Here is a 72,089-nt window from a genome sequence, read left to right on the forward strand (position 1 = left end):
ATCTGCTTTAATTACATTTTATATTTACTTAAAAAAAACCCCACAACATACATACATATTATCCTTCCCTTTTTATTTTAATGGCATTCCTTGGTGACCTTATTTTTATTTAACTTTTCCTGATATTTTAGATTTTAAATTTTCTGTGGACTTTAAAAACAAAACTAAAACCCTCCAATGTATTTCCCCTTATTTGCTTGGAAGTGGTGTACTGCCATGACAATCCATAATTTTGGTTTATTGTTTATCTGAAATAACCTTTTTTCAAGAGGCAAAGGGATTTTTATTACTTTGTTTAAGTCTTTAAAATCTGAAAAACACCAGTGGGATTAACAAATAATTTCAAGAGACTTGGCCTAACATGAATATTATGATTGCAAAATTGTTAAAGTTTCTCTCTCAAAAGATGTCATAGCTCATTGTCAAGGACTACATTAATTACTTATGTAGAGTTACTATTGGCATCTATTTTTATAGTAACAAAGCCACCACATTGCGATCAAGGACCAGGAGGTTAGTTTCACCTACTAATAAAACACTGTCCTGGTTAAACTAAAAGAGTTATTTTGTTGAGTATTATCCTCAAATGAAAGGTACTGGTATCTAAGTCTCCAGCTATATATTAAAAACTTTTTTTTTGAGCTTCTGGTATTGGCTTGTCAGTGCTACATATAGTAATTTGGATGTTACTCTTCAAATTTTGACTGGTGCTGATGGCATATCCTAGCATTAGGTCAAGTTTCTCTCAGAAGTCTAAAAAGTAACTTTGTTCATAGGAAGTCTTTTTCTATGCTAACATCTTTGAAGGAATTATACTCCTGTAAACTGACAGAAGTGCAAAAGAAAACCCTGTTTTTGCTAAACTTTTGTTGTTGTATGCTCTATGCTGGAATTTATTTCCTCACAAAGAAATCAAACGGTGATAATGTTCTCTGAAAGGAGATCCTGTCTTGGAACAAGGCTTTCTCCTAGCACTCAAACAATCCCTGATCTTAATAAACTCTTCTTCAGAATTGGTATATACAAGGTATGAGAATGAAGCATAGTGCATTGAATAATTTTGTTGAAGATTAAATTATGCGACCACTACAAACAAACTTAAAAAAAAAAGCAATAAAGGGTAGAGATGCCTAGTTACCAATCGGAGAATGTCTTTCACAAAATATCTATTCAATATTTGACTTCTCAGCACTGATCTTGAATGGAGTTCAGCGGAACATCTTCAAAAGAGTCTGATAATTAAAATTCATAGTTAATTTGAATGTCAGGGGAGAAAAAAAAATAAACTCATTAGAAATGTTTGTTTCATAAATTTAGACTTTCCACCTTGCTCCCTCCTTCCTCAGGACAGATAATCTCTCTTTCTTCTCATACAGAAAAATAATAGCATTATCATTTTTCCCAGATCCCTGGTCTACCTCTACTTCTTAGCTTTTTACTCAAAGTGTTTAACTAACAAGCACAATCAAGTTAAACACAGAAAAATGCTTCTCAACACGTTGACAGTTTGTGAGATTGTGTTTTCTGTTTAAGGTTGTTGCGTGAAAAGGGGCCAAGTGGTTTTGGCAGAAGATAAACCCCCTTGCGTTCTAACACTCCTCACCGAGGTGGGAGGCTAGGTGCGGCTAGGTTTAAATTCTGAGTGATGCCCAATTCAGCACTATCAGTCCAATCGTGTTTAATATGTATTAAACGAATATGATTTGGATACACTAATAGTGGACTGCGCCTTCAGTCTAGTCATGCTCATGAACTAGCACGGCCACTCTCGAGAAAGCGAAACGACTAGCTACTTAAACAGTGCAGTTTATTTAAACAACAGTTATACAGGTTCTTTAGGATTGCCGGTGATAAATACACTGTCTGCAAAGCACGTGCAAATAAAGATATTGTTAAGTATACAAACACACGACAAAATTATAAACGATACAGCCTGGCTATAAATGTAGGGTAGAGATTCTCTAGAGAAATTTCTAAGTCCCCGAGAAAGCGCTCGGTGTAATCGAAGTCTTACCCAAAGGCGTCCCTATGAGGGGGGAAGAAAGGCTCAGCCCGTCGACTGATCCCGGAAATCAGCGGTGGAATTCTTCACGATGGTGTCTTCCCTGGCATCCCCCCGCTCTCGGGCTATTTTTTATACTATTCTTCTATCTTCAAAGTGGAGTTTGAATGACTTTAGTCATACGTACTTTTATTATGATTAGTGTACCCAAGGAGGAGCGTTCGCACCTCGGGGGCGGATAGTCTCCGGGATGGAGGTGTGTTTTGGTACATTGTAGTGAGCAAAGTTCGCACAAAGGACAGCATTTCATCAACATTTGACGAAATGTTGGCTCGGGTAGCGTGTAGGCCGCTTATCTGTTCCGTAGTACCATCTCATCCCCATATCTGCTATTCGTCACAGGGGAAGGCCACGGAACAAGCGCGTTCTGTTCCACTCCTCGTGTAGTTTCGCAAACAACCTTGTACAGGGAATCACAGATGTGGCATTCTTCGTGTGCCAGCTGCAGCTGTATTCTACCTCAGAAGCCTCTTGATTTTATGACTTTCCTTAATGTGTGAACAATGCTGTACTTTTGTATTCTTGGCCAATTTAGTAATTATTCCACAAAGACCTAAACAAAAGTTGCACTCCTGAAAGCTTATTTCCAGTTCTATCAGTTTGGCAGCTACTACCTCTCCCTACAAACTTTCTCTCAGAGCATAATGATAATGAGGTATTTTAACTTAGGAAGTAACTCCCATAGTAAATAAAAGACAGGAAAATGTCAGTGCCTTGAAACATGTGCCCAGAGCAACCACCTTCTGCACAGAATGAGCCAAGTAATCCTATTTTTTTCAATTAGATTGCGAAAGAAAGATAAACAGGGAATGGGTAAATATACTGTGCAGTGAGCATCACAGAAAGAACTGGGAGCAGGTCTGCTGCACCAAGTTAAAGATCCTCGGCAAAGGAGCCTCAGGACATTTCATCTATGCATTAAGAAAGATACAGTAATCATGTCACTAAATGGAGTGCAGTTGGCTTCACTACTAGAGATAGTCTTCCAGACTACCCAAAGCATTTTCCTGTCAGTACTGTTTGCAAACAGAATGCCCCTTGGAAAAGTAATTTAGCTTTCATATTTTCATTTTATCAACAATATAAGGACACAATAGGAGACTTACTTCAACTTACCTTACTGATGAATAGTGACCGAGGCAGGGGTAGGTAAAGATATCATTACCTTCCTTTCCATACTGTAGGGTCACTTTTCTGTCACAGGAGCTGATAACATCCTAGAAGTCCCTCCTCTGTTCCTTTTATTAGAAAACAATAAGCATTTGTTATTTTTATCCTTGTTTTTTTTCTTTTTCTCATTTTTATCTTTTTTGAGAAGCTTCCACACCTTGATAGTATCCTCAGATTTTGCACTTCTGAAAGGAAAAAGATAATAGTGATTGAATTATTTAGGCACAGAGGTATCTGACTGGTGACAATTAATCCCATGATTATGAATGTTAACATGGTGGACAAGAAGCTCAACATGAGCAGGCAATGTGCACTTGCAACCCACAAAGACAACCACATCCTGGGCTGCAACAAAAGAAGTGTTGCCAGCAGGTCAAGGGAGGTGATTCTGCCCCTCTACTCTGCTCTGGTGAGACCCCACCTGCAGTACTGTGTCCAGCTCTGGAGCCCTCAGCACAAGAAGGACGTGGACCTGTTGGAAGGGGTCCAGCAGAGGGCCACGAAGATGATCAAAGAGCTGGAGCACCTCTCCTGTGAGGACAGGCTGAGAGAGTTGCAGTTGTTCACCCTGGAGAAGAGAAGGCTCCGAGGAGACCTTATAGCAGCCTTCCAGTACCTAAAGGAGCCCTACAGGAAGGATGGGGAGGGACTCTTTATCAGGGAGTGTAATGACAGGACATGGGGTAACGGTTTCAAACTGAAAGAGGGTAGATTTATGTTGGATATTAGGAAGAAATTCTTTACTGTGGGGGTGGTGAGGCACTGGAACAGGTTGCCCATGGAAGCTGTTGATGACCCATCCCTGGAAGTGTTCAAGACCAGGCTGGATGAGGCTTTGACCAGTCTGATCCAGTGGGAGGCGTCCCTGCCCAGGGCAGGGGGGTTGGAACTAGATGATCTTTAAGGTCCCTTCTAACTCAAACCATTCTATGATTCTATGATTATTATGAAAGTTTATAGACTTATTTGTACAAAGAATTTCAGCTTCTCTTTCTGAGCGCTTACACGTGTGAATGAGAATTGTAGATAAAATTGAATCGTACTTGCATAAAACATAATATTTTTTTTAAATCTAGTAAACTGTTAATGGAATAGATCTGTATTTATTCTGACCCTTAACTTTCAATTTAAAATGCTAGCAATATATATTTTATACTCTTGAAATAAATAATTGGGAATAAATATGGACATTTATTGACTTTATAATATTTTCCTATAGCAATATGGTTCCTATAGTAAAAGTGAGAAAAAGATGTCAAATTTGTACTTTTTGATTGTGCAACTGACTTTTCTATACTACCACAGCTTGTTCTTTAATCCCAGTAAATTGTTCCATGGTTGAAACAGTACAAGCCTCAGCCAGTTCAAACTGAAAAACCCCTGTGACATGCTCAACAACTGTAATAGAGATATGCACTTACAAAGAAGAGTCATAAACTAGATCTAGCAGATCTTCACTAACTTTATCAAGACAAGACACCTCAGTTGAGGAAATTACTCTCCGTTTTCATTCAGATGTTTTTCAGGGCCTTGAGGGCACTACAGGAGCCTGACTATTTCTGCTAGTCCTTCCCAAAAGTCCCATTTCAGCCTAGTCCTGGACATCAGTCCCTGCTCCAGCACTGCTGTAAGACGCCAGTCTCCAGCTCTATCCATGGATTATTTTCCAAATAAATATTTCTCTTTAAATGTTCTTTTTTAAAACATAAGTATGTTAAGGTATTGGGATGCCTGTTTAACATAATTTCAGATACTTTAAGAGTCTGCAAACAGGAGATACTATCACCTTTCCCTTCATCTACTTTCCTTAGACTGCTTTGTCTTCATGCCATTAGCCAGATGCCATCTGGCTTCCCAGGACAGTGATTCATGCAGCATTTCTACCCATGTGAGGAATTCTCAAAAGCAATATTTAACACAGGCTTAACAGATATGTACGCTCAAGATGTATGACCTTTTGAGTTCATCAGCTTGTACGTAGCTGTGAAAAGGAAATGGATTCTTTTGTACCCAACCACCAACCCAGTTCTCTAATATAGTTGAGACCACAATACAACATTTCTTGTTAGACTGCGTAGAAATTGTTTCTTTTTAAGAAAGTCTATTTCTTCCTTCCTAATACTTGCTTTTTTTTTTATTACCTTTTGTTGTGGATTGAAATATTGATGACCTATCTAGTGTAGTGTCAGTTATGGAAGAGATGATGCAGAATTCAATAGCAGTGAATGAAAAACAGGTGCTTCATTCCAGCTGATGAGCACTACAGCCTTGCAGGTTTTCTCTGCTCAGTGGTTGAACTCAGGCTGTGCAGGTGCTTTTCATTCCTGGAGAAGACTAGTGTAAATTTACTTCTTCCTCACTCAGTCCATAGCAGTCAAAAAAACCCCAAAGCTTTCAACAAACCAGGACATGTTATTGTAGATTTCCATATAGTAGTTAAACCATTTATAATCTGAATTTAAGAAAACCCTCATTTTTAATTAAATAATTTGTAGTGAGGAATACTACATTTTGTAGTGTTAGGAGTGTCCTTTTAATGTGCTCATGTGAGATACACAGTGATTTTCTATTTACAGGTAGATAAGACTGGAAAGAGATGTGAAGATATGTAGCATCCATGACCCCAAAAAGGATGATCTCTATTGTACCTGACAGGTTTTGAAAACCTGTTCTTAAAGACCTCTGTTGTGGAGATCTCCATTTTGGATATGACTTGGCTTATTCTGGGCAAAAAGTGATTTCTCTGGGCATACATTTTAAGACACCAGTGTTTTACCGACCAGCCTGTTTGGAAAACCTGTAAAGTCAATCTGTCACTATGCTTAACTGAAGATTTCTTTATGTAAAGCATTCCATGTTTATATTAAGGTGCATACCTTAATATGATACCTTACATGAACTATACAACTGATTGTATTGAGGATTCACAGAATTCTGTAACTGCTCAGTACTGTAATGTTAAACATACATGGATTTTTTATTTTCTGCTTTCCCTTTAATATCTACTTCTGTGCCTAACTCTTCTCAACAGTTATTTAAAAGTTTTCTTTATTTACTTATTCCTTCGTCCTTCTATGTATTTTTATCATCCTTGTAAAAGGAATACAATGACAAAAATCATACAACCATAGAACATTCTCTATATACCCTAGAATCCAAGTTTAAGAAAATACCCTGATGTTCATATGATGCTGGAGTACCCACCACAGGAACTGTCACCACCACTATTCTGGCACATTCTTTCTGAATCTCATTCTAGTGAATATTTTTGCCAACTAGCTTCATATAGTTGACAAACATCAGCCTGTATACATAATCTGAATTTATAAGGATTAAATAAAAATTCCAAAGTAGTAGTGCACACATTGCTTCAGTAGACAACTTTGCCTTCACTGAATACTTAATAGCCCACCATGCATTCACAGAGCAGTGCATCTCTTTGAACCATTCGCCAGTTTCTGAGTGCTATGGAAGCTCTATCTCATCAGTGAGACTTCTGTGATATCTATGCACAGTGGATCTGCAGAATATTTTTTTTTAAATTTACTTTAGCTTAATCAAAATTTGTAAAATTTAATTGCTAAATCTCTTTTAAATGTAATAGTTGCAGTAAATATATATTAAATATATTACATCATATGTACTTAAAGATCACACAAGATATAAATGGCCTTGCTTGCAATGACCCATGAAAAAACACCAATCAACCCAATGAGCTGTGAGTCAATATTGTCTTTAAATGCATTCCAGCATAACATTTTATAGAAGTTTAATATAACGCACTAAAGCATGCTATTTCCTAAATGACACTAATGACCTACAGTAAAAGACAAAATTCTTCCCAGGTGAAATTCAGGCCTCTTTTGCACAGTACTAAAACAAAACATTTATGTACATTACATTGCTGAAACTGAGGTACTTCTCATAACAGGAATAGTGCACTACATAGATGTAGTGCACTTGAGAAGTGCACTATATCTTAAATTATATTCTAATGTCATCAATAACCTCATTTCCCATTGAAAACAATCAAATCAAATGCTGCTATCATCTTAGGTACTGACTTGGAGGTAATGTGAACACCTGCTAGGAAGCAAAATAAAAAGACATTCAATAAAAAAAATATAAACCAAGATTACTTTGGTTAAATCTGATTTAAATTTAATTAAGCTAAATCACACATAAAGCCTGGGAAATGCCAATGCAGAACGGTACTGAAAGTCAGAGCTGACAGTATCTTCATGATGTCATGTGTCAGGTAAAAACTTCACTATGAGCTTGGTCTACACAGTTAATGAAGTATATCACACCACAGAGAGCAGAATGTCAGGAGCTTTTATCCCAGTGTGAGTCATAATTTGTACTTGCTGAAACATTGGTCTTGGATTCACCTTGACAGTAACTGTCTAAAAGCTAGGTGCTCAAACACTTTCCAAGACCTCCAGAAAGACCTTTAAAGGGGAATTCAACCTACCTACCATACACATCTCAGGTGCAATGAATTGCCCTCTGTATCTTCCCTTTTCTCTCCATTATTTATAAAGAAACTTATATAACTGTGCTAAGCTAGGCATCCCACTTGTAATTAAGGAATGTAGGTGACAGTGAATCCCACTGTTGATTATCAAAAAAAGTTAAAATAGTCTGCTGGAGAGAATTTAAGTACTGGTTTCTTAATACAGTAAAGAATTATAAACAGATTTTTCAAATTTGAGATGTTTAAATCTGTCTTAAACAGAAGTATTTGAATATAAGGTTAGAGGAAAGAATTGGTAACAACACGTTCCAGGGTTCCTGTCTTCTGAAAGCAAGCTTCAATCAAGAGCTGCATAGGCTGAACAGTTTTTTTTCTGGTGTTGGAGATCCTAGCTGAGATAGTATGGTACCAGAACAGAGCTGTCCTGCCTATGTTTTCACCAACCTTTCTACTGGCCTTTGTAGGAAGTACAGGAGATGGCAAGAGCAACCTTGGTACCTGTATGAAGGGAATTTCCATATGAAATGGGAAAAACAGGAAAGCAGAACTGCTAGGAGTAATGGACATAGAAAAGGAGTCAGTAAGGCTGACTTTGGCCAGGTTAAACATTCACAAGTCACTAAGTGACAGAATAAATGCTGATTGAAACTTTAGTACACCTTTATTTCCTTCTGGAACTATAATGATTTAATTGCATGATCAGATGCCATATAATCCACAGATCTTGCTTTGGTTTAGTACTCTCTGTATCCTCAAAATTGGCCTGAGATCCACCTCTTCATAGCTGAAGAGGAACTTGCTTCTTAAGCAGGAAATTACATAGTTCAGGAGTATGATAATTAAAAAAGGAGTAATTTTAAATTAAGGGTGTCAGAAGACACAACACAACTAAAGCCTAAGCTCCTTTTTCAACAGGGTAGTTATAACTAGGATTCATTACCTGGAAACAGTATACATTCACCACACAGCCTGATAGGACCTTTCATTTTGTCTCCCTTCCTTAGGCAATAAATGGCTATCAAAACCTGAAAAAATAAGTGATTGGAATTAAATTTTACCACCACTTCAACTGTGCAATTTTCCTTTTCAATTTAGTATTGCTTAGATATATTCTTTTAATGGGAATTTTATACATAAAATCAATATTTCCAAGTGAGACACATACTTATATTTTCAGGAAAATATTATTTTCAAATGTGAGGAAAAATTCTGTGCTCAAAATTTTTTACCAAAAATATCCATTGCTCTAATAAAATATTTTATTTTTCCCTTCATACAATACATTGCTTATATCTATGAGGTATTCTGGCTGTGGTGTTACTATTGATATGGGTAAAATTTGTCCAACTAGCTGACATATTTGGCATGAACCAAGAACTTTTATTGCCAAACACATGGGGTATTGTAACACTAGCCAAATATTGAACTGGTCACTGTCTCAAAAATTCAAACACCTTCCTTTTAATCTCTGAGGGTTACACTTATTAAAAAAATTACACATGCAGGGCACAGTAAATGATTACTACAGAGATAAAAACTGGCATGGTTTGAACAGTTAAAACATGTAAGAAGGAAAGGAATTCCTTCTGTTATTGCCAGTACAGTCATTAAGTTGACTTACAATCTGCATAATATATCAAATAGGTAGGACAATACTGAACATAAGAACAGTCTCTTGATATGTCATGGTTTGGGCCAGGTTGGCCAATGACAAGACAATATATGCTCTCCCCCACCTCTCACTCCAAGGAGAGGAAGAAGAGAGATAAAGAGAGTTATGAGTTTAGAAAAGAACTAAGCTACTTTAATGAAAGCTTAATAATAATATAAAAAAGTTATAACAAAATAGATAAAATATAAATAAATATACACAAAACTGGATCAAGCTCCCAGGAAGATGCCACTGGCAGGCACTAGGGAAGTTCCAGACTGGACTCCTCAACAAATGGGAACTGGGACACACTGACCAGCATCAAAAGGCAGATGAGCTGACAGGGTGACGTCCTCCTCAGACATCAGACACTGAAGAAAGAGAGCCGCTGAAGAAGCAGTCCATTGAAGAAGACCACTCAGGGAAGAACACACTGAACAAGAGCCAAAAACAAAGGGCCAACCTGGCTGCTTTGATCCCTCAGCTTTTATACTGAGCGTGGCAGATGGCATGGAACAACCTATTGGTCAGTTTGGGTCACCTGACCTGTCCACTCCTTCCCACAGGTGTGACCCTTCCACAGGGTGAACAACCCAGTCAGTGACCCTGGCTGCCACAGCAGCAAGTGCGAGCCAGAGCCTATCACTGAACAGAAAGTTCTGCTTCACCCCAAACCAGGACATGATAGTGGGTTTCTGTTTTGTGGTCTAAAGCTTTTTATGATGTACACATTAAGTAATATTGACTTGTACAAAACTATTTATATTTTGGTATAACTTTGAGCTAGATAATATGACAAAGTGAAACCACTCAGATGTCTCTGAACCTGTGGGAAAATTGATATCCTTTACTTCCACTAAGTCAGTGGAAGTGTATCAATATTTCAGTGGCTTTGTGAAAATGAAGTCTGAAAGACTGGTACAAAGACAAAAAAAAATATAAAGATTGAATATCAGCAGGAGATTTTTAAACAATAACTTGGAGAGCTTTTGATAAAAAGAGAGCACTCTTTCCATATTGTTGAAAGACAAAATGTTGTCAGATTAAATAGTGGAGTAATTGCATGAAAGTCTTTGTTTTGCAGCTTGATTGCATTAACTCTCTGCAATGCAAATACCACAGTTATGGTAAAGGAATATAAAGATACACTGTTGAGTTAAAAAATAACAAATAAGAGAAGCAAAATGAAAATATTTGCCAATCTGCAATTCTGCTCTGGAGAGAAAGGATTTGTTCATTATAAGAATTATTCATTGTGCATCTGATATTCTAAATGCTCTAAAATTGTTAATTTTTCTGTCAATATAGTGATTAAGTCTTACAAAGCATTTTGCTTTTTCTCATCAAAATCTATCTTAATGAAATATTTAATTTAAAGAAGTTGCTTTGTGTATACATATCAATGGATATAATTTATAGGTTTCTTTTTTTAAATGTGGCATAACTCCAAAAGTAAGCCTACAAACTGGAGATTAGGAATACCATCTTAGTTTCCACCTTTCTTTTTAATATAAACTTAATTTTATTATGCCTCCTAAAGTCTGTTTTGAAATGATTAATAAGTGAAGTTCTTGATGAATACAGCTGGAATCCTTCTTGCCCTTTGAATGTGTAACATACTGAATTCCTCACTTAAATTTTCTGTTGTGGGTTTCTTTTTGTGGTTTTATTTTGTTGTTTTTTTTTTTGTGTGTGTTGGGTTTGGTTTTTTTTGTTTGTTTGTTTTGTTTAGTTCTTGGTTTTTTGGGTTTGGTTTTGTTTTCTTTTGTTTTTTTTTAAGTACCAATACCTAATTCACCATTAATTTCTAAAAGACTGGAAGTCTTAGAAGGAAGACTACAGTCTTAATTCTACTAGCTGACAGCAGGAACCAGTCTGAAAGAAACATAAAATGCTCTAGAAATTTCATGATAGTTACTAGAGATTCAGAAACCACATTAGATACATTTATTAAAAGTATATGAAAACGGAGATTTCTGTCATCTTAAACAGATCTACAAGCATAAACAACATATTGATACTTTGATTTAACTATATTAAAACTGAAATGACATCATTCCTGCTTCTTGCTTTATTTAAATATATTTGAGGAATTTCACTAATAGTTTTTCTTCCATCTCTCGTATTCATATTTTCCCAGTGCAGTCTCCAGGAGTTTGTCATGCAGATTACAGTTTCCCATTAGCTGTAATTTAAGACCAGAACAGTAACGGGTACCACATAATGTTTCACTGGATTATTTTGTTTTAGTCTGTTATGTGTAATGGTCCATTTACTAACAACTTGAGATGCCCATTATTTTATGATGTTACATGAAGATGACAGATCTTCCTTAAATCCCTACTTAGGGAGTAAATTCCTCCTATACAAATATTTTTACATATAAAATCATTTAATATAGATTAATGTATAAAGAATGCAAAATATCCAGTAAAGATAATATACTGGAGTAAGTTCCTTGACCTGAACTAAATGTAAATGGGCATGCAAGTTTCTTCTAAAACAGCAGATAATTCATGTAGGACCATATCAGCAGATTATAATTTCAGTCTGACAACAACTGATTTTGACCAAGGGACAAGCTGATATAAAAGATACCAACATATATTCTACTGAGATTTACATTTTACAGAACATAATATGTTTTATTATTATACAATGTAATATTATATCTATCAATATATTTTGTTAGATGTATATTATATATTATTATAAAACATAATATTATATCTAACAATACATATGAGGGAAAAATTTAATCTGTACAATAATCTTTAAAAAAAAAATCTATAAAATAACATAAAATGAAGGACAGTTAATTTCATTAATGTCTTTACAGAAACTCCACAAGCAGATTCTACAGCTTTCTGTCTCCCTCTTTGTACAACATTTCATAACTATGAATATTTTGTTACAGATTTTCTTCCGCAAATGAAAAGCCACTGAGAAATATAAGAAAGCAGCACCAGAGACTGTCTGCCATTTTTCTACTAAAATTATGATTTTTATAAGTGTTCAACTATTTTGTGTAAGAAGAATATGTGTTCTGGGAACTGTCCTGTTTAATATCTTTGTCAATGACCTCAGAAGGTAATGGAATGCTTGCTCATAAAGCTTGCAAATGGCATCAACCTGAGGCAAGTACCAGTCAATATATGCAAGGGCAGGGCTGCCACCCAGAAGGACAAAGACAGGATGGAGGGATGGGCCAACAGGAACATGATGACACTCAGCAAGGACAAACGCAAAGTCCGGGTAGAGAGACAGTCATGTGAAGACACTGTATGGGCTGTTGATTTGAAAAAAGGGTAGCATACCCTTTTTCTGCCCAGAAGAGCATAGAACTCTCTGTGGTCCCGCTACAAGCAGATGTCTGCTTGATTGAGTACTGTGAAACTTAAGAACAAGCCTCAAATTATGAATATTTAAAATCATGCACATAGCATGCTTCCCTTTTTAAACTATGAATTTGATTCTGCAAACAATTATGTACTACAGATAATTACATCCACTTGAATAATCACAATATCAGTTGGTATGACTAGCCAATCATTGCTACTTCCCCACTTGCTTGGAAAGAGTTACTAGGGATTTAGGAGTAAGGAGACAGTGTTTTTCAGACAGTGCAATGTCCGTAGCCTTGAAGGATGCACTTGCATCTTCAGGATCTCAAATCTTAGACTAGATTTAGATAGCCGTTACAAAACTGGGCTCTTTTTTGTTCCCACTATAACTTTATTTTCCTCAAATAAAATTTTTTCTTCAGCTATAAACTTCTAGATACCTTGACTTGAAATAATGATATATTGATAGCAGGCAAATGCACAATCTGAGTTGAACGCAGACATCCTGAGGAGATAAGTTAATTTTTTCAGATTCAGCCTTTTTTTTTTTTTTTTGTTAAAAATACAAATTTGGTGATTTCTATGAAAAAAATACCTTTTTCCATAATTTGTGAGGCATATCTTTGGGGGGTGGTTGGTAGTGGTGGTGTAAGTTTACAACTATATTTTATTCAAATCTTCCTTCAATTACTTTGTATGGAAATAGTGTAATGATTTTTTTAGTATGGGAAACAGTATTTCTATTTAGCCTTAAGACTGGCCGCTTTTCTAACTTGTACTGTGACAAATGCAATTACTGCGTCTTTAAACAGGGAGATAACCTATCATACACCTCTACTATACAACTCCTGAAATTAGAAATGTCATTTATATTAAGCTTAAAATTATAATTTTGGGGAAAACTAAACATGCTTGTTAGTACAACATAGGTGGGGTTATTCTTAAAGAATGTTACAAATATTTACTTTATCATGTGATTTTTCAGATTATTGTGAGTAAACCTTAACAGAAACTATTCTGTGAAAAAAACCCAAACACCTCAAAGCACCATAAAATTTCCAGTTCCTCATGCAAAAATCCATGTTTTAATTTTGTTGATAATCTGATTTCCCATAAACTTTATTCCTCTTTCCAATCATTTGCAGGGTCCGAGCTTAATAAAAGGTAGCTAACAACTTCCTTACATGTAGGGAAGATGAAAGGACAAAATAGACAAGAATGGAAAAACAGCGCTTTAGAAATCTGAACTCAGATGCTGGAGCAGGCTTTCTAGTGGCTTTTTTTGTGTTTTGTTTTATTATTAAATTTTTATTGCATTGCCTTCTCTTTTTTTATTGTCTGGTTTTCTATTTAGAAACAAAATGTGTAAACATTATTCATATGAACAGCCTTATTGAGAACAAGACGGGGATTAGTGATGCATATAATTACTCGTGTACAATTCTAGTATCATAGTATTCAATTAGAAAAATCACAGGAGTGAGCTGTGCTCTTACAAGTTTTATAAAACAGCTGGTAGCTTTTTGTACAACCAACATAGTAAATTAATTAAATCAATAATACATATTTTCTCAAATAGTATGTAGCATGTTAAAAAGCAACAACTCTGAATTTTAAACTGTTATTTACAGTGTTTTTTAATGCCATTAATTTATTTGCCTTTCAGAATTAATTTTTTGTGCTTTTTTTCATCTACAATTTGGGATGCTTTGGAATATGTAAGAAAAAAGAACAGTATCTTTGACTCAGAGTAAGCACAGAAATTTTTTTTTCCTATAAAAAATGAGAAATAATTATCCTGTTTCATTGTCTTGCTTTATAACTTAAGATGGTCTAGTTTTTTTTTAAAGTTCTTAAATGGAACATAAGAACGCTATTTATGAATAATATGAATGTTAAAATCGGTACCTGAATAGATCTCGTTGGGATTTCACTATGGGGAATCTTAGTTTAAAGTTTTGTATCTACCAACCTCATTGCTCCCTTCCTGACTAACAACAAATTAAGGCTTATAGTCTGTTCTCTTGCTACCTCTGCTCCTCAGTCAAAAGTCACGTGCCTCATTTCTTTCAGGCACTCTCAGCAAGGAGTGATGTATGACTAAGCAGTGAAGCCAATTATCTGAATTGTTCTGCCTCTTCTGGCACTGGAAAAAACAGTTTTTGCCTGAATCTCCAAAGCTCAGTGCATGAGAAAATGGAATTTCTCCACATACAGGAGAAAGAAATCGAGTGTTCGATGTTCAGAACTGAAAACTTGGAGGCACTAGTGAAAATAAAGGGGAGATCAGCTGGAAAGAAAAACCGAGGGTGTGTTTTTGTAGCAAAGGAGGGCTGTAGAGATGGCAATCAGTCAAGGCACAGCCCCAGACCCACGGGTAGCAACCAGGGCCCTGAGTCTAGGTGCACACCGTGAGGTCGTGGCTGCTTGTTGCATCTTCGACAGAGAGAGTGCAGGGGCTCGCCAGGGTGAGACGTACAGTACGTGAGTAGTCACAGCACAATGCTTTATAGGAATGCTGACATTTACTTCAAATGAGATAGTTACTGTGTGCTTTAAAGAGCATTAAGCTGTCTTTAGATAGTTGGGTCCTAAGGATCCTGTTACTGTACCTCAGAAGCAAAATATCAGCACAAATATACACACACTGACTTTCAGAAATAAAATTTAGATTCTTGTGCATGATTACATTTCTTGCTTGTATTATGAGGTAAATGCTAAATGCTATGACTTTTGGCTGCTTGGAAAAACAAAATTATACCAGAATGCAGTGATATTAGTTGTCTTGTAAACAATATGTATCAAAGTATCAGAGGTCAGTAAAGCTGAGACTGATACTTTCAGCCTGGTAGCCAAGTTTAGCTTCTTGCATTGCAAGGCATTTTTAAAATGACTCAGACAATAAGTCTTAAAAGCAAGCTCAAACATCTTTCTCTCAAATACTGTTCTTGTATAGTACTAATTCTAGATAATTTCTAAAATAATTACATGGAATATAATTCAGTCTTTTTATGGTGAATTTGCAAGACATCTTTATAGGTTAATGCAGAAGTTTCATGTGTCACTGGTGTTCTTACAGAAACAATATTGTAATTACTAATCTATCATACATAAAGACAATCTAACTTGCCAAAGAAAAAACACTGCGTTTGTATCTTATTGGAGTATAGCTGCAACAGAGTAAGAACGTGTTTGTTTAATAACTCCAATACATGAACTTTTAAAGTCAATCTGCATTAAAGAAGACTTGAGAGAAAAAGTTATGTTGTCTAATGTTTTTACTATTTTACACAAATTTTTCTCCAACAGATTTAAATGAAATGCCTTAGTGACACTTTAATATTCTTTGTGTATAGTATGATTTTGTTATAAAATTGTCTGTTTTGATTTTTGAGTTGTTTTTTTGTTTCAAAAGTCTGCGATTCTGAACACCAGGAGTAAGACGAATATGGTGGGTTGACCTCAGCTGATTGCCAGACCCTGACCCAGCTGCTCTCTTACTCCCCCTCCTCAACAGGACAGAGGGAGAAAGTATGATGAAAAAGCTCATAGGTCAAGATAAAGACAGAGAGATCACTTACCAATTACCATAATGGGCAAAACAAACTCAAATTGGGGAACATTAATTTAATTTATTGCAAGTTGAAAATAGAGTAAGGTTTTATTAAGGAAGTTTTCTTCATTGCAAAATTCTAGCAAAATTCTATATGCTACCTTAGAAGTGAGCAAGGAAAAAGAAAATAAAGAGGTATTTTCTTTTTATAATACCCACTAATAATATGAGGTAAAGAAAGAAGTGTTGTTTGGTATTAAATTTGTTTGGAAATATTTGCTAAAATTGTACATTCTGGATGATGTCATGTATTACACATGTAAATCTACACTGAACTGTTTTTACTGTATCACTCCCAAATATATTCAAGTTCGTCAGTATATTTTCAGAAAATAAAACTCACGAAATTCATAAATACTGATAATCTGAAGAGTAATGCATATAGCATTTTGGAATATATGAAGTTAAATTTCACCCTTACTCTAGCTAAATAAATTAGAGGGAGAGCTATCTTACCAGAGAGTTGGTATATTCTCATGATGAAAAGGGTGTTCCACTGTTGCCATTTTCAGTCTTCTAAGGGGATACTTGCCAGCACCAAAGGAACACATGATATGAGGATCTAGGAATTTCTTGATAACTGGGCAATACATGAATAACAATGAGCAGGCTACCACTACCCTTTATCTAGTGACATGCTCACCCTCCCACTACCTGCAAAGTCTGAAGACGAATCAGGAGCCAGTCCAGAATCTTCACTAGGAGGTATGGATTTCTTGATAGCATCATGTTCATCTTTGTATTTGAGGTCTCCTGGGAGTACTTTTTATGAATTTGATGCAACCACATATTGATGGGATCTGAATATTCATGAGGGTGGCAGACTCTAACTGACTGCCTAGCTGTTTAAAATAATTACGGAGCTTGCAAAGAGAAACTAAACTTACTTGATAATGGTGCAGGGACCATGTTAACTGCTTTCAGCCGCCCTGCTGTCTGAGTCATGTGCGCCACAGCACCTTGGTCCAGAAGACTATAGTGCTATGACAGTCAAATAGCAAACTTATTTCTCAGTGTCATGAATAGCTTAAGCTTAATGGAGCTATGCTACTTCCAGTCCCCAAGCTAGTTCAATTGTAGTCAATGCAAGCTGATATCTCTGCACAATGCTGACATCCTTTCTATACTTAAATGGGGCTTATAAGAAAGATGGGGACAGATGTTTTAGTACAGCCTGTTGTGATAGGACAAGAGTTAATGGTTTTAAACTAAAAGATGGTAGATTCAGACTACATACAAGGAAGAAATTTTTTAAGATGAGGATGGTGAAACACTGGAACAGGTTGCCCAGAGAAGTGTTAACATTTGTTTCCTGGATGTTTCCTGGAAACATTCAAGGTCAGGATGGACCAAGCTCATAGCAACCAGATCTAGTTGAAGATGTCTCTGGTCATTTCAGGGAGGCTGGACTAGATGACCTTTAAAGGCCCCTTCCAACCCAAACAATTCTATGATTCTATGATCCTCTAAAAAATTGAGAGCAAAAATCCATTGAAAATCACTGGGATATTCATCAAAATTCATGTATGCCTTTTAAAAATCCAACTTTAGTTTCTGTTTTCCTGTTGTTCAAGATGACTGCAAGGAGCTCCTGATCTATCTGTATTTACCTGCAATGTGTAGACAAGAATATTGTGGACATCTTTTGTGTAGAAAAATTTGAGCAGCACCAATAAAATTCAACATGGAGACCAAAAAGCAAAAAATTTCCTTTATGAGCATTCTAGGCCACAAGATAAATAAGATTGATTACTGATGTATATCAAACCACTGAAATGGAAAATATTTTCAATCAATTTCATTGCTGAGACAAGAGCTTTTACTCTGATGCAGTCAGTAATACTTCACCCTCCTTCTACAGGCAGTGAACCTGAGCTAGAGATTAATTGAGTTTTAATTTTTTTATTCAGTATAATTTATTTTCCTCTAACTGCTTTTTTTTTTTCTTCAGAAAATAAATTTAGAATAATTCTTAGATGTGGGAGTTTTGTAATTTAGCGCAAATATCGATACATTATTTCACAGTAAATTCTAGTTCTGCTTTCAGGTTATAAACACAATAATTCATTTATCTGATAGGCTTTTCTGGGTCAAAATCTCCCTCTAGAACAGTTCTTTGTGTTACAAAAGAACTGTGTGTTTTACTTAAATGCTACAGTCAAAACCTGTAGTTTAAAACTCATTTTAACACGTTATTATTTGAGATCCCCAACAGTTTTTTAATCAAAAGGAACTTAGCCAACATTTATCTGACATTTGTAATGAAATAAAATTTTACCCACACTGAAAGGAGCTTAGATGACTAAGTAACAACAAATAAACTGAAAATGCAAGTCTTTTTCTAGTTTACCCATGCAGTTTACTACTGAAGAAAAAGTCAGAATTCTATGTATGCATCAAGCCTCATTGAAAAAATATATTCATATTACTTTGGATAAACCAAAACTATGTTCAAAACATAGCTGACAATATTTAAAGGTATGAAGGCTACTAGTGTGTACTCGTCATGAAACTCACTGTTGAAAGTGACACATTTGAGCACAGATTCAGACTGTGGAATTCAGTGTCAAAAAGTAACAGTCTGCTCTCTATTCAAGAGCATTATCTCTCCTCTCCTTTTTTCTTTATATTCTTTCTGCAGCAAATTTTAGGAAAGAACTAGATGATACATGCCAAAATCCAATGTTCATATTGAATTAGGGTCTGTTTAAGATGCCTCTTGGCCAAAACTATTCATTATTGATAGAGTGGAAAAACTACTTTCTCAAACTTTACAGTTAAGGCTCAGGATGGATTACTAGTATTTTGTTTTCCAGTAGCATCTTTGAGCTCGGAAATCAGATCCTACCTTTCCTCAAGGTACGATGGCCAATAAGATATGATCCTTTGATTTTGCTTGGTAGTGACTTAAGACTGACAGAATGGTCATTCGTAGAGTACTGTAGCTGCAAGTGACCTAATGTTAAAATTAGTTTAGACTTGAGATACGCTTTTGTTTTGCTGGAAAATAAGTAACATTCTATTATGAGAAACTTGCTGTAGTCCTTTTTTTAGAGGACAAAAAATAATAAAATATTTTTAGAGCTAGCTATGACTACATGTTCTGAAGGATTTCAAAAAAATGTCATAAACTGCAGAAGATCTTCATTTTGGATAGCAGATATATGAAAGACTACAACTCAAATATTAAAAAAAAAAGTATACTTCATATAAAGCTGATATTTCTCATATTTTACTTAAACACTGGTCAGATAATCAAAAAATCTGGTGCAACCAGAATTAAGCATGAAAGAATGCCTCAAATTTAATATCTAAATTCAAATTGTAGTTTCTCTCTCACAACCACAGCTTAGTTACCACCTATTCCTGAAAACTCCTGAGATAAACAGATGTCTCTTCTTTTTTCCAGTATTTAACGTTGCCCATGGCAAAAGTTTGTATCTTGATATGCTTCTAGGACTTCAGTCTTTACAATATTAGACAGTCCATGGTCTAATTTAAGTATAAACTTTGCCAATATACACAGGGCAGATATGATGTCCCACTTAAATAATGTCTCCCTAGCTGTAATTAAGTCAGGATATGATTAATTTACCTAAATTAAACTTAGTTCAGACCAAAGTTTAATTTTCTGCACTCTCTGAAGAGATTCAAGCCCTTATCTATCATCTGAGTATGACAGCATCCTATCTCTCAAACACACTGTAGACTGTAGTTGAACATAATTTCTAGAAACTCCATGTCTTTGGAAATGTTGTAGTGAAAAGCACTTTTAAGAAAGTGCTTTGGGGTGTCAGCAAGGTGTATTCTGGGAACCAGCTCTGTGTTCTGGGCTTCTCAACATTTCTGAGTAAAATGTATTTAAGTAATTACTTAAAAACATTAATTCTAATTAGTTAATTAAAAGTAATTAAAACACTCCTCCAGGTGTCATATTTACTAGTGGACAGTTTGTTTGGGTCCCTCAGTGGTTGCTTTTTTTCAATCCCATACTCATTCTCAGGCAGGGATCCTAGCAGGCATTGTACTAGAAAGGTATTTAACACAAGAAAGTAAATTTACCCTCTGAGGCCAAATGTTGAGAAGTTGTGATGCTCAGAGTATTGATACCAATCTCTTGTGTTTTTATTATTTGAAAGGATATCATGAAGTCTGCAAATAGATGACATTCTGCTGCACTGAATACTGTATAAAAACGTCAGTTGAGTCTGAAAAGGATAGAATTTGAATTTCTATGAGAAGAAGCAGAATCTTGCATATGCATTTCTTTTAAAGTTTTCAGTCCTTACTATTTAGATTGGGAAATTTTATTTTCCTTAACTTTTAGTTGATATCACCAACAAGCATGGTCCAATCCATGGATATTTAAAGTGACAGTGTGATCTCCAGTTTGATCTTTGAGTTATGCTTTCTGTAATAAAACATAAAGGATTTAATTCAATGGGAAGTAATGGAGATTTTGAATATCATGTAAAAAGTCTTTTCAGGGAGTTTTGAATAGTAACCAGAGTAACCACAAATGAAGCTCTCTGCATTTAAATAATTCAGCATGGAGTTGAAAGCGTAGCTAACAGAGGAAAACTTCTATTACTTACTGACATTTAAAGAACACTGACTTTTCTCCCTAAAATGAGTCATTGACAGTGGATTCAGTGAAATACAGAAAAAAAAAAAGCACAAGGTGTTTTATTTGTTTTGGTTTTTGTGTTTTTGGTGGGTTTTTTTTATCTGTTATACATATTAATTATAAATTAGAGACACAGATCTGAACTGAAGGGTATGAATGTTTAAAAAGTTACAAATAATTGAAAAAGCAGGAAGTCCTTTAGGACTTCATCTTTCTTTAAAAGGCCTGATTTGATTTTTGGAAAGCTGAATTCTTGGACTCACGGGAATGTTCTTTAAAATGCAGGCTTGTGACTCTTCTGTTCAGAGCTGACTGACAGGATCTAATCTAATCTATATGGGTTGTTATACATGATTTAGGGAATTTATCTAAAACAATGTTGAAAAACAAATTCTTAGCTATCAAGTATTTGCTGGCTTTATTATTAATAAATTAATTTTTCAGCCATTCAAGTGCAGTTCAAAAAATGGTTGAATCCAATGCTTTTATGTTAAAATTTGCTCCCCAAAGTAATTTACAAATTCTCTTTCTCTCCTTACCTGTTCATTTAACCATAAGCAGATGCACATACTGGAATATATAGAGATTTCGTATGAGGAATCAAGCTACCTAATAAAGAAAGTCAGAAATTACTTAAATGGAAAAGGTATCTGCTTGCCAGTTCAATGTACTTCAAAGGTCCAGATCATATAACAATCTTTATGCGTATATCAGCAATTTCTGCACAACGCTGTGTTGAACTTAACCAGGTTGCATATAAACAAGGTTGCCTATCACAGCATAGTCATACGATGTTAATTTAATACAACATAGAGACTAAAATACTGCATGCAACTATAATTACCAGGATAATTTAACTGTCTTAAACAGAAATATTAATCACACTTAAATTAACTGGATAAAATTAAATCACATTTCTTGACAACAAATTTAAAGACAACAGATCGTTCCAAAAAAAATTAATGAAACAGACCAAAAAAATCATAACTAGATACACATTTGTAATAAAATTTAATAACTTTTAAAATTTGTATTTATTTATTTGTGATTTTTCACCAGCCTAAGTAGTGCCTTCAAAGTCAGAGAGGGGGAAATTATTTGAAAGATGAGAGATCTGTCTTTGCAGTATCTTCTAAAAAAGACGTGCTTTGAAGCATTTTCTCTACAATATTAATCACTGCTGTGCTTGTAGTATGATGAAAGTAAGCCTCTGTCATCTTATTGTTTTTTATCTTACAGAGGTGTAAGGAGAAGCTTTGACACAAAGGGAGTGTAAAAAGCTACACTAGAAATCATCTTTTATTCAAAACAATTTTGAAGAAAACTAGCACTGCATTCACCAGTTTTACAGGAAAAACTACAATGGCTAAGGAAATGCTTGCCCAAAATAAAAAAAAAATAGTTGGAAAGCATTGTTTCTGTTCAGAGGTGGGGAAAGGTTGGGGTGAAGTTGCTGGATATGGGAAAATATACATGGCTACTCAGGGATTTTTATTAACTACTTTTTTAAACTTCCCCACTCTTAATTCATGAAATGGAATATTCTCTTCCCCCAGGGCTGAAAGCATTTTAGATTTGCTGATGTTCTGCCTTTAACTTTACAGCCAAAACCAACATTGTTTTAATGGTAATGTATTTCTATTTAAAAGAAATTTGCAGTGAAAAGTTGATTCTGGACTGCTTATGTGCAATCCAGTCTTTTTTTATTGTTTCTGTAGGCAATATAGTTTTTGTCAAGTTGTCAGCATTCATGTTAAAGACACAAATCCTAGTTTTAAGGAATTTTTCCATCAGGATAAACTATAGCCTGGAGAAAAAAGCAAGAGAGGAAAACATATTTCTAAAAAGAATCAAATAAAAGTGGAAGGGTAAAATCTAGTACAAAGAGGCGTAAGGCATCTGTAGTTGGCACTTACTATGAAATTAACGGATATTTCACATACTCATACACCCACACACGCTTAAACACACTCGCATATATATTAAAGTTTGTCTTGCCTTACAGTAGGAGAGCCTTAAAAGGAGAAATATATGAAAATACTAATGCAACATAACTTGCTTAATCTGTTTAAAATCCAGTTCTTGAAATCTATTCAGCTAACTTTCAGCTAACTTCAATAACATCCCTGAGATTTGCCTTAAACCTATCTGTTTGGTAAGATACTGAAAAGACACGTGTTGTTTTTTTCCAGATTTATTACAGTTCAGTTACATACCTATTTATTTCTCCTTCTTAAATCAGGATAGCCCTATGTCAAATCAAGATATCAAGCAATGCTTTTAGTTAAAAAGGAAGCAAAGCCTAACTTATTGACCGATCTGTCAATGAGAATATTTGCAGTCTCTTCGGTAAGCAGTGGAACTAGGCATATTCCCTGATTCTTTGGAGGAATAAAATTTAATTGTGACCGCTTGATGTAGAAATAGATGTTCAGCTTACACACAATCATCACAGGTTTTGCTGAGTGCAAAATTTAGATAATAGTCACAATAATAGAGAGTGACTTTGTAATTATCATTTTTACATACCATAGGTCAATATTTCTTCATTCACACAGAAACCCCACAGGTGAACAATGATTTTGAGATTTTTGCATTACAGTTGTACTTTATAGTCTCTTTTTTTTTTCCATCTCTGCTTCTAATACTGTCTTTTGTTTTATTTTCAGTATTAAAAAATGAGTAAAATACAGGTGCATGAGTTCATAATGGAATTCATCCTGGAATTAAGGAAATGGCCTTAAGTTGCACCAGGGGATGTTTAGATCAGATACTAGGAAAAATTTTTACACTGAAAGGGTTATCAAGCATTGGAACAGGCTGCCAAGGGAAGTGGTTGAGTCACCATCCCTGGCAGTATTTAAAAGACGGGTAGATGTAGTGCTTAGTGATATGAGGTTCGCATGGGCCCACTTCTCAAGCCTGTCCAGGTCCCTCTGGATGGTATCTATTCCGTCCAGCGTGTCGACTGCTCCACATAGCTTGGTGTCATCGGCAAACTTTCTAAGGGTGCACTCAATCCCACAGTCCATGTTGCCAACAAAGATGTTAAATAGCCCATCCAAATACTGACCCCTGAGAAATGCCACTTGTCACTGGTTTCCACTTGGACATCAAGCCATTGACCACAACTCTGAGTGTGACCATCCAGCCAATTCCTTATCCACCGAGTAGTCCATCCATCAAATCCATGTCTCTCCAATTTAGAGACCAGGATGTCCTGTAGGACAGTATCAAATGCTTTGGACAAGTCCAGGTAGATGATGCCAGTTGCTCTTCCCTTATCTACTAACACTGTAACACCATCATAGAAAGCCACCAAATTTGTCAGACACGATTTGCCCTTAGTGAAGGTTACAGATCATAGAAGTGTGGTCTTCTCATTTAAGCAAATTCAGTTTACCACATTTTTTGTAGTTTTCTTACCCTCCAGGAGACAGGAAATAAGGAAGAAGATCCATCTTCTTATGAAGTTCCTCTTTCTGGAGACCACAATGTCTTCAGTTGCCTTTTTTGAATTATTTAGGTAGAGAACTAGCATTAAAAAGAAACAGTAGTACTTGAAGAAATGAGCATAGTATTCCTGTGTTTTAAGACCAAAACCTCTCTTCAACATATACCTAGCTCAGGCTTTGTAACAGTAAAATGTATATACATGAAATCTAATTCTTCAGCATAGCAGAAATGCATCCAAAAAGTACATCCTTGACCTAGCAAAGATGTCTAAAGTTGCCAACTTAAATAGCCAATCTTGCCAATCCTAAAGTAGCCAACTGAAAGAGGTGGGTGTATCAAGCTTAGGAGTCCAATTCAGAATGAAGTACACATGATAGGTAACGTTTCTCTTAACTATCTAGCATTACAGATCTGCCTTGAATATTTATCTTGGCTTCCTCTGTACTCAGGGAAATGAGACAGGACCCTCCAAACAATTTGCTACACTTCTCTTTGGATTAACTTAATTTTTCATGAAGGTTCCCTTCTCCACTAACCTTAGAAAAAACTCAGTGTCTAGCTTAAACTGTCATCTAAGTTTTTGATATTCAGAAAACAAGCTTTAATCCTTCCTCCTGTGTGCTTCATATCCAATGACTATGTGTTATAAAATATCTAAGCAGATCTGGAAACAGGTACTAGAATCTCTTTCAATCAGAGAATCATAGAATTGTCTAGGTTGGAAGGGACCTTTATGATCATTGAGTTCAACCATCAACTAACACTGACAAAATCACCACTAAACTGTGTCCCTAAGCACCACGTTTATTTACCTGTCTTCTAATTACCTCCAAGGATGGCAATTCCACCACTTCCCTGAACAGCCTGTTGCAAAGTTTGGTAACTCTTTCAGTGAAGAATGTTTTCCTAATATCCAATAAACCTCCCCTGATGCAACAGGAGGCTGCGAGTATCCTAGTTTTTAAAAAAACTTATGCTTTATTTAGCTGACATTTTATTTACAAACTTGACTCAATTCCCAGGAAACAATGCAAAAGGATAAATCCCTCTCATCTAGCATGTGTGTGTATATGTGTATATGCAGCCATATTTAATGAAAGTGATTATAAAACAGATAATTGATTGTTGCCAGAAAATCTGAAACACTGGGCCCAGACAAAGTTATATAGGAAAATCTGTAAACATATTAATTTCCAAAGTTAGCCTGAACTGATCAGGCTTTGTGACCAAACCATCGTCCCCCGCCCCCGACCCCCCCGCTTAAATTAAGTATTTCAATGGTTCTTGGGTAACTCTGACAAAGAACTGTTATTGGCGTACATGTTTAAGAGCTATTATTTCCCTCAAATACAGTTGTTTTAAAAATATAATATATATTTTATAGTTGACAGCTCTCAGCAACTGTAACTGTTGAGTATGAAAAGCCTGAGGAATGAAAATACATTTTTCTAGTTCAGGACATACTGGCAAGCAAATGACTAATTTGCTTTCAATGAGTATTATCTCTGTGTTAAGATAAAACATGTAGTTAACAGCTCAAAATAGGAACACAAATATAAAAGCATTTCCTTATATCCATCTCTAGTTTTCCCCCTTCAGGACTCTGACTTTTGATTTGCTGGGACACAAGCCAAATGTTAGCATACACTTCCATGAAGGGTTTTGTTTGGAATGGTCATTAAAAGCTCTTCATATGACACCATGGACCTCCACCTCTGTAAACACATGCTGGCTACTTACCAGAATAAAATATGTTTAATATACTTAATGGCATTAGCCTCAGCAAATAAACTGTCTTTCTAACTCTATGCTGAGTTTACGTGTGAGTTCATTGTATGATGAAGGGTAAATCCTGAACAAGACAGACTAAGGTCCCAGATTAATAGGATTAAATGTCAAAAAGATTAAAGAATGGTCACTGAAATCTGTGTTCAGAACACCATATGAGAAATTTATCTCAAGATGGAGTCATAGCTGAAATAAATTAATTATGTGAAAATAAAATAATGTAGATCTTAAGAACAAGAAGACAAGATTCATCAGTTACACATCAGAGCTAATTGGGTAGTTCCAAATAGACTCCATGATCAGTATCAGGTCTAAGAATATAGTGAATAAAAAATTCTGTAACAAAAAGGGGAATGGCTGTACAGTCCCTAGCACTTTCAGCTCCTGAAGTTCATGAAATGTCTTCTACTGAACAGCCTAAGGGTTACCTGCAGTCATTCGTAAGAAACCTGACCTAATTCTTATTAACTTCACCGATGTTATCCCCACATAATTTAATGGGAGGCAGATTTAGCCCTGAATTCTAGTGAAAACTGTGTATAGACAGAGTTTATACACAGTATGTTCCTTCAGAATTGTTGTGTTTCAATTTTAAGTGTAAAGTTTACTTTCAGTTAAAAACTGTTTACTGAATAATAGTTGGAAACCTATCCACCAACTAATGTGTCAGACTATTCAACTCTTGAAAGACATGAATGGAAGAAGAATCAGGACACAAAAATAATTTCCTAATTTAAAATAAATACATAAGTAAATAAATAAATAAAACAATAAAACATATTTTGTTTGTAAGCTTCATATAGGTATTGAGAACAGTGATAAAGCAACTGAAAAGTTTGTAAGATTTTGTAAGTAAGTTTAAATGATCAATAAAAGCATTACTAATGAGAAAAATTTACTAAATTCTTCACCTTCATATAGTTCAGTATCTCCTTCTACATGGCAGCTGGAAGGAAGCCTCATTACTACTGTCCTGCTCTTTTCCCCAAACACTAGGTTCTTTCAACATGGTCTCCTTAACAGTTTTCAACAACATGTGAGAATGAACTCTGCAAATCACACATGCTCAAGGAAATAAATCCCTGGAGAAACTTTGACCAGAAACTTTCTACGTGACTTTCTACTCACGTGAACTCCCATGACACATACTGCAACAGCTGACTCTCTTCTTTCAGAAAATGACATTGTAATAAAGAGGGCAAAAAAAGCTTTTTCAGGGAGTAATTCATCTGGAAGATCTTTAGTTAGCATTTAGTTATCAGGACCAGCGAATTTCTGATCAGAGGAAATAAGATAGATGTATTCTTTCATTGGAAATCGATTAATGTAGTAGAAACAGCATCCAATCACTATTTCATTTCAGTCAGATCTTTAACATTGCAGGTATTTTACCCTAATCAACAGGCTATTCAGTACTTTGAACTGTATATGAGGATTTCAATAATATGCTTTAGAGCACCATGAACATAAATGAACTACAGCAGAACTGGCTCACATAGAACAAGACACAATATGCTTACATTAATGTGGTTCTGTGTTTGACTAAATATCCATGCCTAGAGTTAAAGAATAAGGCTAGATAACCTAACACTGTCCTGAATTGCCTCTCCTGTTTTCTTGTGCTGATGTACTATTTCTGCATGACTCTGTATGCATTGTGCAATAGAAAAGTTTGAGTGTTTGTTGTGTGTGATAGGAACAATGGCTCTTGTGATTTTTTATAAAGATATGGGTTCTATATTCATTATCAACAAAATGAACTGGCAAAATGGGACGTGCCATAGTATCTGTTTGGGTCTGGTTTGGAATTCTTCAAAAGAAACCAAGAAATCTGGGTGTGGAAGTCCAAATTACTAGAAATCCAAACTTCTGAAACAGAATGATCTTATTCTTCTAGCATAAAACAAAATAAAAATGAGGATAACCTCTGACAAAATGAAAGATTTATGTCATTTAAACTTCTGTAAGAACCCCAAATAAACTTGCACATTCATAAACACCTGACCCAAAAAACTGAAACAATGTTGGTGACAATTGTGTCCTAGGAGTGAAACTACACACAAAGACCCTTCCAAATTGTCCATGGATCATTTCCAATTTCAGCTTAGCAGACTTCCCACAGCTGATGTACTTTCCTAGAGGCTGACTAAACTCATACCCAGAGCTAATAAATACCAGCCACAGTTTCAAGATGTGTTGTGGCTACTCACTGAGCTCTCACACAACATTGGTAATGACCAACATTTTCTATCGCTGTGGAGAAGTGGGAGGGCCAATCCTCAACCTTGTATATGGCAACCCAGAATTTCATCACCTGTTATTTAAAGATCCCTCAGCATAACACTTTCTGAGTTTAGGAGATACCACTTTCTATACACACAATCCCTGTCTGGTTGTCCTCGGCCTCCAGAATCCAGCATCCTGGGCCTTGTCACTCTGCCAGTGTCTGGGCTCTCAAAATACCCACTTGAATTTGAATGTGAAAACAATTATATATAGCTTCCTGATAACCTTTCTCACAGAATGATATAAAAATTTGGAAGGGAGCTCTGAAGTTCACCTACTACTACTTCCTGCTGAAAGCAGGCTGACTTCAGTGTTAGATCAGGTTGCTCAGGGGCTTACTCTAATAAGTTTAGAAAATTTCCAAGCATGGGGATTCCATAACCTCTTGGGTGACTTTTAGCACAATAATTTAAACACAATGAAACTTCAAAAGTTTAAAGTTGGCCAAGAGAAGAAACATTATTGGAAGATGTCCAACAACAGAGTGAGCTCCTTTAGGAAGGTAAGGACAATAATAATTTTTGAAACTGTGCAATTTAAGGAAGGCATATTTTATTCTCTGGTCTCTTATATGAACCCATAGCAAAAATAATATAGCAAAACCAAACAAACATACAAACAAGCAAACAAAGTGAGTGGGACTGAAAAAGAGCAGGGCATAAACTATACAAATTTATTTTAAGAAGAATTGTAAATAAATATATTGAAAGTTTTTATTAACTTCTTTTTTTTTTTAAAATACACTATAACTCCAGTGAATATAAAAATTAAAATGAATAAGATACTGTAGACTGGGTTTGAATAGTAGGAATAATAGAATTTTATAAGCCATAGAGTAGAGAAGGGATGGAAATTTATTAGAATACACTGTTTCGGCATTCTTGATAATCTGGTTAGCAGTAATTTGTTTATACAAAAAAGCTGATAACTGAATTAGAAACTGGGACAAATCCATGTTTTCCCCAGTTAATATAATAGTTCAATCATCTCTATGTCATGGCTTACTCATATTTGAGAGGATCCACCAAGGCCCTTTGCAATTTTTAATTTCTTCCCTGCTTTGAAATTTTGATTTAAAAAAGTTCTTTTTCTCTGTTGATGGTTCTCCTTGTTTCTGCAATGTATTCTTCTGCCATTGTAAGCAGGAGAGCTGAGATATGTCGACGAACAATCATAATGAAATGAATAAGAGTTTACCACATCACAGACAATTTCTTAGTGGTAATTTCTACTCCAGATATGCCAAAAAGCCAGATTTTATCTGTCTGCTGTGTTGGTCTTTCCAGACACATTGTTTCATTACCCAGATGAGAATTAAACAATTACTGATTCACATGAGTATTCCTTTTGAATCTGTGCTGCTTCAGCCCTCAGATATCTTTCAAGTCCCAAGTAAATTATACAGATATCTGGCTGACAGTTTACAGAATTCTTTTGAGATACACAGAGCAAAGCAGGAAAGGGAGATGAGGATTCAATTAACAGAGATTCATTAGGATGCCATCAGACATAATACTATCACCTTCTAATATGTCCCCAGGGATTTTCAAATATTGGCATACAGTGATCTCAAACTTTTGCTTCTGAAGGGTGTTTCACACCTTATCCTATTTATTCAAATAAAAATTAGAGGGGATTATGAAAGAGCGATGGTAAAGATTTATAGACTGGCCTGTCAGATTGTTGCCTACTGCATATATTCTAATCCTAGGCAAAATCTACCTTTAAAGGTCTCCACAGACATCTATATCTACCTATTGTGTGGTTCCCTGTTCTTTTATTTTCTATCAGAGCAATTCTACTATGTACCACACTAAATAAACACTCTCTATACATTTTAACAGCTCTCAAATATTTGTAGAATATCATGATCTACTTTGTCATCATCTTCCTATGAAACTTACTCAGCTCTTTTAATCTTTACTCAAAAGTCAATTTGTCTCTCCTTTTCATTCTAGTTATTTTTTTATCACATAGAACTTTCAGTTTTATGAAGCTTTTACCATTTTCCTGTTACTTACTCTAGGCTAATAATATTCTCAAAATGATGCCTTTATGGCTATCATCGCTTTATGTTTATTAAGTATTCTACAATTTGAAGTCATAGCAATGCACATCCCAAACCTCCTTGGAAGTTATTTTATTTAATTTTGTCAAATACTATACAAAATCCTGATCACTGCCTATCACTGTGATATCAGCATCTCTTCCATGTAAGTTTGATGACAATCATAAAATTATTGAAACATGTTGGTGTTTCTTTGTAGAAAATACATTAAGCTTAGGTTAGGGATTTTAATGTTACATTAAAAAATCTTATTTTTTTTTCATTTTAAATATTATTTTGATGCTTGATGTGACATGTCAAACGTGAATTTAATGTTATGTAATACTGAAAAAAGAGCAATCTGGGAAATTTTTAGCAGGAAATTATGTATATGAAATAACCAGATCTTTTCAACAGTAGTAGGCCTCCTTAGGTCATATATGTCACAAAGATCTTTTTTAAAAAATAGCACTCTGAAATTTTATAAATTAATTTAAGTTTCCAGGCACAAAGTGTTCTGCAGATAAACTCATAGCCCTAAAAAAAATCAGATGATGGTGTCACTGAAAATATAAAGAAATTTAGAATCTCTGTTCTGCTGAATGTGTTCACAATACTCATATAATTCACAATTTCTGCAGTGATATACACTAGTGATGTATACAACAGTTCCACATATCCAAATATTCTTCATGTGATGTTACATTAAAACATGTGTCCAATGCTCCAGATGTGGTGTAACTGTTTCTCTATACATTAACATATTTATTTGGATGCAATCAAATAGTAATGCATTCTATAGAGTAGTTGAATTAAGGAAGGTAGGAGCCATTTACGCACATCCTATAACATTTGTAGATCTATAGTTAACTCATGAGAAAAGTACTCACAGCATGCTTTTGTTTCAGGTATAAGGGAATCTAGATTCATATAAGTGGGAAATGAATCCTGTTTATGTTTCATGCAGCTGTTTTATGTTCAGGTATTTGACCTAGAGAAAGATTCATTACACAAATTCTTGGAGTCTAGTAATAAAATTTTGTACTGTAGTACAAATCAGGTAAGTGTAGGTCTAACTGAAATGGCTATGAAAGGAAGACAATTAGAGAATCTGAAACAGAAAGAAAATAGAAGTGATGCAATTTTAAAGAAAAACAAAATGTATCTGAGAAAAAATAACCCAAGCATCTTGTATTAACAAAGTTAACAGAGAAGATATTTTAATACAAAACCTTATTTAATGTTAAGTTTGAAAAAATATTCCCCCCCACAAAAAAATCATCACAAAAAATTCTTCTACTGGTTGTTTGAAATTGCTGAACAATTCTTCCTGAAAACATTCAGAAAGACATAGCTATGCAGAAAAAAAGCAAACCAAAAAGAAACAAAACAAATGCAATTTGCTCCAGTGAAACACTAAGATAAAGGAAACAAAGCCAGAAAAACAAGAACCATTACAAGAACTGAAAATCTATCCATATATAGGAATCCAAGGCAAAACGTCCATAAACACGGTAGCATTCAATGTGAGGGGGAAAGACTCAACACAATGAGAAACAAAGAAAGCAATTTCTGCATTGGCTATGCTTCAATGAAATTCAGGCCCTGATATGTAAATAAATGATTGAAACTAAGAAAAAAATTACATGAATAAAACTATAGTAAAAAAACTCAATATTAAATTACTCAACAAATTCCAATTAACCTAAGTAGTGTATTTCATAACGTCTTTGCTTCTAATAGAAAATTGAAACAAAATTGGGAAGTTGCGTGCATTGTCAAACCGTTCCCATTTTACTAGCTCATCTTCTTCAGGGTTTACATCCCTGACCAACCTAGGCTATAAAGGAATCATTCTTTCCTGCCACTGTCACACGTCCACTGTTCATTCCGTTTGATTTTGCTTTCCATAAAATAAGAAAATTGCCAAAATGTTTTTGCACTCAGGCTTGAAAAATTAATTGTTAGCTGTTATAATTTGAGGCATTCTATAACATTGTGCTGAAGCGTGTCCAGAGAAGAGAAACAAAGCTGGTGAATGGTCTAGAGAACAAATCTTATGAGAAGCAGCTGAGGGAACTAGGATTGTTTAGGCTAGAGAAAAGGAGGCTGAGGGGAGACCTCATCACTCTCTACAACTACCTGAAAGGAGGTTGTGGTGAGGTGGGTACAGGTCTCTTTCCCAAGTAGCAAGTGATAGGATAGAGGAAACAGCCTCAAGTTGCACCAGGGGAGGTTTAGATTGGAAATTAGGAAACATTAATTCACCAAAAGTTTTGTCAAACATTGGAATAGGCTGCTCAGGGATGTGGTTGAGTCACCATCCTTGGAGGTATTTAAAAGATGTGTAGATGTGGCATTTAGGGACATGGTTTAGTGGTGCATTTGGCTGTGTAAGGTTAATGGTCAGACTCAATGACCTTAAAGGTCTTTTCCAACCTAAACAATCCTATGAGTCTAAAATAACAACAGAGTGTTTAGGCGAAGTGAAGCATTGCTTAACATAACACTCCAAAAAGAGTTGATTGGATGGAGAGCAGAAGGAATCTTGGTGTCATATGATGTTGATCGTGTTAGCTCAAAAGAAATCAGACCCTTGGAAAAGTGGTCCCTATGATTTTCCCTGAAGTAGCTGTACAAAGTCCCATAGAACACTAAGATAGGTGACCTTGCAACAAAAATTTCCTTAAAAACAAGGATTCAGATTTTTTTAAATGGAAAATCCTTAGCCGAGTAAATATAATATATATTCCACTGGTTCCAAAAGTAATATTTAATTTCATTTTTTGGTTCACTCAGAACAAATCAAAAAAGTATCATTAAAAAAAAAAGCCTGTACCAACAGGAAAACCTGGCGAGAAACAGATTTTCAAACCATGTAAAATGCCTTTTCAGGACACAGTAGGTAGACCAGTTGTAAACTCACTCCTGATCAAAAGGAGCAAGCCTTCTGGATTGTTACAGGATCCTTCAGGAATACTACAGGATTTTTCTGTGTCAGTGAAGGAACAGGGTCAGAGCCAAGGTTCTCCTTACTGCTTTTATGGGTCCTTGCATTTGTCTCCACCTTAGTTCTGCATAACCTCACCATCACAAGTACAGTTACTATTCTTAATCTTTTTTTTTTTTTGGAAAGGACTGGTGGGACAGGTTGGATTACTTTCAAAAACAGGGGGATAGCGATATATCAATGTTGTAGTTTTGCTAATGTATACAAAGAATTTCTTATAGCTTCAGGAAAATTTACTTATAAATTTTCATCCTGAGACTAGTAGTCTGATTTAATAAGAAGGCAATTGAATCAGCTCCACCATTAGTGCTATTATAAAAAACTCTTGGCATTCCCCAAAAGAATCACTTCATTATGTTAAAAGGAATATAATTTCTTTATTTTGTTTGAAGAATATTGACTAGAAAGAAGTATTTTTCATTTAAAGAAAGCTCCATAGAAACAAATCAGAAAATCAGTTTATTCTATTTTTTGCAGCAAGTAACTGATGATGTAGGAGAGAATTTATATGCCCTTGTAATAGTTACAATATCTTCCATTGAGTTTTGAACATTTGTTTTCTGTTTACTACCGTATGCCATATCCCGTGTAATTTCACCCAAAAGACATGTGACCGCAAATATGACATAGACAAAAAAATGGCATGGACGTAAAGCTATGCAGAAAATGCCCTGTTACCTGAAAATCCAATAGCTCAAATGTTTCCTAGATAAATTTGTCATAATTATCAATGATTCATGGCTAAAAAGGTGATATTTCTTCCTAAAGAAGTCATAAGGAGAACCTTGTGATATATTGAGATTTGGTCATGCTGACCCTATCACAGAGGGTGTAGTTTTAGGTCACAGTTTTTCACAGACTAGTATTGGAATTTCCAGATAATATCTCCAATGAGATTTTTCTTACATAATCACTTGACAGCTACAAACTTCATAGAATATATAGACTTGTAAACTTCAGCAAAAACCTTTGCTGATATATGAAATCCCATTGATTTCATGTTAATGGATACCATGTCGTAGATATTCAAATGTCTTAAAGTAATAAAGACATCTGTAACCCTAAGTGCCTCGCACTGGAATCAGCAAACAAAAGTTTTTGTATATAATCTGCATAATCTAAAGATATAACAATTTAATCAATTAATGAATTAAATGAATTAAATTCGAAGTTACTTAAAAAAAACCAAACCACAATGTAGAAAAACCTTTTAAACTAGACAAAAGTCTCCACAAAAAAGCCTTAAACTTTCACCAAAGCATATGAAAGAACTATTTTAAAAGAGGTAGCATGTCAGCTTAAGGTTTATGATAAGTGGAATTTAATGATGTTTTGCACAAATTTTGGTTGCAACTAGGTATGTTTATGGGACACAACTAAAATAAAGAAAAATAATAAAATAAGAAAAATATCAACAAATGCATCAACATAGACTTTTCTGTATGAAGTGTCAGTTATTGTTCTTAGACTACAGTTTATTTGCCAAAAATACCATACAAATCTAGAATATTTTTGATCACCACCTAAGTACTGTAGTAAAGTGGTGAGGTTGAGATAGGCCTTGCCAGGCAGCAGCAAGAGTGGGGCTGCTGCAGAGGGGACAAATCAGGAGTCGGGGTGTCCAGTCAGGAGCAAAAGGAGACAGGAGTCAGACATATTATATGCAACCTAGGTCTGATGTCCATCCAGAAGGCAAGGCTGGAGACTGGCCCTCTAACAACTGGTAGTGCCCTTGGGACCCTGGCAGGCATATACCAGAAAGCACAATAATACAAAGGTAAAATGATGTGTGTTCTATGGGGACACTACCCTAAATTAAAGACAAATAGAATTGTTCATGTTCATTAGGGGCTCATAAAATCTCTGTGCTATTCTTGTAAATTTCCTTACAAAGTATTAACACTGCCTATTAACACTGCTGAATCCATCTCTTCAAGCCATTCCCTTTCCTAACAAGAGTCTCTATCAGACCATCTTAATCATGATTTCTATAATATTGTTTTTACCTGATGTAACTCCTATTCTGAATCCAGGAAAAATATCTTTATTGACCTTTTAAAGTTATACCCAAGTAATCTTTTGACTGGTATTTTACCTTATTGTCTATTCCGTCTTCTACAGTTTTCATCACCAAGATCCCACATGGAGAAGGAAGAGAGGAGAAGGACATGGGTGAACACACAAAGGATATAAAAAATGTGGAAATGGCAAAGTATTAAGACTACAAGGAAGAATAAAGATGATACTCATATGTCCATGAAACGGTATCTATCATCTCACATTCATATGTTTCACATATAAGAAAAAAACAATAGGTAGAAGGGAACAATCAAGGTCATTAAGCAAGGTCATCCTCTTATACAAAATCAAGTATGTGCTGCTTACTTGTCTCTCTAGATTTTGGAGTATGAGCATGCTCAATTCTACTTTGCTATCCATCAGTAATTGCAACTTGCATTTTGAAACTATCTAGTTTTTAGATGACATCCACCTGTTAATTAATTAATATAAAACAAAAATTTAGAGGACAAAATGCTAATATATATTACTGAGGAAGTGGAAATTTTTTACTGTTGTTCAGAATTTACCTTTTTTGTTTTGATGGACAGATGTTGCTGAAAGGAAATTGTATTAATTTCATAAGAGTAACGTCAACTATTTCATAATGTTCATTCAGCTTTTGAGGCAGCAATGAAATAACAATGCATTCCCACAAATGATCCTGAGTGAAGTCTGAAATTATAGGATAGAAAATGAAGTATTGTATTTGCAGATTAAATTAGGTTTCAACTTTTAAGAAGAGGTCATTTTGTGGCTATAGTGATGTACTAGGCTTGCACAGATATATAATTTAAAATGTAACATTGTTGTCAAACTGGATGCATTTAAACTATTTTTTCACAGTATCAAAAATTCAATTTCCTAGCTCTCTTGATAGTCTAAGGCATTTATGAAAACACTTCCAAATTTGGATCTGGAAGAGTTTGTCCAAAATATGACCTAATAATAACTTTCAAATCATTACAATTCACAGCGTTGGAAATAGAAACTTCAGACTGAGTGTCATTGTTCATATTCTGCTCTCCTTGATCACTGTAATAAACTTCAGAGGTGTATTGATTTATATATCTTAAACATATCAAGCCTTAAGATTGAGTGCTGTTTTTCTTAAGGAAGAAATAGAATAATTGTGTAAATACTTTTTAAAATTTAATAGAATAAATTATTCCAAAGAATGTTTAATATTTAAAACCAACCAGCTAAAATGCTAACAGATTGACTTATTAACCTAATTTTTAACCAAAGAAATCTGTAAAAGAAAGAAAAGGAGAAAAATGTTCAGCAGACTGTGGTATTTTTTCTTTCCAAAAAGTTATGAGAACAATTCATAAAGAACTGATTATACAAAGTTGTAACAGTATGAGTGTCCTTAATTTTCTTTTAGAAGTTTCTCTGTTAACAAAAAACATGCAAGGTGAATCAATCTTTTGAAAGATTTTTTTCTTTTTTTAAATCTAGGTTTTTTATTTGCATTTTGTATTTTTTATATATTGGTATACATATTTGTTTCAAATAAGTTAGTTACTTATAATCTGGATAGTTCATAAACAGTAGAAGTAGTTATAATTTTAGAGTTCAGTGGAAAATTCACCAAAATATGCTTAGATCTTAATGGAAATCTTCCTCATCTCAATAGCTACTGATGAGCTACATTATCATAGAGATTTCTGAAAAATATTTCTTTTTACATACATACATGGTTTTACATGTATTTAAAAATAATTAAATTGTATTTTCTGTTTAATTTCTTGTTCAAAGAATTTATACATATATTTCCCTTATTGTCAATCATGTTAACATGTTTGATAAGAGGAAACTAAAATCTGGACATTCTAAGGTCTGATAGACTCAAATTGAAGAAAAATATTTTTTGTAATTGGTATCTACATTTTTTATGGTTACTTCAGGTGCCATTTACCCTTCAAACCTGTCAGCTGGTCTCATCAAAATGTCACCTGTGTTGTAAGTTCGATAGGTCTCCCAGTGTGGCTTTTGCTGAAATTATATGAACAAAAGATGTGTTTTATAAGGACATTTAAAATTTTTGGACAAGAAAAGGTCATTTGGTCCAGCAAGTCTTTACCCTTTAAATATAGCTCTATCTCCCATCCCCAGTTTAACATTAAAGGGATAAAATTCTCATTAAAGCTTTGCAAAATATTTGACTTGAAATTAAAGCATATACAATTGCCCTTTTGTGAAGTCTGACAGCTTCCATTAAATTTATGTTTTAGAAGTGTAAAGATGTGAAAAAATCATAATCAGAACAAAAGGTGCCTTTTTTCCTTCAGTGACCACAATTTTTTCTCTCTCATTTATTTCTTTATGGATTTATTGGATATTTTGATACTTGAAATGAGGTGGCCATACTTGTGAATACCCATTTCTTGAAACTATGTAGCTATGCCTACAGCACATGTTTAGGGGACTACTGGAGAAATTTTGACTTATCTATCTGTTTAACAAGAATTCAAGATTTTAACTAAAATAATTTGCCATTTTAAGGGAAAATACATATCCAGACGGTGAATCAGTTTGTTGTTCAGTTAAAAATGTTGAAGCAAGTTTACAGGGTCATGTAAGCAAGGTCAGGAACCCAGGGCTGTACTCCACTTTTGGAGCATTCATTGGAGACCTTATTGCGACGTATCGATACTTAAAGGGAGCTTCTAAGATAGATAGACTTTTTTACCAAAGCTTGTAGTGATAGGAAAAGGGGAAAGAGTTTTAAACTGAAAGAGGGTAGATTTAGATTAGCTATAAGGAAGAAAGTTTTTACAACGAGGATGGTGAGACACTGACATGAGTTGCCCAGAGAAATTGTGAATACCCCATCATTGGAAGTGTTCAAGGTCAAACAGATCTAAGTGGAAGATGTCTCTGTTCATGGCAGGGGGGTTGCAACTAGACGATCTTCAAAGGTCCCTTACAACCCAAACCTTTCTATGGTTTTATTGTTCAGATGAGCTTCCTCGTTCCCAGCAATTTAGCCATACCAAAACACCAAGATGGGTGAATGCGTTTTCAGGGTTTGGTTACTGAGACTTTTCTTTACCATGTTCGCATACAGATTTATCCCAATATCCTGCATAGTTTCAGAAAGAACTAAGAGAGATTGCTTCTGTCTTTATGAAAGCAGAACAGAACCTTTTCTGTCTCCTATTCCCTATCAGAGACTCACATCTAATCACTTAAAAATTTAGGACTTTCCTTCTGCAATGGAAATTCTTGGGGGACAGCTATTCATGGACTTCTTACAGCTAACAAACAGTATGTAGCTGAAGCAGAATGAAACTTTGATTTCTATCATCAACAATATACAGGAAACAAACCCCACTGAGCTGTGCCATAACCTTCAGTCTTTGGAATTTGGTAACCTTCATTTTATGTGTGTTTTCACTGCTTCAGCTTTCCCATGTATTTTTGTGTAACATCATTCTGTGGTTAGTGAAGACTTACTGCATAGTTGCGGATATAGGCTTGCAGTGCAGAAATTGGTTTGACAAGTTTCACACATATAGAAAACCTTCTTTAATTTATATCTTTCTGTTTAACCTTGATACATTATTGATGTACGTTCTGCATTTATTTTTAATCACATTTTTATACTTCTAGGAACACAATGAGAGACGAAAGCTCCTGAATTTTCATGAAGTTCTACTCCTTCACTTTTTCATTTTCTGTAGTCAGTCCTGCTGTCTATGACAATATTGAGTGCATGTAGGGATCTTTTTAGATTTAGCCCTATGTTTGGAGCTCACATTTACGTGGCTGAAAATGTATCCTTTTATTCTTTGACAGAAGTTAGATTCATGTAGTCATGCCTTTTATTTTTTTTTTTTTTCTGGACTCTTGCTATTCTGAATTTGTGTATAATCCTCCTGTATGCTACATCTGGAAGCCCTTTTATACTAATAATCTCATTAAACATGACTTCAGTCAAAAACATTCCCTCTCCTGAATTCTGTACCGTTAATATTGTTTTCACGGCTTCTGAACAGTGGTGTCCTGCTGGGCCATCAGCAACACTTTCATCCCATATTTTGTAGATATCCTTGAAAATCATATCTCAAATGGAAGAGAAATTAACTATACAATATCTCAATATATGCTGAGTGTAACTCAAGTGAAAAATATTGTTCTTTAATTTTGATAAAAACATTTGAAATTCACTTTTCTAATAGTTTTTAACCCAATTCTAATCTTTCTTTATCATTTTTACAAACTTAATTCATACCCAGAGAAGTACACTTTGTTGCACAAGGAGATTATTGATAACCCATATCACTTGGAAAGGCATGACTCTCTTTTCCTTCTGGAATAGGATGGCTGCATACAAACTGGGCACTAGAAATAACCCTTGTTGGTGACTTTGCTCCTTGGACTATACTCAGGCATTGTATCAGAGAATATTCTTCAGTTGAGAGCCTTCCAGAAAGCCTTCCATAGACTATGTGAATAGCAACAGAATACACAGCCACGCACCAGTGGCCAGGTTCATGCTCTGACGTTGTTTATAGGTGTACATTTTGAATCCAGACACTGACTTTTCATGTAATATTTCGTAAGCAGTGAAAGCAATGAAGGATAAAAGGATAAGCAATATTCTATTTGAATGAAGGAAACAAGATGGTTGAAGGCTTAAACTGGACAAATGAAAAAAATTGAAACACTAATGTAAAAATGTAAGAAGATAGGAACATATTTAAAAGCTACTGTTCTAGACAACACACTCTTAGAGGTAAGAAAAAATACTATTTTCAATGTATAATTAGTGAAGCAAAAAGTAATGGCTTGTGATATATTGGTCAAACTGGATGATTTAATAATTTCTTATGGCCTTAGGCTTTATGAATTGAAAAATCTATGATTAAATTAAACACTTGATAAATTCATGGTAAATTGTCTCATTTCAACATACAGATATATTCTTTGCAAGCTGCAGTTTTCTCAAGGTTGTACCTTTAATGACAAGTGTATTGTATTGCTGCGGAAACTTAACTTCTTATACTGTCGTACTTTGGCAGCTTTTTTTTTTCCAGTTTATTCTCTCCTCTTCCATTACTAGAACAATATGTTGAAATGTGTATGAAGGTTTGTATGTATGTGTATTTATCTATGCCCATGGGTAAAACCATTAGGTAGTACAAATAATTCCAAACTGATTAGCCTAAAATGTTTGAGAAACTATTTATAGTGACCCAAAAGCATTACTTGTAATGAAGATAAATGAAACTTTTGGAGTGTGGAATATTACAAAATTGGTTTAGTCACATATTGGTAATACTCGTTTTCAGACCACAATCATTCCACTGGAATGATCAGACCACTGGTCATTCCACTGTCCTATGTTTTACTTGTTCCTCTTGTCATTCTTAACAAAACCAGATAACCTAACTTTCAGTATTTCCTCAAAAGAATGGCAGATAGAATCCCTCTTATTTCAAGTACTGCTACATAACAATGTGATAACCGATCTGCAAAAACTGCTGTTTTGCTCGAGTATCATACATTTATGAACATATTAGTTCTCATCTTTGTACAATCAATGAAACTAGTAATTGGAAAAAGCAATTCAACTATTTTCCTGCTAATGAGAGACACAGTATTCTGTTGTCCTGCCTCATCTCATTATAATTATCTCAAGGAGGGACTTCCATTCAGACCAATAAGCTATTACTGGGCTGCTGCACCTCCAGAGGCTAAAGGTGCAAATCAGCACTTTTATCCCAATGGATTATCAAGGAGGAGTTCAGAAATAAATGCTCACCCAGCAGCATCCTGCTCTAATCAGAAGAGAGAGTGATTAGCAGCTTTTCCTGCAGGGGATCTGGAGACAGAGGAAGAATTTTTAGCATGAAAAATACAGAAAAGTTGCAGATTTAGAAATATTCTATCAATAGATAATTTGATTGGCTAGCTTTCTATAAATACATCAAAATTCTTTAATATTAAACCCTCCCCAATGAATGTATATTCTGAATTATTTATATTATTCCTTATTTTCAAACTGCTGTCATTTTCTCAGAAACAAGATTAGCTATTGACTACATATAAACTGAACAAGAACAAGCAAGCACTACTAACAATTTCTACGCTTTACTTCTGAGTCTTTTTTTTTTTTTTGGTTTGCAAAATATCATTGAAATTTTAAAGTAAAAGGCAGTTAAAAATGGAATTTTTTAATAGGTACGGCCAGCTATAAATGATATAAAATTAATCTTTGTCCTTATATTTTGTTTAAAATATTTTAAAGAGGAAACAACTTTTAAGTGATTTTTTCTTTTTTTTTTACATGGAAGAATTTACATGGAATTTACATTTTACATTTTTCATCGTTATGAAAATTCCATCATTACATGGAATTTACATTTTACATTTTTCATCATCTAGCAAGCACCAGCATCACAATTTGTATTAGAAAATTTCAGTTCACCTCTAGCTTTTCTACCACAGCTTCCAGCTACTTCCTGCATTATTGGCAGCTATGAAGTTAGCTATGTGGTGGGAGAACTGGTGGGAGTCAAAACAAAATACTTGTATAGCACTCTAAGGAACTGACAAATCAGTTCAAAACATTGCAAATACCTGCTTACATAGTTCTTTGGGTCAGTCCTCAACTTAAGAATGCAATATTGTTTCCACCAAAACCACAAAAATCTTCCAGTCTTACTTGGAAGAGTTTATATTTGTTTCTCTGTTAAAAGTGTATATAGCATGGCATTGAAGGTGAAGTCATTCTAAGTCTGTTTTTCAACAGTTACCTCCATTTTTACAGTTATTGCATTTTTTAGAAAATATACTTGAAATTCACCTTTAAATTACCTTTTAATAGATCTGAATCAAACTACTTCCATAATATTGAATTTACCCTTGAAATTCCACCTTTTTGGCCCATTATTTTTTTTTTAGTCTTTTTCACAGACAGATGATTTTTAACATTTTGAAATAGTTATTAGGTGCAGAAAGGGCTCTTTGGCCATTTTTATTTATGGTATTTGTTTATAATATTTATTTATAATACAGCTAAACGAGTGGTTTAGCTGAGGCTGAGGTACCAACCAAAAGGCATGCACTGCCCCTCATGAAGGTTAACCAACAATGTGTATTCCATTGACACCTTGTGAGCAAAATGTTCTCTGTGTTTCTGTATTGTTCATTATTTTTTGAAACTTTCTGGATGTGAAGTGTCCATGATAATTATACAGAATCCTCTGCTGATCCCTTCCAAAGGTACCTTTCGTACCTTTCAAAAGATGCATGTGTGTGTGTGTAAAATAATGCTGATAATATGTCAATGATAGGAGTAGCTGACAGAGAGTATCCATTTGTGAAATATCTGGTGAATTTCCTTAGATTACTTTTTTTTTTCCTATTTTCTGATTCCTTTATGGTTGGAAAATTGCAATGATGAATAAAAATTATCTTTTGTTCTTTATTTCTCCCCTGCTCCCCTTTCTTTGTGCATAATCAGAATGCAGCACTTCTAATAAATCAAGACACAATCAGAGTGAATTATTTCTAAGTTTTTGGTGCTTTTCTGTTCTGCAGAGAAAGCAGATGGCTGGCAGTTATGGTCCTGTGGTCCGCTTTTGGCTATTCATTGGTGCAGGAGAGAGAAGCAAGGAGGAAAGTACTAGCAGCCAGGATCCCTCAAGCAAAAAGCGCTTCCAGGAGGGTGAGTCACAGCACCTGAGGGAGGCAAGCAGAGTGCTCATCATCTCGCTCATTTATTACCTGAGAGAGGCTGATGGCAGATGGAGTGAGAGAACATAGCTCTCCTGTAGGGCTAGATAAGGTAGCAAGATCATTGATTGCTATGTACAAAAGCACAATAAAGACACCAGTGGAAAAACTGACTGGAATCAAAATAAGAAAATGCATAAAACAGCAACAACAATAGCAACAATAAGAACAATAACAATAATAAACAACCAGCCATCATAGACCTATGCAGCTTCAACATTTCTGCTCTTTTGTCTCATAATAGGATGATGTGCCATTTCTAGCCTTACAAACAAAATGTTTATGAAATATATTTTGTGAGTTTAACTGTCTATTGTCTTTAAATTAAAATACATTACCAGCTCCCTCACCACAACTTTAACGCTGCCCTCCCATTAGATTCCAGGGTGTTAGAGAAAAACAGGTGTTCCACAATCTGTGGCATATGGAGTTTCTACTTTTTGGCTTTAATTTACTTCTGTTCTCTTCTCTGTAAACTGCATTGTGATATACATTATCTGGTTTCCCTTTGAGTAAAGATGGAATAATTACAAAAAAAAAGTTTTTTTTTCTTTTTTTTCTTCTTTTCTTTTTCTTTTTCTTATTCTTTATTTTTCTTTTTTTTTTCTTTTCCTTTTTGTTTTTCTTTTTAATTTTTTTTTAAAACTCCTGCAATGGAAATAAGTAATGCCATAACCCAAGAAAAATAGGAAGAAAAGGTGCCTCTGTGGAAGCTATGAGACTTTAGAAGGGGAAACATTTTCCTTCAGAATCAGGAAATACAGAGTAACACCTATTGGACTAAAATAGGTTTCCTCCCTTTACTGTCTGGGGCTACTCAGATCAAAAGGCTTTATCCAGTGTTTACACTGGGTGTGTGAATATTCTTTCGTATCTTCTTCTGTATCTTGAGAGAAAAGACATATGCATATGAGGGAAAATGCACATTTTGGGAAGCCCACTGGTACACCCAGAACAAGGGCAACATTCATTAGTATGTTGAGAATAGTATTTCATCTCCAGTAACAGAGTAAAGCTTGTACAAGGAAAGGAAACATGAAATCCTTTTTCTGTAGGTAAAGTATGCAAAGTACTTGGGCGGAGGGAGTAAAATACATTGCAATCTGAGAGTAATGTTCCAATTTCACTTTTTGTCAATGCTAAGCAAACCTATGGAAGAACATAAACGTTGCATGTTTCTACAGACTATGAAATGAGTCTGCATAACTTGAAAGAACAGGACTAGTTAGGGATGCAACCAGTATTCCATTTGTTGGCCTACTTTTCAGCACCTCTGTCATTGTTTTAAGAACAAACACAACCTATTCTGTCTGGCCTGCAAATTCTTTTGCCTAGTTTGAAACTACAAAAGATGAATATTTTGAAAGTTCAAAGTAAATCAGTCAAGCTGCTTTCAGCTTGTAGGGTAGTGAAAATGTAACATGTTTCTGCTTTAATTTACACATTCATTATGCTAATTCTTTGAAGTTATTTTGGGAGAAATGTGTTAGCAATCTTCACCGGAACATACTCTGTTTCATGTGTGTGTGCATGTGTGTTTGTGCATATTATTTAGGGGAAAAAAGTTGTATATGGTTTAAAATAAATTTGTCCTCACTTGGCAAACTGATTTTTTCTCATAGTTTTGTGGAATTTGCTATTGAATTGTAGTGAGACTGGTGATCTTTAACGACCAAGTATTCTCACTACCCCAGTCTCCCCAAAGTGTCTCACTATAATATTTCACTATACTGGCGTGAAGGATACTGTATTAATTCTGATTTTAGGTTGTACGCCCTTTTCCTCTTTGGCATTGTTGCTGACGCCGGATTGGTGGAATTATAAGATAAATCAGCACTAATAAACGAAACATGCCTGTATTTAGTCTCTGGTCTTGAAGCCTGCATTATTAAACTGTCTCACACCCCACTACTGGGAAGCCACATCAAAACTACCTGGTGTTAACAGTTCCTGTGCAATATTAACCCCTCAAAGCATGTCCAGGCGCTATCTGGGGAGTGCTAGTTGGCCCTGACCAACCTGCACTAAGAAATGTGGCAGCAATTTAATAACACAGTTGGCTGTCTTCCAGTGCCTTGGGATGGTCCCTGACCTGGTTAAATAAACCAGTATAGGTGTAACCTGTATATAACCCTCATCCCAGGGGTTCAGTGGCTGTGTTACAAGGCCTGGTTTTGATAGAGCACAGCTGTGCAACCTTGGCTTAGATTCCTGAGAAAACTGCTAAGTTGTGGGAAGGAGCCACGAGAAGTGCATGAACCACAGCCATTCAAGGTAAGAAAGGTAAAATTTCAGACAGAGAAAAGACCATTGAGACTGGCTCAAGCCAGCTAAAGATGACAGTTTCTATCAGCTCAAGGATTCAGGAGGGATAACACTGACATGAAAGGATATAAAATCCTAAGGAAAAAAAAAAGGGAATTGGAAAATGGCAACTCAGCAGAAGTAAAAGGAGCAGCGTAGTTCACAAAGTAACAGCAGCCAACCTTTAGTCATCTGCTTGATGAGGGCTTGGCCCACAAAGATTTATTATGTGTCCCATCATGGGTGGTGAGCATATTAATGCTTATCCTAGTAGCTCGTTAATCCCCACTTTCTATCGTGTGTCTTAGTCAATAAATAATTGTTTTGGTCTTTAAAGTTGCATATGCCCTACTTGTAAAGCCTTTTTGGTTCACAGTAATAGTTGTCCAAACAAAATAACTTAGAAAGGCAAGGTTGTGAGAATGCATGAAAAGACAAATAATCAGTTTGATAATAGTCACTTAAAAACAAACTCTTTCTCTCTAATGAATATTTTTGTCCTGCTACAAAAAGTAGAGAATAAAATTAATAAGTTATCCTATATTCCAAGTTTATTAATGTGGTTTTAATGAATTAAACTCTTTGGCCCTGATTTTGTAGAAAACCTGATTTTACATAACTATCTGACAGTAAAGGATTCATTGCAAAATTAGGATTATATTAGAATAGCACTAATTGGACTGCAGCACTAGAAAAAGTATACTTTATTAACCTGTCCTCAGTTAGGGTTTATCTTTTTAATTAAATGAAATTCAATTAATTAAATGTTAGGAAACACCTGAAAATCAGCTGTAATATACTTTTCTATGGCTTTGAGAACGGCATTGAAAATTAAGAATTTACAGAGAAAGGTTGGCTAAAAATTTTGTTACTTGCACCAGCTGCCTTCCTTTCCAGTTTCATTCCATGCTACTCTTCGCCCTCCCCTTCCCATATGGGCTACCTCCACCTTCAAAGCTCATCATTTGAACCACATCAACAGTTTGTTCAGCAGCATTAGGTGAAGAATGACAGTTGAATACCAATTAGTGTGCAACAGTGTACTAAAATATTTGGCAGCTCCTTCTGCAGTAGTGACAATAACGGCAATGGTTTGATGCATGCTTGTGATTCCTTTGTTTAAACACAGCTCAACGGAGACATAAACAGACCTTGGGTTACAAACTAACCATGACACTTTGTTAGCTCAGAGCTTTGGTCTTTGACCTAGCTACGCATACCCTGAACTATTTATTGTATTCCCTTTCTAAAGCTTCTCCATGAAGTTCAAAAAAATGTACCAAGATAGCAGTACCTAAAAGAATTGAAATAGGTGGTTTAGATACTGAGGAAGTTTTTGCTGTATCATAAATTTTACAGCATAAAACTCTTTATTTATTTATACATACCTAGAGTTCCTAATAATATACATGTCAAAAGAACCAGGAGCAAATTGGAAGAGCAACCAAGGACCTCTGGGGTTTATACAGGCAGAGAGTAGGAGTAAGATTCCTAAATAAATAAATCAATATTTTATTGGCATATTTTATATAACTAGCAGTTTATTTATTTTAATGTATTACTAACCAGGTCTGTTTGAATATGTGTTCATGTGAGACTTTAATACATTTTTCACAAGCAAGAACTCCTCTAAATGTAGAGTTTTCAGTTTTAAAGAAACAATCAAGCTTGTTGTTTCTTAATAAATAAGAAATGCATAAATAAATAAATATGTAATAAAAATACAGTATTATGCAATACAGTATTATGTTCAATAAAAGTAAACCTGGTTTCTAGAACTAAGAATGATATCATAAACAGTTAACCATTTAAGTCCTTTTTTTGATATTGGAGTACTCTTCATCAGCCGTTGTTTTCAGACTGTCTTTTAACTCTTTCATTTTACAATGCATCAGTTCTTGTGTAAATTACAGTGGTTCAATTCATAGATTCATCAAATATAAGAAAAAAGATTCTTTCAGAGAATGAGATTTTCCCATTAATTACTTTTACTGAATTCAAGTTGTTCATCAAAACACTCCTGTGGTGTTTGATTTGCAAACAATCACTGCAAGACATAGTATTTATTGAGCCATGAAGAAAGCAAATATTAAGTAAGTTTTTGTAGACAGCAAAATCTCAGATACAACCTCTTATCATGTTTCCAAAAAACATGACAAGGTTTGACCCAGAACCATATGATAATCTGCTTATTTGTGCTCTGTGGAGTTTATGATTGGCCTGTAGAGTTCTGGACCTGTGGTAGCAAAGAGTAATAAATGTATTTATTACTGAAGTAGTACTAACAGATTCATCTGTGCTTCAGGGTCAGTATGTCCTCCCCGAGACTTCATTACCACCATGTCCTGAACAACGCTAATGTATAAGCCACTGAGGGATGTCCGCTTGATCATTGTAAATTAGACAAGATTGGACCTAAAGCTCAGATCATCATTTTGCCTAGGAAGGCAAAAGCCCAGCTGGAGCTCAACTTGGCCACTAACATTAAGGACAACAAAAAAAGCTTTTATAAATACATCAACAAAAAGAAAGCCAGGGAGAATCTCCATCCCTTACTGGATGCTGGGGGGAAAGTTGCAACCAATGACAAGGCGAAGACTGAGATACTTGATGCCTTCTTTGCCTCCGTCTTCAATAGTCAGACCAGCTATCCCCAGGGTATTCAACCTCCTGAACTGGAAGATAAAGATGGAGAGCAGAACAACCCACCCATAATCCAGGAGGAAGTAGTCAATGATCTGCTTCTGCACCTAGATGCACATAAGTCTATGGGGCCAGATGGGATTCACCCAAGAATACTCAGGGAGCTGGCGGGAGAGCTCACCGAGCCTCTCTCCAGCATTTATCAACAATCCTGGTCAACAGGGCAGGTACCAGATGACTGGAGGGTGGCTAGTGAGACGCCTATCTACAAGAAGGGTCGGAAGGAGGATCTGGGGAACTACAGGCCTGTCAGCCTGACCTCGATACCAGGAAAGATCATGGAGAGGATCATCTTGAGTGAGCTCTCACGGCAAGTGCAGGGCAGCCAAGGGATCAGGGCCAGCCAGCATGGGTTTAGGAAAGGGAGGTCCTGCTTAACCAACCTGATCTCTTTCTATGACCATGTGACCTGCCTTCTGGATGCGGGGAAGGCTGTGGACGTTGTCTATCTGGACTTTGGTAAGGCCTTTGACACCGTCCCCCACAGCATTCTCCTGGAGAAGCTGGCAAATCATGGCATAGACAAGTGTACTCTTTGCTGGGTTAAAAACTGGCTGGATGGCCGTGCCCACAGCGTTGTGATTAATGGGGTGAAATCCTCTTGGCGGCCAGTCACCAGTGGTGTCCCACAGGGCTCAGTTTTGGGGCCGGTTTTGTTTACTATCTGTATCAATGATCTGTATGAGGGGATTGAGTGCACCCTCAGTAAGTTTGCAGACGACACCAAACTAGGTGGGAGTGTTGATCTGCTTGAGGGTAGGAAGGCTCTACAGAGGGACCTGGACAGGCTGGATCGATGGGCCAAGGCCAACTGTATGAGCCTTAATAAGGACAAGTGCCGGGTCCTGCATTTTGGTCACAACAACCCCAAGCAACGCTACAGGCTTGGGGCAGAGTGGCTGGAAAGCTGCCCAGCAGAAAAGGACCTGGGGGTGCTGGTGGACGGCCAGCTTGACATGAGCCAGCAGTGTGCCCCGGTGGCCAAGAAGGCCAACAGCATTCTGGCTTGTATCAGGAACAGCGTGGCCAGCAGGAGTAGGGAAGTGATCGTGCCTCTGTACTTGGCACTGGTGAGGCCTCACCTCAAGTACTGTGTTCAGTTCTGGGCCCCTCTGTACAAGAGGGACATTGAAGTGTTGGAGCGTGTCCAGAGGAGAGCTACCAGGCTGGTGAGGGGTCTGGAGACCAGGTCATATGAGGAGAGGCTGAGGGAGCTGGGCATGTTTAGCTTGGAGAAGAGGAGACTGAGGGGAGACCTCATTGCCCTCTCCAACTACCTGAAAGGAGGTTGTAGAGAGGTGGGTGTTGGCCTCTTCTCCCAAATGAATAATGACAGGACCAGAGGAAATGGTCTGAAGTTGCGGCAGGGGAGGTTTAGATTAGATATTAGGAAGAATTACTTTACTGAAAGAGTGGTCAGGCACTGGAACAGCCTGCCCAGGGAGGTGGTTGAGTCACCATCCCTAGAGGTGTTTAAGAAGCGTCTAGATTTGGCACTTCAGGGCATGCTCTAGTGGCAGAGATTGTAGCTTGTTTGGTTGGACTCAATGACCTTAAGGGTCCTTTCCAACCATGAAGATTCTGTGATTCTGTGATATGTCTTGGGCATTACTAAGGCATTTCTGAATTTATCAAAATTGTCATTTAATCACTGGTGAAAGCCACAACCAAAGTTTTTGGGGTACCCGAATTGCTACTTGTTGATTGGTGAAGTGTGAAAAATTCCAGTCAACTTCCAATGATGTGCCTTGTCTCTAACTCAGTGCTAAAGCCACAAATTCCTACAGCACAACTTTCTGATAAGACAAGAAATCTTTAGCTTTGCACCTTATCTGTATGTGCCAAAAATAGGTGGAACCCAAGCAGTGTATCTATCCTGATATGAGAGATTCCCTCTCCTGTGCCCTCCCTTAGGTCTCCTATACCTTACCATGCCTACAGTATACAGTAAATGCTTTGTATTTCAACCTTCACATGATGCAAAGTGGTAAAGAGGTTACTGAGAATGTGTACTAATTAACATGATATGTATAAACATTTATTTTATAATGTCTGCCCTCATATTACAAAATACAGAGCCTTCTTAACTATCATTAATGTCAGGGTAGACATAAAGTCAAAAGGTTTTAAGACTGAGTCACATTGGAACAGGTAGTGTGGCACAAAATTTTATCACCAATTTTTAGTGATTTCTCGATGTTCCTTTTTAAGAACAGACATTTTAAAATTCAGAATAGCTACATACAAAAAATATATATCTTTAAGAATATATTTTCAAAGATATCTTCCTGAAAGGAAGGATGTAGAGAGGTGGGCGTTCGTCTCTTCTCCCAAGAACAGGCAATAAGACAAGAGAAAATGGCCTCAAGTTGCACCAGCGAAGATTTAGACTGGATATTAGGAAAAAAATTTTACACTGAAAGGGTTATCAAGCATTGGAACAGGCTTGGAAACAGTGGTCAGTTTCCAAGTGGTCAGTGGAAAGAGCATTGGAACAGTGGTTGAGTCACCATCCCTGGAGGTATTTAAAAGATGGGTAGACATAGTGCTTGGATATGGTTTAGATAATGATGAGAGTTAGGTTGATGGTTGGACTCGATGTTCTGAAAGAACCTAGGCGATTCTATGATCCTATAACTACATACAAAACCAGAGATCTGTGCAGTAAGTCAAGAGGGCAAATATTTCTGCAAACACTTGAATATTTTTTTAATGAGAGGTATCTGAATAAGATGACTAACATTCTCATACTGTCCTTGCACTGATACTGAGCAAAATATTAGTCCTCTTTCTTTTTCCCTAAATTATCACATACAGTTTGTCTAATAAATATTTTCCTCCACTTCAGAATAGACATGAAGATCATTATGGGCACATTTTTGCTGTTCCTGAAGTGACTTGTGCAGAGGCAGCTTGTGTTTTGCATTGCCACGCTTCCTAGTTACATGAACTTTAGTTCTGATTTACATCACAGAATGAGACTTACCTCTGCACCTTTAGGTTAGATTTGCTTTACATCTTGTATGCTATATAAATATATACTATAGTCTAGTATACTATATATAGTATAGGATGCTATGAATTATACAGTATTTTTTATGATGAGGAAAAAACAACCCTATTTCCTACCTTATCAATACATAAGTCGTAATTAGATAAGGCTAGGTGAAGCTGATATAAACAGAACGGTATAGAAAATATATTATTAGACTTGTTCCTGGTTTTGCATCCATTGTAAGTTATGCATGAGTGAGAAATTTTCCTGTTAAATGTTCAGTTTGTAAACATTGTGAGGAAAGTATTTAATTGAAGTAAAAACAATCTAGCATTGTTATGTCTTTCAGCTTAACTTCTGCAGATGATTGCAATCTGAAAGATGAGATCTCACTGATCTATGGAGGTACTTTGTGACATGGCTTTATAATTGTCTGCATAGCAATAGCCTCAGTGATACAATATTGGCCTACATTTGCCTCACAGACGTGTTGGGACTGTGCCTTACAGTGATAGTAATTTACTAATTGGTTAGTATTCTGAGGTCTTTCTCAGTTGTTACTAGGTGCTAATGTTCATTAGTACAGAAATATGACATCTTTGCAAAATTTCTAGTAGACTGGTGTGGTGGTTTTGCAGAGATATGCTGACCTTTGAAGTGACAAGACCTATAGATCCAGCTGCTATCTTGTTAAAATCTTTCTTAAACATTTGTTAGGTTAAATATTTTGCCCTAAAGATTCATCTTATTTATTGCACTAAATGCTGAGTACTGAAACTGTCCAAGAACCAGCTGTGTAAGAACATGACACTCCAAGTTGTTAATTTAATTTTCATTATTATTCCTGAAATGTGTCTTCCTACATTTTATAATACTTAATTTAATACCGCAGCTTTTTTATTGTCATCCAGCCTTTCCTCTGTGATATGCAATTCTTTGAATGAATGATACTTTTAAAATTTTGTCCTTGGAATCTTCTGCTGCTCTTTCTGTCTTTCCCTCCACATTGGAATTCTTTAATAGTATGCAACTGTACAGGTATTATTTGTTTTAGTCACTAGGATCATTTGTAATTACATGAACTTCAGAGACAAAAAAGAGAAAGAGAAAGGTAATTGACCTTAGACTTTTACAATTCAAGTACCTTCCTCTGTTTTCATTGCTGTTTTGCAAAGGCAGTGAGTGTTTTCAGTGTCCATTATTCACAATTTGAGCTGTCACACTTGTATAAATTTGGACCTCTCTCACCTTGTTATTTTTTAACAGTATTTAGATGAATTATAAGGTCTGATCCACCACTAAGGCCCACTAAGTATTAGAATTTGCTGACATAAGCACTGAGACTTATGATTATATTTGGTGGAACTAAGGAGAAAATAAATGGTTTTGATCTGTGATATGTGCACTAACTGGTTATTGTTATGTGACACTGTGAAGGAAGTAATGAGAAGCTGTTCGGCTTGTGCAATTGGTAGTGCAATTTTAATGAACAAATACTGCCTGGTGGGCATTGTTTTAAGTTACTGAATCTCAACAGATGACTGAATACAAAGTTTTGTTTATTTGTTATGGATGAGGATGTAGACTCCTACACAAAGTAGAAAGTACATTTGAGTAGTTCAATTATTTGTGTTTAAGGCATTTAGAAGTTTTTTTTTAAATTACTGCCATTTAAATGACTTGCTCAAATTCTCTAAATGCTGATTTTGCTGAAGAAGTAACTATGTACCATCAGTAGTTACATATCATTTTAATTTAGAAGTGCTATTCCATTCTTGACTTCTAACATCTGGCTTCTTTCCCTTAATCAATACAATCCCCCAGGAGAGACAACATGTAGCAAGTTAAAACACTTGCATATAAGTGAAGGTTTAGTTTTGTATTTTAATAGCCATAAGCAGACAGTGGGCAACCGATCTTTGAATTCAGGTAATCCTTGTTAACTAACAAATAGGTAAATACTGCTAATATAAATTAATAAACACTGTAAAGTGTGTTTTATGCAATTTTAGACCTTTAAACTGGAAGAAGCTTTAAACTGGAAAAATATTGAGATGTGGACTGAGATATGTACTATTCATCAGGGGATTTATAACCCTAAACACTGGATGACATTGTTGCTCTACCATAATACTCTGAAAAGTACTACAGTTTTGTAGTCAAAAAGAGACGCTCAAGGAAGAGAATTTTGCTTTCAAGGTTAGAGACAGTTCCATCCAATTTCATGTCTATCTTTACAAGTATGTAACGACAGCCCGAGTTACTCTTAGTTGTTTTAAATGCCCTATTCTGACTGTTCCATTTATCAAATCAGATATTCATATTATTGTACATTTTTCAGGCAGTTTAAAAGGATTTTGGAGCAGAATTTTATTTCCCATTTCCATTTAAAGAATCTAGAAGTACTAGGAATCTTCAACAGAAACCCAAAGTAATAACTGCAGCAGTTGAGGACCAGAACAGCAAAGTGAAAAGGAAAAATAAACTAACAAAATAAGTGAAAATTAAATGTAAAACCTATAACCTTGAAATTAACATATGTTTGAGTAGAACTAAGAAACAATCTAGTCTTCAAACGCTTTATTAAACTCTATTCAGTTGACAACATATCAAATTAATTCTCTTAACAAAGTAGTATGGGCAACACAAAAAAAATCTGAATTTATTGATTGTGGTTTTTTTTTTTAAATAAATGTATATCTTTTATTTTTTTATTTGAAATGATGGTATAACATACCGGTGTGCGGAGTTCTTTACAAACTATTGAAATTGGAAAAAAAAAAGAACACAACAAAACACAACAAAACAACAAACAACCCACCAAACTTATTTATTCTTCCTATGAGAAACTGAAAAAAAATAATAAAATAATATCCTAAGTATTAGAGTCATCCAAAAAGGTATCTCATACAGATACTAAAAAAAAAAAAATAAAATATGTTATCATGTAACTTAAGTTTTACATTTGATTTTGTATTTCCTTTTTGTGTTTGTTCCTACTCTCTAAAGTCTCAGATTATTCTAGCACCCATTTGTGTAAGATCCTTCATTCACTCTAATGCTGACGTGGAAAATCTATGAGGTTTCTCACTGTGTATCCTTACAAAGAGATGATTATTCGTCCTTTTGCAAAGATCCACAGAATCAAAGACAGCATAGCAGAGTCTGCTGAGGCACTTCAGAGGTACATGAAAACAAATTCAGTAGCTCGATTTCTTAATGTACAAAATGACTGATTCTTATAAGCCAGTTTTCAATTCGGAATAGTAATTAGGTTGATGACTGACTGAGGCAGAAACATATCAGTCTCATCTGTGATTTTGGACAGGCAAATTACATTGCTTTAAGATCTCTTTAACCTATAAATATCAAATAGTAATTTTTCAGTGGTATAAATAATAGCATATACTTGATATCTCTTATTTAGACAAAACCAATAACAGTAATAATAAAAATAAATAAAAAAATAATTTAAGGCTTTTTCTTCTGTCTGGGAATGTTGTCAGGTAAGTGCAGACCTTTGTATAGTACAATGCTCCTAAGGTCTTTGTTTATATCTGAAAGTAAGTGGTTTGTTGTGCCAGATTACAGAGTTTATTTCTCTTTCCTCTTTTGTTATGGTGAGAAATCATGCCATTAAAATATTTATATTTAGAGTTAACAGTTGCATGCTCACTAAACAAGCACCATCAATAAATTTCACTTTGATGCTTTTTATGATAATACACTGTAATTGGATTCAGCAGTAAATCCAAACACAGCTCTGAGGCATTGATTTTCCAAACAGTTCTGTCAAAATTATGCAGTAAGAAATGAAGCAGCAGCTTGATGAGGCATATCATAAAATGATTTCAAAATATGATTATTGAGCAGAAGATATCAATAAGTTGATAGTTTTGGTTTTTTTTTTATTAAGACAACCCTAGCAGGGACATCTAAGGAATTGTTACCATTTTCTGTACTGACCCTTTGTAAATGTACATTGGCAGGCAGAGACAATGTATTTCATTTGTTGAGACTGACAGCCAAAATGCTTCTCAGTGATGTCAGAGGTGTTGAATGATGGTTCAAATGGAAAGCAATTTAAAAAGAAAACCACACAAAAAAATCCAACAACAACAGAAAACTCACTTTGTATTTTTTTTCTGTTAGGATTTAGAACATAATTCTTGCAAACAGATGAGCAATTTTTGGACAGAGGAACACAATTTTATCATGATTTATGCATATACTATACATAGCATGGGCTTTATTAATGTTGTTAAATGATTTATAGCCTCTGGGCATGTATGTCACTAGCATGACTTGCACATAAAATACATACTATCCAAGAACAGCTCTTTGTTCTCATGCAATTCAGGAAAATTAAATCTCCTATATATATCTAGAAAAAGTCCTTACCTAGGAAAGACGGGAGGGGGGCGGGGGGTTGGATGGGGGGAGGAGGTTTATTATACCTATAATCTCCTCTCTTTTTGCTGAAGACAGAAGCATTTTCCAGTTTAAAACCTAAATCTACTGTAATTTCCCTATAGTCAATTCAGTCTCTCTGAGGCAGGAATGCGGTGACTATTTGCTGTAAGGCACACGCACAGGAAAATTAAGTTTGTTACAAACAGTGCAGTAGGATCTTTGTACAAATGAGCATGAAGGCATGACCAATTCAGGAATCTGGTTACAGCGGTAGTGACTGTATGGGTTATGCCGTGCTCACACCTTTTAAAAACCAATATGCATTGATTTGCTGCAGAATAAGTTGTTCACTTGTCCACAAGGTAAAAAAAAAAATCCAAGTTTTACTTTCTATCTCCAATTTGCCCTTGCCTGAGTTACACTCTGACTCCTCTCCCAAGATTTGTTTTAGCCATCGCTGGGTTTGTATGTATTTTAATACGTGCACAATATTTTTGAACTATTTTGCAAAACAAAGAGGATATGACCACTAGCATGCCATCATAATTCTTACTTTTCCTTAAATTCCATAAGAAACCTGTCATTTTCTAGAAGAAAAACAAGAAAGCAATTTATCGGTCCAAACCAAGCTCTACTCAGTCTTCTATTATGTTCTTAATATTTTAAGAAGATACTTCTTTCAGGTCTAAGACAACAGTCTGAAAGGATTTACAGTCAAAATGTTGCAAATCCAACTTCTGAATGATATGAATAAAGATTATTGTATGTATAAGACTAATTCAAATTATGGAAATAAAGAATTCAAGCTTCATAGTAGATTTATTCTTTCTCATTATCATTTTGTAGGAACATATGCTAAATCTATTCAGATGAATATATCTAAAATGAGCTTTAAGTAGCATATATAATATCAGTAAAAGAGGAAATACACGTGTTACAGAATTTTGGCAAGGACAACATTCTTATACTTAAATCTCTGGATAAGAAGGTTTCCATTGGTATACTGAATTATGAAAAATAAAAAGGGTTATCATTCCAGAATCAAATCACAATTTTTACCTGAAATTAAATGTGGATCCACTTTTAATTAGAAGAGACTGGTTCTGTAGTGAATTTTAGATTGATGTTGAAATTTAAAGTTTATAAGAAATGTCTAAGGTTGGGTTTTGTAACTTGAAGATTTCCATAATTACATCAACAAGAATAAAGGCTAGGATAACATCAGAATAAGTATAGACAACCATGACTATAGTTTTATATATTTCTCCATATTTGCTAACAAAAATCATGAATTTTCTTATGAGAAAAAAATAGAGACAAACGTAAGTTGTCTGAAAGACAAAAGTATAGGACACGCCTGGGCAAGACAACAGTATGGGGTTTTTTTAATACTGTTAATTAAACTTTTTTTTTAATTTAATGAGAAATAGCAAAATTCCATTTAAAGAAAATATATCAAAGAAAGATGTAATATTTATTAAAAGTGTGCATATGAAGGCTAAGAGTTCTATTTGTGGATTTGGGTGTGCCAAAAAACCAAAAGCTATAACTAAAGATTGTGATTACAGCCCAAAAAGGAGTGGTGGTGGTGGGAAGGAGATTGTTTAAAATTTGTAGGGGGTGTAATCACAAGGAGGTGATTTACACAAGTGGCTGCAACCCAGTCTGCAGGTTGATGCTGATGCCTTGAAAGAGAATTAGGGCACAGCTTGAAAGGATGAGATAGATGAAGCCAGTGATGATGATGCATAGCAGCAGGCAACTGAAGATATGAGGTCTTAATGGGATTAAATTTTAGAGTTGTTTTACACACAAGAAAAAGGGTAGAGATTATCTTACGCTGTCCAGTGAAATAGACTTTTAAAATACTCTATGTTAAAAAACAATTCCCACAGAACTCATTTTCTAAATAAATTAGGCTGAAGGAGAAGAGGAATACTAGTTTTCAAAGTCTCAGGCAATAAGTGAATTTTATCCAGAGATCAGAAGGAAAGTTGAGCTAGGAGGGGATTTTCTATGAAACATCTATCTTAATTATGCTGAAACTTAAATGACAGCATTCTAGTTGTCTATCTGAATCTTCAGTTAACTGGTTAAAAAATAAAGAAATTACTGTTCAAAGCACCGTATACAACCATTCCATAAGAGAAAATTTCACCTTTGTACAATGGTTTGTGAAAAATATCAGGAACGCGTTAACCTTCCTAAACGGGGTAAACATAGAGTTTAGTTGGTATGTTACCTAAAATACCTCTGATGATCAGTTTCCTAGAGGTGAAGTTTATCTTTCTTTTTCAGTATACCCTAGGAAGCCTATCAAGCCCAAGTTGACTGTACTCAGTCAATTTGGCTAAAGGTTGCTTATCAGGCTGCATACGGTCAATCATATGTTCAAATTCCTTTTTCATGAAGTGTCAGCAGTGAAAGAGAAGCTCAGTTATATGAAACCATAAATTACTTAACACAAAAGAGCTGTTAGGATCATGGTTGTCAGAGCACTTGCCTCTATTTAAGAATCTCAGTTGTCCTGTTGACCATGAATACTCTGCAATAGCCTAGAGTGAGAGCCATATTTTAGCCTTATTTGCCTAAATCCAGGTTTTAATAGAAGATTTTTCTGTCCATTTTTTTCCAGCAGGTCATCCTATTAATAACCCACATTCTATATGAATTAGAGACATTTTTGAATACACAGACAAGAGAAAATCAACAGGTTACAGTAAAGAGTGGGTTATAACCTCTATGTATTTGATCAAAGAAAAGCAGCACAATTTGTATTCCCTTTTGAAGAATTACTTCAATTTAAAACTAAACCCACAGTGGTAATCCTATACAAAGTAAATTTAGTTTAAGATGGTTGGGTTGAGTGAATTTTTTTTTTTTGTTTGTTTCCAAAAGCAACTTTTCCACAGGTTTTCCATGGGTGATTTCATTTAGTTAGGCAGATGTTGTTGACTAAGGTTTGTTCTAAGGTTTGTGAAATTTCAGTCCCACTAGCAGCACTATTGTTTCAACACTGCAGGAAGAATATAAACATCTGTAAATCGCCCTTTCTCCCATCTTCTTTTTCACTCTGTCTGTGAATAGCTTTCTCTTCCATTTGCAACGCTTCGGTTATGACTGTGCCCTCTGTCTACATTAACAGATATATCTTTATGATAATGAGATATTTTAATTAAAACTATTAAAAATTTAATTCAGGGGAAGAGGAAAACTGCCACATCAGGCAAGGCAGTCTCTTTCTGTCATTACTGAGCAGGCTAAGACTGTGTAAATCTACATAGATATATGCCACATAGGGCTACTAAGGTTTACAGAAGTTATGTATTTGCACCAGTGAGCACATAATGGATATTAAACACTACCAAATATGAAAACGTGTTGGGTTTTGGGGTTTTTTTACTATGAAAATATCTCCTCACAACAAGTAAATCAGTGGAAATAGGGAGGTGTGGTTATTTGTGGGTTTTTTTTTCCTTATGTCTTAGTATGATCTGGTTTATTCTAGGTCTTCATTTTTAGCAAATCAAACAATTCAGCATATGAAAAAATAGCTTCTCAAGACAACTCTTCACTTCAGTGAAGAAGTAGATTTAATAACTTTACTCGTATTTAGTACCTTTACAGAGGGACAAATCTGAGAACTGAAAGGGTCTGTAGTCCATGAGAGAAAAGCGTAACAGTGTGAAAGTTGGGCAAATTCATACAGGGGCAAACTTTTAATTGAGTTGCTAATTCAGCATTTACTCAAATTCTGGGCAATTATATATCTCTTGACACCTCTAACTTATGAATGGCTGTCCTTTTTTGGAAGTACTTTAGTTATGCATAAGTCAGTGAGTTTAATACAGGACTAAAGGCATCTAATTCTACAGTTTATGTTAATCAGCAAGTCAGATTAGATAACCCAATTGTGTCTTCTAAGAATAAAACACTCATTGACTATATAAATTTATTTTTCATCCCATTAAATCAGATGTTAGCACCGCTGCGGAAGAGTTAGCTTCTTCAAAAGAAAAAAAAAGTCACCAAATTCTACTCTGTGATGTAGTGATAAACTTGGTATAACTGACAAAATAATGTGCACCAAAGCCACAGTAAAATACCTGGTTTTTAAGAATTTCTGATAGCATCGGTAGAACTACTAGTTGATGAGGGTAAGGAGAGCTGTTGCTTAACAAAATAGTAAACCAAAGGCTATAAACATTTTGATAATGGATTCTCTAGAAACACGGTGAAAGAGACAGAATATATATAGAGAGAAAGAAAGAAACAGAGAGAAAAATGAGATGGATTACCCGAACAGTGAATCTTAAAAATAAGCTTTCCTGTAATTGGGAGAAAATTTAAGTATTCCATCTTGACCATCAGGCTATCTTATTCAGCTTTTCATTATTCAGACAAAGTATTGTCACCAAAATGAATTCATCAATATAACAGAGATAAATGATCCAACACAGAACAGACAGAACTATCTTCCCGTTCTTATGAAGAAAATTGTCTCTTTGTACTATTATATCAGTGACAAAGATGTCTGGACTTTATAAGCATCTCTTTCCATTTAGTCTGCCTTAAATATTAATGATGTAATGATTTAACCTCTCTATACTAGGTTCAAGAAGGAGTTTAAAAGTGCTAATAGGAATAGGTCTGTTTCAAGCATAAAATAATCAAATTACTTTAAAGATATGGCTAGTTCTCATCACCTTGAAAGAATTAATAAAGTTAAATACAAAGGAGGTGGGTTGAAAATTCTGCCCTTCTACTCCATTCTGGTGAGACCCCACCTGGTGTACTACATCCAGCTCTGGAGCCCTCAGCACAGGAAAGACATAGACCTGTTGGAGTGGGTCCAGAGGAGGACCACAAAAAGGATCAGAGGGATGGAGCACTTATCCTTTGAGGACAGGACAAGAGAGCTGGGGTTGTTCAACCTGGAGAAGAGAAGGCTCCAGGGAGACCTTATAGTGGCCTTTCATTACTTAAAGGGGGCCTATAGGAAAAACAGGGACAAACTTTTTAGTAGGGCCTGTTGCCACAGGCCAAGGGGTAATGGTTTTAAACTAAAGGATTGTAGATTTAGACTAGATAGAAGGAAGAAAATTTTTTACAATGAGGGTGGTGAAACACTGGAAAAGGTTACCCAGAGAGGTGGTAGATGCCCGTTCCCTGGAAACATTCAAGGTCAGATTGGACGGAGGTCTGAGCAACCTCATCTGGTTGAATATGTCCCTGCTCGTTTCAGGGGGTTGGACTAGATGACCTTAAAGGTCCCTTTCAAACCAAACTATTCTATGGTTTTATGAAAAGAAACTGAAAAACACTGAGACTGCTTCTAATTTGTCTAATTGTTTCAAGACAAATTGCGTAAGATTATGATGTTCCTCAGAGTATAGTCTATATGGGTATCTAAACTTTAATCACAAACACTAGCATCCCTAGTAGTCTTATAAATCTCTGTGGAAAAGAACTGTTTTCAAAAAGAAATAATTACAAAAAAAACCCAACAAACAATCTAAAGGTAAAAGAAAGATGTACTAGCCCCATATTGCCAGCTTGTATCTAACAATGGTGAAAAAGAAAACCTGAATTCTTAAGCTGAAATTCTATTTAATTTAAATATTTTACATAAAGAATTGTCATATCTCAACATATCAGAGTTGAAGTTATCTGCAGTCTTTTCTACATTATTTCTCTCCCCATTGCCTCTGAAATTGAAACTGCATTTGCAACAGAAAACTAAAGTATATTAGCATTTTAAATGAAGTAGGCATAGTTTCAAACGCCAAATGGTAAAGACAGTTCCATGATTACTTAGCAAGCCAGAATCAGAAGTACTGACAGACAAATCTCCTGAGTTACTCAGCTCCAAGACTCTACATAAGGAATTCATTTGGTTTCCTTTCAATGAGATTAAGTGTGAATGGCAGTCTGAATCTACATCGGTAGAGCAGAAACAACTCCTTATCTCATACTATACACTTACCTCTTGTATTGTCCTTAGATATTAACTGAGGACAAGTTGAAAACAAACAGATATATACATGTTTATAGAAGATGAATGAGCCCATGAAAACCAGAGGAAACTTTGTTCAGCAGCTGATACAACCAAAATCACCATACCTTTTACAGGATCGTATCTAGACAAGTATTTTCCTTTTGACATTTGTACTGTCCAAAAATTTTTTCTTATCACAAGTTATCGCAAGTTTGTCTTATCACAAACACCGTGTAACAGAGGCACAGCCATTGATAAAAGACAGGCCAGAATGAGGAATCTGTAGGACAATTTTACCAAGTGATGGAAAGTGTAAAAAGAGTATTGTTACTAGCTGATGTTTGACTGTTGAAGAAATGTAGGGATGGATTTAAAGTAAAACTGCTTAACAGCTCGTTACACATTAAAATCTTCACTGAGTTCCCCTTATGCCACACCACAAGGTGAAACAGAAGAGGCATCCCATTTCCTGCTGCCTTCAATACTAACATCCCTAAAAAAAAAAAAAAAAAAGCACTGGGAGTACACTGTTCCAAGACCAATAAACGAAATATATTTGGGAGGACTGTTCAGCATAGGGTTATGTTTAAACACATCATCAAATCCAGAGTCTACTAAAGGATTTAATTAAATATAATTCAACAGACTCAGATAATACAATACTGTATAATGAACAGAGTATCAGCTAGGAGTTATTTTGCAGAAGGAAAACTTACTGCTATTATTATAGCACTCAGAATTGCCAGTCATGAGTTGTCCTGGGCACTATTCCAATAGCAACATTAGTAGATGTCCTAGTCAAATTTTTAAGAGCTTCCCTTAAAATGTATTGTAGGTCAGAACCCAGAGGTGACATACAAAATATCTAATAAATTTCTCTGTCTCTTTATAAATGAAAGGGAATTGCTGAAGAAGCCAATTAAAGAAAGAGAGATTGGTATTGCACTGAAATATTTTCTTAGGGGCAAGTAATGGATTTATGTATTAATTGTGTCTATGCTGCAAAGAACACTTGTCACAACTCCTAACAGAAGCTTTCAATTAGTCTTTCAGCTCAGTAAGACTTCTCCTATTAATGGATGATGTCTCCCTCTTATTGAAGAAATTAGACTGTGTCCCAGCTTTGTCTACTTTAATGTATAAAATTCTTCTTTAAACATCTCACTAAAATACTGACAGATAACATATAAGTGGTGATATGCTATCAAGCTAAAAGGAGTAACTCAGTTAAGAAAGGGCCTTCACCCCAAAGATCAAAATTGAGAACATCTTTCGGAAAGAGCAAAAGGTAGAGGAAAGTAAGGGAGAAAATGGCAGGAATAAATTCTGAGGGTTAAGTAAAAAATAATTATTTAGAAAATTAGGCCAGAAACATCAATATTGTATCTGAGAATACTTGAGAACTCAGAAATCTCCATCATCTTTGAAAAGTCCTGGAGAACAGGTGAGGTGCCTGAGAACTGGAGGAAAGCCAACGTCACTCCAGTCTTCAAAAAAAGCACGAAGGAGGAGCCAGGGAACTACAGGCCAGTCAGCCTCACCTCCATCCCTGGAAAGATGATGGAACAGCTCGTTCTGGGCATCATCTCAAGGCATGTGGAGGAAAAGAAAGCTATCAGAAGTACTCAACATGGATTCACCAAGGGGAAATCATGTCTGACTAATCTGATAGCCTTCTATGATGGCATGACTGGATGGATAGATGAGGGGAGGGCGGTAGATGTGGCCTTGACTTAAGCAAGGCGTTCGACACGGTCTCCCACAGCATCCTCATAGGGATGCTTAGGAAGGGTGGGCTTGATGAATAGATAGTAAGGTGGATAGATAACTGGTTGAAAGACAGAGCTCAAAGGGTCATGATTAGGGGCACAGAGTCTAGCTGGAGGTGAGTGATGAGTGGTGTTCCCCAGGGATCAGTACTGGGTCCAGTCCTCTTCAATATATTCATCAATGACCTGGACGAGGGGATAGAGTGCACCCTCAGCAAGTTTGCCAATGACACAAAGCTGGGAGGGGGTGGCTGACACACCGGAAGGCTGTGCCGCCATACAGAGAGACCTGGACAGGTTGGAGATTTGGGCAAAGGGGAACCTTATGAAATTCAATAAGGACGAGTGTAGGGTGCTGCACCTGGGGAGGAATAACCCCATGCACCAGTACAGGTTGAGGGCTGACCTGCTGGAGGGCAGCTCAGTGGAAAGAGGCCTGGGAATCCTGGTGGACAACAGGATGACCATGAGCCAGCAATGTGCCCTCGTGGCCAAGAAGGCCAATGGCATCCTGGGGTGCATCAAGAAGAGTGTGGCCAGCAGCTCGAGGAAGGTCATCCTCCCCCTCTACTCTGCCTTGGTGAGGCCACACCTGGAGTACTGTGTCCAGTTCTGGGCTCCCTGGTTCAAGAGGGACAGGCAACTGCTGGAGAGGGTGCAGCAAAGGGCTACCAAGATGATTAGGGGACTGGAACACCTCTCTTATGAAGAAAGACTGAGGGATTTGGGTCTCTTCGGTCTGGAAAAAAGACGACTGAGGGGTGATCTTATCAACACTTATAAATACTCAAAGGGGGGATGTCAGGAGGATGGGGCGAGGATCTTTTCAGTGGTGCCCGGGGACAGGACAAGAGGTAATGGGCACAAACTTGAGCATCAGAAGTTCCACCTAAACATGAGGAGGAACTTCTTTACCCTGAGGGTGGCAGAGCCGTGGCACAGGCTGCCCAGAGAGGTGGTGGAGTCTCCAACTCTGGAGACATTCCAAACCCACCTGGATGCATTCCTGTGTAACCTGCTCCAGGTGACCCTGCTGTGGTAGGGGGGTTGGACTAGATGATCTCCGGAGGTCCCTTCAAACCCTATGATTCTATGATTCTATGAAATTAATCACTTAAAAGCATGTAAAGAAATAATTAGTCATTAATCAGCTTTGCAAGAAGAATTACACTGACATCAATTTATTTGTTGTTTAGTCAGAGACAGAGAGTAAGATTCCTATTTCTTCTTCTTCTGTTTTTTGTTTTGTTTTGTTTTGTTTTTTTTAATCCAGTTAATGTAGGGTTTTTTTCCAGTGATATAAGGTGAACAAGACAGCTATCGTCCAAAAGATTCTGCTCCCCAGCCATGGATAAAGATGAAATCAGATGCTGAAGATAAAAAAGCACTTAGATATGTACAGTAACCAAGGTTTTAGAGTATACTGTAAGATGGATAGACATTTCTTTGCCAAATCTTAAGATACAAAGAAAAACTCAGATGAAGAACAGTCATGGAAGATTTGAAAAAGATGTCATTAAAAAGTTTGTCTCACCGTAGACAGAAAGGAGAGAAAGACAGATGCAATAGAATTTAATCTATTCATAAGATCAAGAATAGATAGAGGTAATAAATGGACAGATACAAATAATGTGAAAGATCGTTTGAATATGCCACATTCAGCTATGGAAAATTCTTCAAAGCTCAAAGTTTGTTTGTTTTTTTTTTCTCTCTTACACTTTGCTAATACATAAGGAATTTCTTCACAACGGCATTTGCTAAATAAAGGCTCATGGGTGGGATCCGGTCTGCATACCAAGGTGCCTACATAAAAAGCTAGTTATCTAAGCTGTCATTAGTCAGTTGATAATTTAATGTTATTAGCAGGGTGTAGAGAGAAATTCAGCTTAACCTAGAACACAAGTTCTGGGTCAGTAAATACCAGATGACAGACGAAGGTGTGAAAAGCTTCTAGTTAACATTACCTGAAAACCCAAATTGTTGTTTTTACAATGGCTAAATTCAAAGATAGGAAGTGGTTTTATTTGGGAATTTGGATTGAGGTGACTCATAAACTATCTGTTTCTGATCCAGCAAGGAAGAAGATCTACTACCAAAATGTCTTGAAATTTTAATTCTTATTCAGACATAACATTTGGTCATCTGATCAAATATGGGCTTGTTCTCTAAAGATATTTACATTTGCACTAATCCTTTGGAGACAATGGACAGAAAGTGATAATGCAATTTTTTATTAATTTCATCCTAAAATATATGTGCACATTTGACCAGTGGGAACACATCTACTTTTCCTTGTCAGCAATAAAGGAAGTCTGAGGTGTTGACTATTTTAAATCTAAATGCTTATGGTATCGAACTATTAACACAAACACTAAGGAATCCTGAAACACTTTAAAAAATAAAAGGCATAATGGAATGGGATGTTTGGATTATTCAATCCATAATTTCAGGTGCAGCTGCTATATTATTTTGTTAGGCTTTGAGCTAAAGCTAGTAGCTCTTCAGCTACCTCATCTTTTAAATATTTATTTATTTTTTTAAGAAAAATTATATTTACTTGCTTAATCATTCAGATATTCACTGTACATACCTTGCAATGTACTGAAAAGAAGGCTTTGTAAGAACTTCCTCAACAGTGAAAAAGAGGAAGAAAATAAGTGCTAAAGCATTTCTTTAAGAGAAAATAAAATTCATGGTAATTTTTGCAGGGTTTTTTTTTTGTTGTTGTTCTCAATAGAGAGCACAGATATAACATATGGTATTAACAAGAGTGATTTTTGGAAATTTTGTGACAAAATATGCATAAATCAAATTTCAAAATTCAAATGCAAAAATACCCATAAAAATTTGTAGCATTAAATTGAACTTTGTACCAAGTGTCGCTTAAGAAAGAATACTGCCTTTTGATGAGAAACCATTGAAAGAATAGGTAAGTTAAAATTCCTCTAAGAAAATAGGTCAAGGTTTTCCATAATTTACTCTTCCCTGCACACTTAGTGTTACATTTCTATTGAACTAAGTGGTGGAGAGAAGTACTTCAGAATGAAAATGATGCAGAAAAATTGGCACTTTTTTCCCTAATAAATTAGATTTGGTTTTCAAACAAGTATCGTTATGTCTTATCTCACATAACTTCCTATATAGCAACATAGGTAATGTACTTTTCTAGGTGTTCTATGCACAGATGCCATAACAGATACAAAAGCAGTTACAATCATCTTTATAACTGTGGTGCCAATACTGGGACTTGAAAGTGCTTCTCTGGGTGTTTAGTAACACAGAGTTAGAGACAGAAAAAAAAAATACCCCCAAACCCCAATTAACATTACATTTAACTATTATATTAAAGTTATTTCCAGATGGAAAGGGATTAGGTTAAATTTCTAGGTTTGCAACTTGTGCCTCTTGCTTCTTATCTAGTCGCTACACAACTCTGTGTTGTCAGACAGCTTTACAATTCCCTCCCAAAGCTGTGTCTTTTTCAATCTGAGCAAGACCTGCTCCATCAGCGTCTTCTCACGGGGCAAGTGCTTCAGCCTCCAACTGTCTTGGTGGCTTCTGCTGAAGTTGCTCCAATATGGCAATGTCTGTTTTGTACTGGAACAACCCAAAACTGCAAATAACAAACTGCCATGTTAACTGTTGAGTCCCAGTCGTCCAGCCTATCAATGCATCTTTACGGTATTCCAAATAGCTTTTAAACCAAATGGTCATTTACAACTAAATGTTAAAAAATAACCTTTACAGATATTACATTCTCTGAGTTTTTGAAGAAGTTCAATTTTTTTGTTCTATTTTGTTTGTGAAAATGGCTGGCCAGATAAGAAATAGAAACTCCACAGTCTACACACTGGAGGAAAGGGTACAGTGTATTCTTACTTGTCATCAGAAAGTTCACATAGGATAATAATTTTGAGTTACATAGCTAAATGTATTTACAATTAAAGCTAAAATTTCTCTACAAATGAACCTAGTAGTATACACTATGAGGAAGCATCTGCACCACTGTATCTAGTGTCCTACTATTGCTAGGAAGTAAACACCTTCATGTAACTATAATGTTCCAACTTGAAATAACTACCTTTTCCTGCCCTGTCTTTTTGTAAAACTTTTTTAAGGATGCAGCCTGTGGAGAACCCGCTTCAGAAAAGGGTCCTGGCAGGACCTGTGACCCCGTGGGGGACCCATGCTGGAGCAGTCTGTTCCAGAAGGACTGCACCCCATGGAAAGAACCCATGTTGGAGCAGTTTGTGAAGACCCGCAGCCCGTTGGAAGGACCCCACACTGGAGCAGGGGAAGATTGTGAGGAGGAAGGAGTGGCAGAGACAAAGCATCATGAACTGACAGTAACCCCCATTCCCTAGCCCCTTGCACTGCTTGGGGAGAGGCAGTAGAAGAGTCAGGAGTGAAGCTGAGCATGGGAAGAAGGGACGGGTTGGAGGGAAGGTGTTATTAGGTTTGTTTTTATTTCTCATTATCCTACTGTGTTTAATTGGCAACAAATTAAGTTAATTGTTGCCAATAATTAAAAGTTAATTAAGACTTCCTTGTTAAGTCAAGTCTGTTTTACCCATGGTGGTAACTGGTAAGTGATCTCCCTGTCCTTACCTTGACCCATTGGCTTTGTGTTTTATTTTGTCCCCCTGTCCTGTTGATGGAGGGGGAGTGTCAGAATGACTTGATGGGCACCTGGCAGACACCCAAGGTCAACCCAACACACTGTTTCATAATCTTTTTTCGCTGACGGTAGAAGCCATCTTATAAAGTCCAGTTAACTTTTTCCTTCTTTGAATTGACTTGAAAATGGATAGCTATGATATGTGGATACCGGAGTCCAAAACTACAGGGAAGAGGAAGGACTCTGCAATCAGACTGAGCTGTTGACACATAGTTCTCTATGTGGGAACAAATGTAGGAATCAGTAAGCTTCCTGGAGCAGTGCCAGATTTAATATTCAGTGAGCATTTATTTAATCTTTGCAAATCATACTGAAAGATCTGTAAAGTTATATACAAATTCAAGGGTTACTTTTGAAAACGTAAGTATTTATTCTGTTTAAATCTACATTTTCTATACTGGTAAGCCTTTTCGGATACAGGTAATGACATCTGATGCTTAAGGGAATTTACAGATCACTACGGGGATCAAAAATAAATAATTTTTATTTCAAACACAGGACTGTACAAATAGATCTAGATACGAAGAAAAAATGAGTAGTGACTTGTTTTCCCAGACACTTAGAATAATCACCTGGTGTTTAAAAACCACAAAACCCAAAACCCAACAACCATGAATCAATTCATTTAATGACAAATAATAAAACATTTGTATAAAAGTATTGTATCTAGCAGTGTAGCCATATCTGCTGATTTTGTAATGGAATCATAACACTTCATTATGGAACAATTCCCCAAATCTCACCTTTAAATATTTACGTGATGGCATTAGCTCCTGCTATACAGTGAAGAAATGACAGAAAAGAACATTCTGTCCAATAAAATAATTCAATAAGAATAGGTCTGTGAGTACTAGCACTTGTCCTGATTTTATTTTATTTATTTTTGTTGTTGTTGTTGTTGTTTTCTTTGTGGAACAGGTTGCCTGAGAAAAGATCAGAAAGACAATTCAATAGGTGAAAGCATTTTGTAAACTGGCCTCATGAAGTTGTAGGCTATCAACAAACAAGTTGCCAACTACTGATCCAAATTACAGTGATAACAGTGAAAAAAATATCCAACTTCAGTTCATTGTTTTAATGTGCTTTGGTTTAGATCTATTAAAAACAGAAAGGAATAATTCTTGAATGATCAACCAGCCGGCACCCTTTTCAAAAAAACAATTTGGCAAAATTTGCTTGTAACAACTGTATTAATAAGATCAGAATCGCTGGTCAGGAAAGTAGTTTGTAATGGATAATCCAGCCAGCCTTATATTTTAGTATTCTCATAGAAGCATACACCCTACCGAGAATTAGTTTCACATTGCACACAGAACTGAAAGTACTCAGTACTGGTAAGACATAGCCGTCGTGTACCAGGCAAAGGGAAAGAACAGACAAAAATACTAACTATTCGTGGCATTACTAAGAGTAATTTTCAGACAATGACTAGGAGTGGAATATTATAGCAAATAAGTACAAATATTATTTTAATATTATATTTATTTGTTATTCTGTATGGTCTGTATTCTGTATATACAAGTAGCTGAAATGGATAAACAAGACATTTATTTCACTTTACTTTGCTTATTAGTACAAGAAGCTAAAGGTGAGAAAAAACTTTTTCTGTCATCCAGCATGGAAAAATAAGTTATTGTATGTATGGGTTATAGTATCAACTGATAGCATACTCAAGGAAAAGTATTTCATATATATGTGCATTTGGCATTTAATGTGCATTTTTAATCTTTTGGTTGGAGATATGAAGTTTGGTCTTCAGGGATCTTCAGTTAAAGACCATAAAGGAAAAACTAAGAAAAAAGAATTTACCATTCTTAATACTGTAACCTAGCTTTAAAATTAAACAAAAGTGTACTCCTTTCCTGAGCATTGTACAGATGAGGGCATCAACATGCATAGGGTGAGAGTTCTCTTCCACAGTCTGGGACCTGGAAATAGTTCAGATTCTCTCAGGAACTGAACTCAGGTGTCTCATTTTTCAGGCTACTATTCTAATAGACATATAAGGGATTAAAAATCTAGCAAAGCCCTCATTTAAGCACTCTTTTCTCCTGGCTCTCTTTTGTCATTGCGTCTCCCATTATCTCTCAAAAAAACCCCAAAACCACAAGAACCTCTCCCAAAATGCCATCCATTTCATTTTTTCCCTTCTTCATAGTTTATTACAAGTAACATCAGCATCAAACACACATACTTATATCTATGTTATATCTCTATTTCAGAATTGCTTTCTGAAAACACAGATCTTCCAAACTGAAATCTGGCCTGCTTTTCTGAAATCTCTGAGTAGATGTTTTGCCATCACATCAGGTCTGATGTAACTAAACAAGAGATGCTCTTCTTTCTCTCAAGCATGTTTCCCTCTTTTTCTCCTCACTATTGGGAAGTGTAAGTACTTTCCCCAAGACTCCTAACTAACCTTTGATTTGAACCTCTGTGTTGATTTTCCTACACAGGTTATCTAGGTTTATGCAACCAACTCTGATATTTGTTTCTCCATGAAAATGGGAAGAAGCAGGCTCTACAGTACATGCATTTTGATAAATCTCTAATCTAGATAGGCATCATTTAACATCAGACTTTGCTACATTCTTTTTTCCATCCCTTAACAAATGAAAGCTTAGCCTGTTGTTATTTAATCAGACTTCTGTTATAAACTTCGTGTCTGTTTTGATAACGTCACCTTCCTGTTTGCATTCCTGACTCACCACTTTCTGTCACATCCAACAAATTGCTTCTCTTCTCTCTCAAGGTCCTTCAACACTTATCTTCCCCTCACAAAACCACACTCTTTAAATACATTGACCTTTAAGATGTGGCCTCTTGCCTCCAATCCTTTAGTGATGCCAGCCTCCATCATCCACCTGTTAAATTTTTGAGAAAGTATGTCGGTGCTTTCTCTTCTGGACTACCTGGTGCTGAAAAAAGGACTTGCTCTAAGCTCTTTGTCATATGTAATTTCAAAATATGTGACCCTTATCCCTCCTTCACACAGAGAACAAGACAAAACAAAACAAAAACCAAATAGACAGCGGTTAGGCATACAGTGTACTGGGACCACTTACAGCACACTGAACAGGACAGTTTGACTTTTTGAGTGTTTACCTGCTAGTCTCCCATCTGTCTGTTTGTATACCTCTGTCATTTCTTCTTTTCTTAGAAAATAAATACTTTTGGGGCAGGGACAATCTTTTGTTTTTACTTTAGTTCAGCAATTCTGATTTTTGTTGTTGCTAGTAGAAAGCCATGGGCTCTGTATTGGCACCGCAGGTTTTCAGGATGTGCCGCGGCCTGAGCAGTTTTCAGCTTGTTTTAACAATTTGCTGGTGTTTAAGTGACTTTACCTTCAGCTCCAGGAACACCATTGTTGCACTCAAAACCTGGTAACGTGCAAAAGTGAAAGTGCCATATACATGGAGCTACGAAATTATGGCTAGTCCAACTAATATTTTAATGGCTGAATAGTCCAAATTACCCAATTAAAACAAAAAAGCCTCAAATATTCTACAGTTCATATTTTTATACAAAAACACCTGCACACCCTTGCTGGAGACAACCCGTTTCCCAGTGTGGGCCTCAGCCTGCCGTGTTCCCTGAGGCCTCAGCTGCCCCCGGCAAGCTCTGGCCCAGGAGGGTGGTGAGGGGAGGGCACAGGAGAGCATAGAAAGCCCTCAGCAGCACCAGCCTTCACCCCGAAGGAGAAGTGTCCTGCCCATGATCAAGATTTCTTCCTCCTTTCTTTTGTCTAGAGCCCCTGTGAGCTTACTTTCATACTCTTTTAACCACAGCCCCCTTCCTTCTCTCAGGCTGCCAACAGGGCTTCCCCTACTAAAAGCAGAAATCATATTTACTGTGCTATACTAGAACCTGGTAGTGTTGCTATTAGCACTG

At 35.8% G+C, this 72,089-nt stretch overlaps 1 long non-coding RNA gene across 1 annotated transcript; it reads left to right on the forward strand.

Annotated features, from left to right (window-relative positions):
* The first annotated feature begins 28,763 nt into the window (after window positions 1-28,763).
* Window positions 28,764-39,533, forward strand: LOC141740117 (uncharacterized). Its single transcript, XR_012585888.1, has 3 exons — window positions 28,764-28,976; window positions 35,653-35,795; window positions 39,208-39,533. It is a non-coding gene; the product is annotated as an uncharacterized LOC141740117 (long non-coding RNA).
* The last annotated feature ends 32,556 nt before the right edge of the window (window positions 39,534-72,089 follow it).

Source organism: Larus michahellis, chromosome 3 (genome assembly GCF_964199755.1).
Source record: "Larus michahellis chromosome 3, bLarMic1.1, whole genome shotgun sequence".
Taxonomy (NCBI): Eukaryota; Metazoa; Chordata; class Aves; order Charadriiformes; family Laridae; genus Larus; species Larus michahellis.